The sequence below is a fragment of the Olea europaea genome, chromosome 20, assembly GCF_002742605.1.
Source record: "Olea europaea var. sylvestris chromosome 20, O_europaea_v1, whole genome shotgun sequence".
NCBI lineage: Eukaryota > Viridiplantae > Streptophyta > Magnoliopsida > Lamiales > Oleaceae > Olea > Olea europaea.
In genome coordinates, this window is record NC_036256.1 from 8628544 (window position 1) to 8697849 (window position 69306).

A 69306-nucleotide genomic window follows, 5' to 3' on the forward strand; every position below is an offset into this window, starting at 1 on the left:
ACAATATGCAATTGACATAGTAAACATCATTGTTTTAAGTTTTTAATATAGATTTGATTGTTATTTCCTCACTCTTACCAAAAAACTTTTGTTGGTATACTAAGAGTATCTAAGATTTCCTTGACCCCCCACTCGTACAAGCCTGAGCACATGAAACTTCAATAAATACGTGTAGACGTTACTTGTCCAAGACTATAAATTCTGAACTTTGCATTCAATATTTGGAAATTATTTTTTTATCTAGATGATGACATATTATATAGTTGTCGGTATTGTCTTTGCATCATTTACAAGTCTAATTATTAAATTATTTGTACCTTTATAAATTGCTATGATTATTCTATTAATTCTAATTATCCCAATCACACATATAAATAAACAAACTTATATCCTTTCCAATAATTTTAGTTTGTATTCATTGAATAGGTTAGTATAAGTAGATGTATTCAATGGGGCCAATGAGTGTGTTAATGATTTATCAATAAAGATGCACCAGTTGTCTATAATTCAATTTCAATTGAAATTTCCATATATTGAGGCATGTAATTTTATTTTTTTTAATAAAAAACAATTAAGCTATATGGTGTTTGGACAAAACTCGCAAGCATATAGAATTGTTGACAAGTAATAATGTGATGATTTGAGTTACCATCCTCCAAACAAATAATTGCAAACTATATTTCACTAGTTGATATCAAATTCGATGTCTAGAACACAGAAAATTGATTTTGATTGTATCTAGATTAACTAAGAAAATGCGTAAAAGATTTGTTTTTATCAAATAATGAGATGAATGTATTGGATCTCGAAATCTATCTATTAATCTCTCTTTCCAATTCTCGATTCAAGTAAATTAGAATTTTTCAAGTTTTCGTGACAATAAATAAATCATTAATATCCAATATTCACTTTCAAGATATATTAAACCAATCCTACGTAGGACTTGATCATATTCCTAGCCCGAATTTATATGCAAAGTAGGCATTCAATCATACGATTATCACCCAATTGCACATGCCATAAATATTATTCCTAATTCCTATTGTCTGGGTGTCAAATATGCAGTGTTCTAGTTATTGTGAATCTTCCAACATTACAAATTATCAATTAATTGTCTAAAGGGTGCGGAAACATACAAACAATATATTAATAATGAATATTTAATTAAGAACATAAGGATTAACTAAAATACTCAAGTTTCAATTAGAATATCAATCAAAAAAATTCATCATTCATTCCATACACAAAATCTTAGCCTATCATTTTCATTTCAAATTATACAAAAAGATATGAAAAAGTATCACCCTAAGTAAAGAAATCATCAAAGAACTTAAAAACTCAACTCCTTGCACTTTAATATTCAATTTGAGCTTTGCCTTTGCAATTTTTGATGTAACTTCACTTTCTTCCTCTTGGTAGCCTTAGTTTCATGTTTATAACAAGGTGTCTACACGATTTGAACGAACTTTTAGATTATAAAGGATATAGAAAAATCATATAAAAAATTGTCAAATTAAGAAAAGGAAACAAAATTTGTCCTTCGGAGTTCTTCTAGGGGCTTGCCTAGTTGATGGTGAGGTGCATGTCTATATGGCTCCATTGAGCTTCAAATGGCCATTGTGAGGGGCTAGGTGCATGCCTGACTCATGACTTGGGGAAATCAGTCCTTATTCATTTCTTTTCAGCTAGTTTTTCCTTTTTTTTCTCGACCAATTGGATCATAGCAATGTCGAATCTTCATTCTGAGGTATGATCCAACTTTTTCTAAATTCTATTTTAATCTCTGAACTTTGCATTTATTGCAATTGAGTTATTTTCCAGCCAATTTTCTTCAATTTTACCATTTTCAGTGATTTGTGCCTTAAAAAACAATACACATGGAATTAAGTTATAATTCATTAAACTAACCAATACATACTCTAAGGTAAATGCCCAAATAAATGTACAAAATACAGTTATCAAAGTTCTCCAAAATTGAATATTTGTTTGTACTCGAACAAACTATAACCTAACTCAAAATAAAATTAATTAAAAATATGTTATTGGTCTTAGGATTTAAATTTATATGTCAATAGAAATAGTAGTTTCAAAATCACATAGAAGAATCAATCTCTATATATTCTATGCAAAAGTCGACGTGTGTGTGTGTGTGAAGACTAATGTAAAAATCACAAACTCATGTTTGGTTCAATTTTCAAGCCACAATGGTCAAATGTCTCAATTTCTTCACTCGTGCGAACCCCAAACTAATTTTTCCACTCAATTTTCCTAAGATGTAGTCCTAGGCTAAATTTCAAATTTTCCTAATCCTCACTTCCTCTAGTTTTAATAGGTTTCACTAGTAGTAGTTAAACACTTTAGCAACTAAGGATTCTCCTATATTTTGACCTCTTTAACTATTAAGATTTAGCTAGGCTAATTATCTCTTATTAAGGGTTTAGTTCTTTCAAATAAGTATTCGGTGCTAAATCAAATTATTTGGTGAGTCTTCTGTTTCATACACTAACGAAATCCTTTTTAAATTTTCTTTTTGGCATTTTTAATAGGTGTCCTCATTGGGATCTTTTAGTTTAGCTTCATGACATGTCAGTGTTTCCCTTTTTTATACTATGATTAATGCAATATTCCTTGTTAAAACTTAATTTTAAAAAACAAACCCGTAATTCAAGTTTTTTACCTAATCCTCAATCTTATTGGCCTTAGATAGAAATCCCGAATCATATGTTTCTCTACACTAGCTCAACGATCTTCAAACTATCCTAAAAGTGGTTTAGGTATGTATGTAATAGTGTCTTTTCTTCCACCACTTCAACTTATTCCAACATATGAACCAAAACAGTCATTCGTAATGTAAAATATACAAGTCCGCCAAATAAAATCCAGTTTTACCTAGTAAAGCATAAATCAATCCCAACATATAATATTTCCTACATTCCCAGTCTAACACATAATTTCAATATATACATCATTGTCAGCAAGGTCATCTAATACACAAAACACATAAAAGCGGTAGATTTAATTTTTTTCACTATATAATACACAATAAACACTCAAAAGAAATAAAAACACACATATGATAACACCCCACCTCTAACTTAAAACATACATTGCTCTCAATGAACGAAAATACATCAGTAAGTATACAAGAAGGGCAAAGAGTTTCATTAGCTAAGTCAAAGATGGTAGCTGCAATGGCATAAAGTGTATGAGCTAGATGATCTGCTCGATCATGTTCATTCCCTTTGTCCAAGTTTAGGTAGAGCATTCATAAATGTCATGCTCCTGTGAAATGAATAAAATTCAAACATTAGTGAGCAACTAACTTGGAACAATTAATATTAGACTAAAACATCTCATAACTAATGAGAAAATCAACGGATGAAGAAAAAATTGAAAAGGATACTGTAGTAGGTTACGACTGCGGTTTGTAGCTTCAAGGTTGCTGTCTAATTTTTTATGTATTGATGATGATACCAGAAAAAGCTTCCTATCTTATATCTAGAAAGTGTAACAAACAAAAGGGATGAAAATTCAATTTTCTCCAAATAAATGCTTTTTATAGTCATTAACTTGACCTTGTTGTTTTGGCTAGTTAGAGTGACTTTAAAAGAAAATTTTGACTTGCAACGGATGCACTTTCAAATATTTTTAGCCTTATTGTTGACTCTCCAGTATTGAAAGTCCCATACTAATCCTTTATTGCTCCAACCGGTCCACCAGTGCCTTTCTTGTAGTGATGACATGCATAGTCATCCCTTACTTCAGTTTCCATCTTCTTGTACTCCTCGAAGTATGGTGATTGTTTGATTGAAGTGCTCATAGTAAAACTTTGCTGCTTATCTTCTATCCTCTAGATAAGCTTACATGTTTCAAAGTCCAACAAAGTACGACCAGTTGCTAAGAACGGTCTTCCCAAGATTACTGGTTGCTTATGTGCTTTTTCTATATCGGAGATAATGAAATCAGGTGGAAAATGAGATCTATATCATTGATGACCATATCTTCAACCACTCTATAAGGGTTCTTGAGTGTATAGTCAGGTGGTTGTAGGATTATTGAAGTTGCTTTATGATATCCCAATCTTAATTTCCTGTAGCTAGGTAGTGGCATCTAATTAATACTTTAGAATCAATTAAAGCATTTATATGATGGGAATTTCCTATAGCAAAGTAAATAAAAACTCCTAAGATCTTTTAATTTAGGAGAAGGTTTTTGGTGTAGGATTATGTTGCATTCTTCAGTCAATGCCATCATTTCATCTACTGGCAGCTTTCTCTTCTTGGTCAATATTTCCTTAAAAAACTTAGAATACTTTTGGAATTTATAGAATGGCCTCAATGAAAGAAATGGCGATGTGAAGTTGCCTAAGGCCATCCAAGAATTTCTTGAACTGCTTTTTTTAGCTTATTGTTATGCGACTTCGAGATAATAGGAATGGGGCACGTGTTTAGTGATAGGAATTGTTGCCTTAACATATAGATTGTCCAACTATTCTTCTTTATTAACCTTTCTAGATTCTTCAGACCGATCAATTTGTTCCTCGACTATAGTAGGTATTTGATTCTCCTCGAACCCTATCTATTTTGTACTGATTTTTAACAATTGAACTCTACTTCATGCAATGATAGCCTGAACTTAATCCTCCTTTGGCTACTTTCGAAGCCTTTGAGAAAATGAAATAGACAACAGATAAGCTCTTACAAAAGTAGTAAGCTTCAATGATGGCATCTCAAGCACTACATAACTCACATCCTCCACTACTATTACCTGTTTTGGTGAATTCTATTCTGTGTCACTTAGCAGGATACCCTGTGTTTGGTTGGCTAATTCAGTTGCTATATGCCCCACTTGAGTTTCAAAATTTTTGATCAAAACTCATTGATTTTGGAATGCAATCTCACTTTTACTAATATCCTACATCATTAGATCTTCCAAAGATGACTTCTTCCCTTGTTGTCGCTGAAAGTCTAATGGGTTACCTTAATATGATATCCCTAGCCCTGATTATTAACCCATAAGAAGTTTGGATGCTTGCTTCAACTTGGATTATGGGCGTTAGGGTAAGAATTGTTCTGTTGCCTTTTAAAATTCTTTGCATAACTAACATCTGCAAGCTGAACAATATGAGTGGAAGTTAAATGGTAACTAGCATTTATACGATCTATCCCACAACATACGCAAACTAGTGTCGGTTGGTGTACCATATTTACAGACTGGGTCAAGCTATTTACCTTTTTCGTTACCATTTTCATTTGCGCTCTAACACTATCATTGCATCAATATTATGAATACCAAGTGATTTCTTAGGAACTTCCTTATCGGTCGGCTAATTAGCTTGACTTTCAGCAATCCTCTTATACAACTCATGGGCATAATCAATGTCCATTTTCATCACTAGCAGATTGCATAGGGATGTAGGCACTAGATTCACATAATACCTGGCTAATATTGGGCCCTTGTTGGTGACCAACCCTCTGTTGAATTGGTTCTTGCACTTGAACTAGATCCTAAACCAGATTCTGATTTTTAGCCATTTCCTTGCTTTGCTCTGTTATCGCTATGCTGTTTGGATATTCTTTCGATCGCAATCTCATCATATCTTGAATTCATTGTTGAATGCTTGAAAAAAACAAAGAGCAAGAAAGTGAGGTAATATAAAGAATAGTCTAAAATAAATAGAAAATGGAATCTAATATGAACTAATAAGCAACAATTAAACAAAATTACTCACTGAGAATGGCGCCAAAAACTTGTCCAGACAAAACTCTCAATCGTACGGGATTGTTGCCATACTTTAACTTAGTGCAACTTGTTTCACTTTAGATCATCAACATTTCTTTTGTTCAAGTGAGGAATGATAATAATAATTAATAATAACTAGCAAAGAAAGATCGTGCAACAAGATGCAATGGACATAGTAAACACCATAGTATTAAGTTTTTAATATAGATATGATCATTAGTTCCTCAGCCTTACCATAAAACATTTGGTGGTATACTAAGAGTATCTAAGATATCCTTGACCCCCTCTTATACTAGGCCAAGCACAAAAAGTTCAATAAATACATGGCGACGTTATTTGAATCCAACACTATAAATTCCGAACATTGCATTTAATATTTGGAAATCTTATTTTTCCTAGATGATAGCATATTATGTAGCTATCGATATTATTTTCGTATCCTTTTCAAGTTGAATTATTATATTATTTGTATGTTTATAAATATGGCTATGATTAGACTATTAATGCTCATTATCTCTATCACAACTTTATCACAGTAAAAAAATGTAAGGTTCTACATTTTTATTTTTTTTCCTCTCACTAGTGGTTTGGAAAGCAGTGAAGTTTTAAAGTTGGATTCTCAACATATAAATAAATAAACTTTTGTTCATTCCAATAATCTTTGTTTTTATTCATTGAATAGGGTGGTAGAGGTAGAAGTATTCGACATGGGTGATGAGTTTGTTAAAAATTTATCATTAGAGATGCATCAGTTGTCTATAATTCAATTTCAAATGAAATTTCCATATAATGAGACATGAATTTTTTTTTTATAAAACATCATTATGCTAGGTGGTTTTCGGACAAAAATCGGAAGTATATGAAGTTGTTGAGAACTAATAATGTGATGAGTTGAGTTGAGTTATCATCACTCGGGGAATAATCGCCAACTATAGTTCACTAGTTTATATCAAATTTGATGTTCATAATATAAAAAATAAATAAATAAATAAATAAATAATTGATTTTTATTGTATCCGGATTAAATAAAAAATACATAAAAAATATGTTTTTATCAAATACTGAGATGCATGTATTAGATTTTAGAATCCACCTATTAATCTCTATTTCTGATTTTGGGCTCTTGTAAATCAGTGCTCTTCAAGTATTCGTGACAACCTATAATAGACTAACATTTAATATTTTTTTCAAAGATATATTAAACATATCCTAAACACGACTTAATCCTATTTTTAGTCTGAATTCATTATCCAAATCACGTATTCAATCACACGATTATCACACCTGGTTGTACACGTCATAAATATTATTCTTAAAACCTATTGTACGTGTGTTAAATATGCCATATTCTACTTACTGTGAACCTCATAACAAGACAAATACGCAACTAATTGTTTAAAAGGTGCTCAAACATTCAACCAATACAATAATAATACATATTTAATCAAGAACTTATTCAGACAAAACTCACAAGCATGCAAGATTATTGACAAGTGATAATATAATGAGTTAATTATAATTCCGCAAGGAATAATTGTCAACTATAGTTCACTAGTTTGTATTAATTTCAATGTCCGTAACATAAAAGAGTCAATTTTGATTGTATTGGGGTTAACTGAAAAATGTGTAAAAATTTTGTTTTTATCAAATAATGAGATGAATATATTGGGTTTCATAATCCACCTACTAATCTCTATTTTCAATTCTTGACTCGTGTAAATTAGCGTTCTTCAAGTGTTCGTAACAATTGATATTCCATTAACATCTAATATTCTTTTCAAGATATTTTAAACCTATCATGAGTTCACATTGACCCTATCCCTATTACAAATTAATATGCAAAGCAAGTTATTCAATCACATGATTATTACACCTAGTCGCACACGTCATAAATATTATTCCTAGTACCTATTTCTATTGTGTCAAATATATAGTATTCTACTTATTGTTAGTTTTTCAACATTACAAATAAACAACTAATAGTCTAAATGGGGCGTAAACATTCAAACAATACAATACTAAAGCATATTTAATCAAGAACACAGTATTAACAAAAATACTTAAGTCTTGAATTAGAAATATCGATTAAAAAGTTTCATTATTCATCCAATAAACAAAAACCTTAGCCTAACATTGTCATATCCAAATTATACAAAAGATAAGAAAAGACATCACTCAAAGTAAAGAATTGACGAAGAACTTGGAAATTCTATTCCTTGCACTTTTATCTTGAATCCGAGCTTTGCCCTTGCAATCCTTAATGTAAATTCACTCGTTTCCTCTTGCTAGCCTCAATTCTATGATGAAAAAAAAGGTACCCACACATTCTGGACAGTTTCTAGGTTATGAAGGATGCAGAATCAAGAAAAGGAAACAAAAATTTTCCTTGGGAGTTCTTCTAGGCTCGTGCCTGGTTGATGGTAGGGGAGCGATTCTAAGTTTCCTCCCCATGCATTTTGGACCTTCTTCATTTCTTTCCATTTTGTTTGTCCTCTTTTCTCGTCCAATTAGATCATAGCATTCTTGAATCCTCATTCTGATGTTCAATCCAACTTTTGATAAACTACATATTAGTCCTTGAACTTTGCATTTCTTGCAATTGAGTCGTTTTTGTGCCCTTATTCTCCAATTTTTTTCCTTTTCATCAATTTGTACCTTAAAACATAATGCACATGGAATTAAGCTACATTTCATTCAGATAACCAATAAATACTCTAATTTAAAGGTCCAAATAAGTATACAAAATACACTGCTTATCAAGTGGCGAGTTCTATTAATAATAAAGATAAAAAAAAATATTACAATAAAAGTAAAAACATACCCATTTGGGGATAACGAGTACAATGAACAATATTAGTCTCTTTTATTAATTCATCTTTCTAATCCGAAAAGCTACACTTTCGCTTTGCATTTACCAAATTACAATTCTTTTAGTGCTTTATCTATCCAAATATTAAAGAAAGCAATGTAGAAATAGTTCCATCTATGGAAAACCTGTCGCGTCTAGGTACAAGCCAAGATCTCCATTTGCGTATGAGGCATTTGCTTCTTGATGAAAATAAAATTATTGAAATCTTTCTATGGAATGGGTTACACTTTTAGTCTTTCTCTGCTATGCTATAAAGCCATTCTTCAAAACACGCATGAAAGATTTTTGTTATGAATGTTTTTGGTATAGCGACTATAAAGAGAGTTGTGGTAGCCGGTTCAACTCTAACGAACAAAATCTAATATTTATTTTGAAAATAATTTCCCTTGTGCTTTTTGTGTTTACCCTTTTAGTTACCTGCATTTTGGGATTGAATTACATTGATTTTATGGACGAGGTCCATTAATATGAGAAGCTCCATTTTCATCCTCTTTTCTTCGACAATCAACTGTTTGTGGTGGGTGATAAATGTGATAGCATTATTGTCTAGCCACATCATTGGTAGCTGCCTTTGGAACTTGTATCGTCACAACCATACTTACTAACAGGGGCGGATCAAGGGCTAGAACTAAGACCGGACTGAAAGGAAAAAAAAAAATTATAAAAAAAAATTGATTGTACATAACCTCCCCCCCCCCCCTTCTTTCCCACCTAAAATGCTAAATGGGCCGGGGACTGGACCAAGCTATACCCTAGCCCAGCCCAGCCCCCTACATTTGTCCATGCTTACGAGCGCATGTCTTATCAATCAAACTAGTATTCTTATTGAATATGAAATTTCTCAATTATAGGTAGATCTAAACAGTCTTCTTAGGTAAGTCCCTACTGCCCGACTCAATCTTCTGTTTGGAAGATTATTGAAGTAGCATTCACCAATAGGCTAACTTATTTATCTTACGTCAAACCGATTAAATATGAAAACTCTAACCGATGAAACAGAATCAATATTGGTGCTCACTAAATTTGAACCGTCAAATAATAACACACTAAAAAGGAGACTCCTTTATAATTACCAGCCAATACTTTCTCGTTATATATATATATATATATATATATATATATATATTTGTTAGCACAATAAGAAAAAAATAGCTTTGGAATCAAACAAATAAATAATTTGCTCCAAAGAAACTCAGCTTAGGCCATGGGCCGTGACCAGGACCATCATCAGACCAATAATGGACACCTCCAGGACCAATGTACTTTGAAATCCCAATGGGTAGCTAGTTATAATTTTTATTTTTCTTTTAATTTCCATGCTACTTATAATTTTTGGAAGGAGAAAGAAATTTTAATATGTTGGATGCTTAATGCGAAAAATAAAAAAAAAATATTTTTTTTTTTTTGAGTGTTGGAGGCGAAAATATGAAATCTACCTTTTAAAATTAATTGATGTGGTAGTAGTACTATTTTACATGGCATTTTGATTGTATATGATAATAGTACTTGGTGTTGAGTAATTTTAATCTAAAGAAAGTATTAAATTATTGTATCTCGTTCTAGTTATGTAATTTTTCCCAAAAATGTATAAAACTTTTATATCTCAATTCCAGTTAAGATAAGCAGTTATAAGAATTTGATTTTTATTTTTAAAAGAGGAAAAAAAAAAAAAGAAGCCACTGATGGGCCTTTCCCCGTCAATATGCCAAAAGGTGGGGGAATATTAGGGCTGGGCAAATCTCCCGAACCGAACCCGAATCGAACCGAACCGAACCCGACGGTTCTTGTCAAATTAAATACCCGAACGGGTATCTGAATTGAGAACCGACGGGTACGGTTTGGTTCTCGGTTCTAGACCAAGACCCGAAGAACCGAATAAGAACCGAATTTTTCTAATTTTTTTTTATTTTGAGTAAATCAAATTATTTTAATTTCAATTTTTTCTAAACAAATTGACAAATTAACGATTTCTAAATCCAAATTTTTGGCCCAATAATTTGTTTCGTTTCTAATTTTTTAATTTTTGGCCCAATTACCCATTTTATTGTTTCATTTCTTAGCCAAGCAAGATCAAATACACTAAATAACCCTAAACACCAACACTAAAGTGCATAACGTTGTCTCGACTCTCGCACTCACTCTGCAGCCTCGCTAATATTCCAAAACCTATACAATCATTGGTCGACACTGTGACCTCCAATCGAAGCTGTGACCTTCGCCAACCGAAACTTTGATCGTAGCGATCATTTGAATAAGGTAGTTTCTTAGTCTTTGACATTCCAAAACCATTGAATGTATCATTAGTTGTATTTATATAATGTTGTTATAAATGTTAAAAAAATTTAATTATAGTACAGAACCGAACGGAATCGAACCGATCCGAACCGAACCGAATGGAACCGAACCCGAACGGTTCCATAATTATATTTGGACCCGACGGTTCCATTTACTAGATACCCGAAAATTTCGGTTCGGTTCGGTTCTCTTTAGAACCGAACCGAACCGACCCGCGCCCACCCCTAGGGAATATAGTGAAATTTTACAAACTAGCTTTGATTTGGAACAAGAATTTAGAGAACGTTAAGGAAAAGGACATTTATTCATGAAATTTGGAACAAAAAGCCAAACATATAGTAATTTTTGCGGGTAACAACGGTATCGTTGCCCTCTTAGTATTTGGAGGCGGTCACCTGCATTACGAGGGTGTTGTACGGAGCCGGTAACTGAATCACTAAATTGAAATTTAATGATTCAATTGAGAAATAATAAAAATTAATTATCTTAATAAAATTATATGCGATAAGTTTAATGACCACGGAGGCAAATAACTAGAATAATATATTTTTTCCTTGAAAAGGGCAATGACCATTTTGTGTCTGAAGATCCTAAGTTAGACATGTTTATAGCTCGACATTACGAGAACTTAGTGAGTCAAAGTTCGTTTATTGCTTTAGATTGTTTTCTATGTAAAAGTATTAACGTTCGTTCAATAGTTCATTTTCAGGACTCAGGAGGTAAGGCATGTGGCAAGGTTTATGTGCCTATTTCTTGTCATAGGGTGCATTCAGCTGTCCTTCTTGTGAATATGTTATGTCGACTAATTTATAATGATTGGAGTTTTTTTTTTAGTAATTTTTTGAATGATATTAAATTCCTAGATAGGAATTTTTCCCCCAAATGGAATATATATTTGTTGAGACGTTGACTATTGGAGGAATATGGTCCGCATAAAGTATCAAGCACTAAATTCCCTTGTCAAGGAAACTGCACGTATCCTACTACATATTTTTAAATGTTCACTCTTACTATAATTTTATAGGTTAGATCGGGTCGATTAGATTTGTGACAAGATGGTGATACAAGCTACCATGAGGATCAAAGAAAAGGAAAAATTATACCTTAGTCTTTTGTCATTAAATTTTAGTTGTTTAAATTTATTAAAAAACTTATTTTTAAATTAATTAATTGAATATGTTTATTTTTTTTAAAGATACAATTTCCATGTTTAGTTTAAATTTATGGACATTTCGATTATATTATTCTTAAAAAAATTTATTTTATTTGATTTGCTTCAATACGAAGAAAAGAAAATTTTTGGTAATACCTCAAGATACAAGGTTTATGCAAATTTGGTGTGATCACTTAAAATCAACATATTATCAACATACAGACAAATAAATATAACCTATTTATCACCTATTTTCGAATATAAACACTTATCTACACTATTATGTATAATTGAAATAAAATAATTGTTAATTCAAATTTCTCATGCCATTTCTTATGTGCTTGTTTTAAATCATACAATAATTTTACTAACTTGCACACCTTATGTTCATTTTCAGGTAAAGCAAATCCTTCAAGTTGTTCTATATAAACCTCCTCATTAAGATCCCCATTTGAGAATGTCGTCTTAACATTCATTGATAAACATGAAATTCATATATGGATGCTAATGTGAAGAATATTTTAATTGATGTTATTCTATCTACGTGTGCGTAAATCAACATAGTCAATTCCTTCCCTTTATCGATAACCTTCAGTTACTAATTTAGCTTTAAAGGTATTAATATAACCATCTACATTATATTTTCTCCTAAACATCCATTTGCAATCGATAGTTTAGAACCAGGTGGTAAATCAACAAGTTCTCATGCATTGTTTGACATAATTAAATTCATTTTATCTTTAATTGCATCATTTCAAAAGATACTATCGTGAGAATTGATAGCTTCTTTATAGGTGTTAGAATCAATTTTCACTTGTAGAATAAAAGGAATTGTTCTAACAACATTCTTCTCATTTCACTCTACTAAACAAAATAAAATAAGTTGAAAATCAATTTCATCTGGTTCGAAAGTATTCTCTATTCGAGTTCTTTTGTTTCTTTGAAGCTCAATAAATTAATTAACATCTTTAGAATATGTTTTAGCTTGTGTTCTACTAGAGCTAGGAATCCTTTTACAATTTCCCTTAATTCATTATTTGAAGATAGAAAATTATCAAAGAACTCCACGTCATTTGAAATTATCACATTGATCTCCAAGTTCAATAATCTAAATGATTTACTACTATTAGAATATCCAATAAAGGCAAATTTTATACATCTTGGACCCAACTTAGTCGTTTTCAGATCCATGTTTCTACAATATATTAAAATCCCCACACTTTTAAGTACTCAATATTTGATTTTTTTTTAATTTTATTTTTTGGTTTCCTCAATTTATGAGGAGAAACCTTGTAAATTTTAAAGGAATCTTATTTAAAATTCTACATGTATTTAGCAAGATTCACCTCGCAAGTTAAATGACAACTTAGCATAAGTTAACATAACATTTATTATTTCAATTAATGTTCTATTTTTCCTTTCAACTAATCCATGTTGTTTGAGTATCCTAGGTCTAGATCATTGATGTACTAACATAGCAGAAGCTTATAGGAAAGATGAACAAATCTGACAAAGTTGAAAAACTCACGAAAATTTTATTTCATTCAATCAATACGGGCTCAAAGGGCTTACAATACTTTATATAGCGAAAACCCTATGAAAATTCTAAAAATAAAAATAAATAATAGTAAATTGTTTTTGCAAAAGTGGAAAAAAAAGTTGAGATAATGACTAAAATTGAAAGTTCTAATCTTCGAGATTATCCTACAACAAACGAAATTTAAATCCAAGTTTATTTGATTGATAAAAATTACCAAAAAATAGAAGAAATGCACAAATGAATTTCTAAACGAAGGAATTTGCCCAAAATTGGCACGTTTCCAGGAAAATTTGACTAAAATTTGCCAAAAATGGACAACCCAAAATTTCTTCAAAAAATCGGGAAGTTTCCTAATTGTGCTTGCGTCAGTCTCACTTTGCCATAAAGTCTAATTCATTCTACACCACATCATGTACTATTTCTTATTAGTAGAAAAATTCACCATTGAATTTGGCGGGGAAGTAATGTCATCATTAGAATTATCACCACAAAATAGCACCAGATACTTGACACTAAAACATCAGATGTACGAATATGACTGGGCAACTTCAAACGATATGCATTGAGATTAATCCTCTCAATAATCTCCAATGGCCCAATTTTTCTCGAGCAAATTTGGTGTATTAATAAGCAAGAATACGATCTTTTGTTAACATCACCAAACAAAATCACCTACCTCAAGCTCGACATGACAACGTTTAAGATCCGTATTATGCTTATACCTAGTAACAACAGTCTGCAAATGATCATAAGCCTGTGAATGAACTTGTTGCAACTGCTGAATGAAATCCTCCACTTTACCCTGCATTTTAACAGTAGTAGAAATTGAAACCAAATCAAGAGGACTACGAGGAACAAGACCATATGCAACCTAAAAAGGACTAAAGCCTTTACTTCGATTAATTACATGATTGTAAGCAAATTCGGCACGACACAATTTTTTATCCCAAGACTTGATGTAATCACCATCTAAACAACATAGTAAATCACCCAAGGAATGATTGGCAATCTCTGCTTGACCATCTATTTGAGGATGATATGCACTACTGAAGTCCAACTGTGAATTGACCAAATGCTATAAACTGCACCAAAAGTGACTAAGAAAATTATTATCCCAATCAAACACGATAGAAATAGGAAGTCCATTTAGACGATAGACCTCATGAAATTATAGCAATGCTATATTGACAGCATCCGTTGTCTTCTTGTAGGGAATGAAATGGACCATCTTGGACTGAGTCCTGGGAAGCCCCAAGATGAAATCTATACTTACGTCTATCCAAAGTTGGGTCGGAATAGGCAGTGACAAATATAAACCAGCATTTGTAGCCTTACCTTTAGGAAGATGACATGTTCGACAGTGCTCCACGAACTTATCGACATCTTTGCACAATGATTGCAAAAAATAAGAAGCAGCAACAACTTTTAATGTTTGAACACAACCCATGTGGCCCTCATTATGCAATTCTTGAATTATCTTAAGCTGCAAACTGCCCTCAAGAATACATAACTATTTCCTCGATAAAGAAAATCATCGATCCACATAAACTTTGAATGTACACCCTCCTACAATTTTCAAATAATCAGAGAAAAATATGGGTCAGTAGCATATAAATCACAAATAGTGTCAAAACCTAGGACCTCCATTCGCAATTCTGTCAGAAGAGTTTATCGCCTACTTAATGTATCTACGACCTTGTTAAGGGAGCCTTCTTTGTGCTTAATCACAAAAGTAAACTGCTACAAATAAGCAATCTAAGAAGCATGTCAAGTAGATGCCTTATCTAGAATACTAAATTGTTTAAGGGTATCATGGTCAATATACAAAACGAATTCCATCTAGAACAAAAAATGACGCTAATGTTGAACCACTAGGACTATCGCATAGAAGTCCACATCATAAGTAATATATTAGGATTTAGGACTAGAAAGTTTCTTACTGAAATTACATTAGGACAATTATTTAGGCTCAGCACACCACTAATACCCACCTTCAAAGCATCGCAATGCAACTTAAACGACTGAGTAAAATCAGGCAATTCCAAAATTGGGACAGTTGTCAATTTCTATTTAATCAACTAAAAAGATGACTCTACCCCAGGATTTCACTGAAACTTGCCATCCTTTATACAATCCATAATTGGTGCCATGATACTACTGAAACATGGTATAAACATACTGTAAAAGAAAGCAAGGCCATGAATACTCCGCACTTCTGTAATGGTCTTAGGCTATGGCCACTGACTTCTTACATTTACTTTGGATATATCAATTGCTAATTGCTCTTTCGACATCACATAACCTAAAAATACAACACAGTCAATTAGAAAGTTACACTCTTCACTCACTACAGCATAAAATTTATCCCTGCGAGGGACTGAGAGAACTTCTCAAATGTGCTAAATATGATCATCATTGTTAGCACTATAAATCAAAATATCATCAAAGTAAACTACAACAAATTTACCGATGAATAGACGAAGAGCTTGATTCATAACCCCCATTAAATTGCTAGGCGCATTGGAAAGGCCAAATGGCATGACTAACCACTTGTATAACCCTTCCCTCATCTTAAAGGCTATCTTCCACTTATCCCCCAAGCCTGATATGAATCTGATGATACCTACTTCTCAACCACTACATTCTAGCAACTCCCAGAATCACTAACAAACTTACAAATCCTTCCATCAACAGTACACGTAGATTGAAAGATATTATTATGCAAACAGTCACTCTTACTCTCCATAGTGGTCAAAAAACTGTCTCACCACCAATTCTTGACCCGCATCACCAACAACAAATTCATCCTCATCTGTTGTTTCTTCAGCGTCCCCATTATCAAATACAAGCACCCTCTTATAATCTCCATACCCCTTATCAACAAAGAGTTTTGCATGAAATTTTGGGACATTCAGATTATCTATGACCCATACCTCCATAAGTACAGTGAGTAACACCTCTAGGACGTGTTGATTGTTAAACAAGATTTGCTTTAGAAGAACCAGTCTGGCTAGGATTAATATGACGCATTGTCTATTAATGTGAATTACTGGAAGAATCCCTGCAATGAAAAGACCTATATTTAGTCTGTACCGTTGTTTCTATATCTGTATCTCCTTTTGATTTGGCTCAAACATTGTCACGAAATCAAACATATTCAGTATGTCCTGTATTTGGGAATGAAGACCACCCATATATCGCGATACCAACTATTCCTTCATTTTCATCACCTTATTTGAATCAACGTGTAAAACTTCGTCATATAGTCATCGACCATCTTCATGCTTTGATGCAAATTCTACAATCACTGATACATAGTCCGAACATAATTTTAGGGCAGAAATTGCTTCTTCATGTACTTATTTATTTTATCCTAAGACGCAATCTTGGCCTTCCGTTATCTAGATCTCGTAACCTTTGTCTATGGCCACCACGTCGCTGTTTGTCCAAGAAATCTTGTTGCAACGAAGAGGCACACTTTTACCAGCAAAAACCTTCTCAAATTTCAAGACCTCCTCCACTGTAGTCACTCAATCCAAGAATTCTGTTGGACTTAATCCACCATGGAACTCAAGAATATCAATCAAAAACCCTGATTTCTAGTGCCTACTCTTCTCCTGGCCACTTTCTCTCCATTGGAGTGGCAGATCTATTGGAATATCAAGTTGCATATATGGATTTTCATCTTCAGAATCCTCAAGCGATTGGGTTACAGGAGCATGTTGCTATGACGCGAGTGTAGCGATTTGCAAGGTCAGCAACTCCGCTCGTTGATCCAGCTGTACGATCTCATCACATCTATTCACCTCATCTACTAGGGCTTCACGAGCTTCTGGACATCACATTGGCAGCATGTTGAACGAACGAATCTCGCTTTGATACCAACTGGCTCAGTAGAAGCTTATAGGAAAGATAAACAAATCTCATAAAGATGAAAAACTCACAAAATTTTTATTTCGATCAATGTGACTTCCAAGGGCTTACAATACTGTATATGACGAAAAACCCTAGGTAAATTAGGAAAAAATTAAATAATATATATATATAATAATCAAAACAAAAATTATCAAAAAAGGAAAAAAATGCACAAACGAATGCCTAAACGAATGAATTTACCTGAAATTGTCCTTGCATCATGGGGGCATAGTCTTGTTCATTGGTTTGTTTCTAATCAAATTTGATTAAAAATTAGCAATAAATGGACGACCCCAAATTTTTTTCAAAAATCGAGAAGTTACCTATTTTCTGCTTGCGCCAATCCCACTTTTCCATAAAGTCTAATTCCTTTTGTACCACACCATGTACTATTTCTTATTATTGACAAAATGAATTAAAATTACTAGAGAAGTATTCTTCTCATCTATCCCTTCTAATTATTTTTTATTTTCTTATTTAAGTGATTTTTAATTTCATTCTCATTTGTCTTAAACATATCAAAGGTTTTATGTTTATTTTTCATTAGATAAACATAAGTATACCTAGAGTGATCATCTATAAAGGTAATAAACTATCTATTTTCACCCCTAATTAACATGCCATAAAGTTCATGTATCTCTAAATGATTAAGTTCTAAAATTTGAAGAGTCCTATTCACAATTTGATAAGGCTTCTTAATTCTTTTAGATTCTACACATGTTTTACATTTATAAGCATCATTTGCATTGTAAGAAATCATATCAAATTTAAGCATTCATTTCATCGTACTAGAACCTATGTGACCTAGTCTAATATATAAAGTAAAAGAATCAATCAAGTAAGCAAAATCAATTTTATTATTATTAATATTGTCAAACGACACATAATTTGATCATTCCTTTGCAAGAATAGCATTTCCAACAAATTTTCCATTTTGGGATAGTACATATTTTTTGGGCTCATAAACACATTTGATACTTGATTTCCCTAAGATATTTCCACTCAATAAGTTCCTATTTATTTTTTGAACATGTAATACATTTGTTAAAGTATTGATTTTTCTGTAAGTGAAGATGATATCCACATTTCGTTTTCCTACCACTTTGGCGCGGTCTTCATTACCCATTTGTATCTCTTGCTATCTCTTTGACTCATGATAATTCTTGAAGAGTGACTTTTCGTATGATACATGAATAGTTGCACATGTATATGTATTGTACCACCAATAGGGCTCTTTGCCCTTGATTGCATTAATTTTGCTCAATGTAGCCACAATGCTATTTCATCAATGGAATTAAATTTTTTAAGTCTTTCTTGGTTTATTTCTGGTATAGAAATTTCTTTGCAAAATGTCCAGATTTTCCACATACAAAACACTATCCATTATTCTTCTTCTTAAATTTGATAAAGTTATTAGAAGATTTCCTCTTGTTTGCTTTGATAGACCACATGGTATTTTTAATGGCATTGGCTTCTGATGTGCCTTCATAAGAGTTTTAATTCTTATCTTTTGCCCTCGATTCTTCCATAATGTGGAGGTGATTCCGAACTTGTTCCAAAAAGTAATTTTCAAAATTAAGAAGAATCTTCTATCCGTATCCTTTCAACGTCCCTGAGACTTTAGCAATGATTACTCATACTTTGAAAGATTCTAAAAGTTCAATCTTGATCGCCTTTAATTTGTTGATGAGTACTTGCAATTCATGCCCTTGAGGAAGAAGATGATTGGTTTCAAGAAACTTAAAATCGAAATAACTCAATATCAAAAATTTCTTGGTGTTGAGTTTCTTCGGCTTTGTATTTGTGTTCTTCCAAATATCTTTTGCCGAGGAAATGTTGATTTATAGATCATACAATAGATCGATGAGTGCGTTGAGTATGTGACTCTTGATGCTTTTGCCTTTCCATTCTTATGAAATCGATATCTCCATTTTATTAGCTCTGGAATTGATATCTCCAATTCCAGATCAAGGGTGTAAAAGATCTTCAATGCTGTGAGAAGGAATTTCAACTTGTCTTGCTATTGAGTAAATTTGTTCTGTCGAATCGATCCAAACTAACAAGATGTTGATTCATAAGTTTGACGGTAGCCATGGTAGTCTCGTTCTCCATAACTTAATTTAGTTTGAGAGTTTTGCTAAATTGAATTCTTCAAGGAGAATGGAGAAGAGAACCAATAGAACCAGCAAAAATGGAAAAGGCTTGAATGTGTTATCATTGTCTTCAATATAATTTGCTCTTTCTAGAATTGATTATGATACTTAATAGGACTCAAGGCAAAATGGTTTGTAAGATTGAAGAAGCTTTAGAGGAAGATAAACACTAAGCACTTGTGTTTTCTCCTTATAACATGAATATCACTTGAATGAATGAATATGTACAGAGAAGTTTTTAAAAGATTCTTTCTGTATGGAATGATCTCATGAATTGATAATTTTATAGTGTTTTAGAATGAAAAATATTTCATATTTATAGATTATCATTCATGCACCAAGAAAAGATCTCAAAAGTTCATGAAAATGCGCCAAAAAATGAATCAGAATTTCAAATTCAACAATTAAAAAATTGGCATGGACAATAGCCAGTACAAAATCAGGCCCTCGCCTAGGCCAAAGTTTTGGCCTCGGGTAAACCAAATCAAGGCTGAGTGAATGCCTAGACTTAAGCTTGGGCATTCGTTCTGGCCAAAATTACAGTCCTTCCTTTTTTCTTCTTGTTTGACTTTCGGTGTTTCCGTACTTGCTCGACACATTCAAATGGATGCATTATCGTTCCAATACACTTGTCATTATAAGTTGAACAATAAACTACCACAATTCTTCCTATTTATCATTCCACACCGTATTTTGCATACTGGTAAAGAAATTACACTTTATAAATTCACCAATATATGAGCATCCTATCATACACGGAATCAAAAATAATTATTTGTAGTAAAAAAATGTAAAAAAAAAAGGTTTTTCCACAATAAAAATGAGATCATAAAACACGTGAAATGGGAGCGTTTTCTGAACATGTTAATTTATTCAATTTCATATTTTTAATAATAAGTCAATCCTTTAAAACTCTATCCATACTTAAATTTAAATCATTAATGTTGAAGGCTTATTTGTTAAAATGAATCATTCAAAAGTTTAGATTAATATTGAAGACATACATGGATCTTCAACACGCTATATTGAAGTGCGCGAGGATTTTTCTTTTCCTGCTCAAAGGCGTGATATGTACATAATTTATTTTCTATAAATGATTTATTACGAGAACTGTATTCAGAACCTCAATGTGCTTTGGTATGATAGAACTCTTTCATAAAAACCATTTAAAGATGCATTTTTCTTCTTTTTTCAAAATTTTAAGCTTGACATGGCGCAATTCATAAATATCATTATGAATTTAAGTCTCCCACAATTTTTCAAGTTTGCAAATCAAAGATTAAGAAAATTTCAAATCAAAATAACTTTTTTTTTGTTGAATTAGTGATTTGACATTGCATTGTGGTGAGAGGTAGGGTTTTTGTAATGTTTAACAGCTTAATATGTACGTAATTTTCGTAAATTGTGAAAATGGAATTCATGCCATTTACATGTTCTGATGTGATATAAAATTCTTTTTATGATAATTCAATAAAGAATGAACTATTTGAAAATATGTGCACTTACACAAGGGAACTTGCTAAATAATCGACCACCAATTTGGTGGAATTTCGGGCTTAGTATACCAATCTCAACCTTATCAATACACCCAAGTAATCACAACCCAAAACCTTTAACTTCCTCCAAACTCCAATTGCTCAAGATTTGTACCCACTTAGGACACAAGGAGACGGTATTTGTAGCCAAAAAGCTGGTGCCACAAAGGCCAAAGAAGAACAAGAAGAAAATGGCCAAGGAGAAGCACAAAACAAGGAGGCAAACTCGGTTCTCTCTCAAACAAGGAAAACACATGTTAATGATAAAACAAAAAGAGGCTAGTATATATAGGTTAGGTTAGGTTAAAGTGATGGGACCAAGCCCAATACAAATACGGTGAGTGGGCCAATATATATAAGTCATCCAATGAGTGTAGAAACCAAGCCATAAGCAACACTAATTAATTAGGTTGTTTCCAATGTCCTAAATAGTCTTAGGGTTGGGTCATCAATTTTGGGTGTCAATATTTATTTTATCTAACATCGATTTAACATTATCCCTCGGATTATTGGGTATCAAAAGCCAACAATATTCACCTTAATGCCCAATAATCTGCAAGCAAACAAAATGCAAAGTTTATGCTTGCACAATCAAGGTAATCTAATAAAATTGGTATCACAGACCTTACATCGGGTTTTGGACCTGAAACACATATCATACCTGCTCCATGTACTCATCAGGGCTAAGGTCCAAAAAAACCCATGTAGGAACAAGTATTCACAGTGAACAAATAATTTTGCGATGAAGATATTATATTGGATAATACACAGATCTTTTCAAATGCATAAATGACGCCACGAAAAATCTCACCACACTTATCATATCCCATTTCATGTTACTCCCACCTCAAGAACACTTATCTCTTCTCATCGCCCACCGTGCTCACTAGATAATCACTCAGCTCATGTCTAACTGACAAGTCACAATAGATTCTAAGCTCTCGGTATAATCCTCTATCACCACATCACTTCTCTCAACCTACGTGGTTAATGAGTTTCCAACTTACCGAAGTGATAGAAGTGTCTCTCTCACACTCCACCTGTACAGGGTTTCTTTCACAGATAAAGGATTTTAGACATTTGATCACATGTCCACTCGTGATCCAAATGTCACACTTCACATCCCCAGTACAAACCACAATTTACTCCTAGACATCTATACTCCACTTCACAAAAAGACACCGAACACACTACTAATGCATCCTAAATCTACTATGCATGCAACCAATTACACCCGGTAATCATATTATCTCAAAACTCATGCAAACACATATATCAAACAAATTGAAAAGTAACATTTAATCATGCAATAGAATTAGACAATCACACACATGTAGAAAGGATCACACATAGATGCTTATGCAACAACTAAATTTACTCTCAATAAACCTGATGCGAACCCCGTAACAATGGAAACTACGAAACCCACAACGAGATTGATGCGAAATCCAAGAACGCCAATACTAACCCGATTTTGGATCTTGAACCCCAAGAATTGAACTAAGAACCCTAGATTAGCGAAGAACCTAAAACCCCTTGATTACAATTAAAAGAACTCACAATCCGATTGATTAGAACGCCACAAGAAGTTGATTCTTGATAAGTTCCAAGATTGTTCAAGAAAAACAAGAAATTGAAAGAACAATTCTCTCTCTATAATATTAAGCAAAAGTCAAAAGTTCTTACAATGAAAAGTAATCTCCTATTTATACTAATGAATAAAAATGTCCAAAACCATCAAATTATGGTAATAATTTGATTTCATAAGAATTCTATCGAAACTAGGAAATTCAGCCAAAATTAGAAAATTCGCCAATTTTTTTTGGCTTCTGCGGCCGCATGGTGTAAATCCATGCAGTCACATGGTTCAACAGGAATTAGTCTTTTGGTTTTCTATATGCACGTGTGTGGCCGCATGTGGTTTTGCCAGTGCGACCGCATGGTGTTGTCTTAAGCCTCCGCTTTCGTCGCTTGATAACAAATTGATCCAAGTCGATTCGACCTTCAACCCGAACATGAAAGTTGCTCCATTTTGAGTCCCGAACATGGTTCCATCAATGGTTTCTTGAACGAGCAATCCCATCGCTTGTTTCACTTGCTTTGTCCTTGATTACATCATTGGTTCGCCATCGACTATCAACGGGTCTCGTCTCGCACTTGCCTTCGTCGGGTTCGACTCCTGGATCATATCATCTCCTCCCTCTTCAAAAGGATTCGTCCTCGAATCTGAACCTACATCAAACAGAGAGAGATCAGATACATTAAAAGTAGCTGAAACATTATACTCACTAGGTAAATTCATTTTGTATGCAATGTCATTGATCCTCTTGATGATTTGAAACGGTCCATCGCCTCGTGGTTGCAATTTTGACTTCTTCTGTTCTGGAAAACGCTCTTTTCTGAAATGCACGCAGACCCAATCTCCAGGCTCAAACGTAACGCGTCTTCTTCCTTTATTTGCTTTTGATGCAGTCAGCTTTCCTTTCTCTTCGATCTGCATCCTGACATTTTCATGAAGTGTTCTCACCATCTCGACTTTTCGTTTTCCATCCAAGCTACCTCGTTCATGCATAGGCAAAGGCATTAAATCCATAGGTGTTAGTAGATTAAAACCATAAACAATTTCAAAAGGAGAAAACGAAGTAGTAGAATGTGTAGCTCGATTATATGCAAACTCTATAAACGGTAAACACTCTTCCCATAATTTCAGATTTTTATTGATCACTGTCCTACGTAGTTGAGTCATAGTTCGATTAACTACCTCAGTTTGTCCATTTGTTTGTGGGTGACAAGTTGTAGAAAATAATAACTTAGTCCCTAACTTACTCCACAGAACACGTCAAAAATGACTCAAAAACTTCACGTCCCTATCAGACACTATACTTTTAGGTACTCCATGTAAACGTATTATTTTCCTAAAGAATAAGTCCGCAATATTAGTAGCATCGTCAGTTTTATGACATGGTATGAAGTGCGCCATCTTACTAAACCTATCGACCACTACAAATATTGAATCCCGACCCCTTTTTGTCCTAGACAAACCTAACACAAAGTCCATAGATATGTCTACCCAAGATTCACTAGATACAGGCAAAGGAGTATACAAACCATGGGGTTGAACCTTAAACTTAGCCTTTTTACAAGTTATACACTTTCCACATATTTGTTCTACGTCATGTCCCATTCTAGGCCAATAAAAATGTTCCCCTAACATGTCTAAAGTCTTTTGAACCCCGAAGTGTCCCATTAAACCACCCCCATGTGCTTCCCTTACCAATAATTCATGCAAAGAACAATTAGGAATGTACAATTTATCTTCCCTAAACAAATATCCTTCATGCCTATAGAATTTATCAAATGCTCCTTTGTCACATGAAGCATAAATACTAGAAAAATCACAATCAAATTCATACATGCCCTTAATATGCTCGAAACCAAGTAATTTAGTACTTAATGAATTTAAAAGCACATACCTTCGGGACAACGCATCAGCAACTATATTTTCGTTACCTTGTTTGTACTTGATGACGTAGGAAAATGTCTCGATAAACTCCACCCATCTCGCTTGTCTTTTGTTCAACTTACCTCGACCTCGCAAATGCTTTAAAGATTCATGATCGGTGTGTATCACGAATTCCTTTGGCAATAAGTAGTGCTGCCTAGTCTCCAATGCTCGAACAAGTGAATACAGCTCCTTGTCATATGTCGGATAATTCAATGCTGCCCCACTCAACTTTTCGCTAAAGTAAGCAATAGGTCTCCTTTCCTGCATTAACACTGCTCCTATACCTATTCCTGATGCATCACACTCAACCTCGAATGTTTTATCAAAATCTGGTAATGCCAAAACAGGTGCCTTACATAGCTTATCCTTAATGGTGTTAAATGCAATTTTTTGAGATTCTCCCCAATGAAAACCTACACTCTTCTTTACTATTTCAGTCAACGGTGTGGTGATGGTGCTAAAATCTCTTACAAATCGCCTATAAAAACTAGCCAATCCATGAAAACTCCTAACTTCAGTTGTAGTCTTAGGTGTTGGCCATTCCTTTATAGCTTTTATCTTTTCTTCTTCGACTTCCACCCCGTTAGGACTAACCACAAATCTTAGGAAAACAACTCTCCCCATGCAAAATGTGCACTTTTTGAAATTAGCATATAGTTGTTCCTTTCACAACACAACAAGCACACAATTTAAATGTTCTAAATGCTCATCTAGGTTTTTGCTATAGATTAAGATGTCATCAAAATAAACTACAACAAATTTTCTAATAAAAGCACGCAAAACATGGTTCATTAAACGCATAAAAATGCTCAGTGCATTAGTGAGTGCAAACGGCATAACTAACCATTCATACAATCCATACTTAGTCTTAAACGCCATTTTCCATTCATCACCCTCCCGCATGCGAATTTGATGATATCCACTCTTAAGATCGATCTTACTAAAAATACAAGCACCATGCAACTCATCAAGCATATCAGCTAGCCTAGGTATTGGGTGACGATACTTTACCGTGATATTGTTGATAGCTCGGCAATCCACGCACATTCTCCAAGTCTCGTCCTTCTTAGGCACCAACAAGACAGGTACAGCACATGGACTCATGCTCTCCCAACATAACATTTGCTCATCAACTCCTCCACTTGCTTTTGAAGCTCCTTCGTCTCCTCAGGATTGCTTCGGTAAGTTGGTCGATTAGGTATAACAGCTCCGGGTACAAAGTCAATCTGGTGCTCGATGCCTCTGATTGCTGGCAATCTACTTGGCATCTCTTCAGGAAACACATCGTCGAACTCCTGCAATAAAGACTTAACCCAACTAGGGAGGGATGTGTTAGAATGCTCAAAATTGAGGAAGGACTCCTTGTACACTAACAATATCATTTGCCTATTATCGCTCATAGCCTTTTTCAACTCACTCTCTTTTGCATAGAAGTTGACCGTTGGCTTTTCTCTCCGCTCAGCTGACTCTTTTTCTCTCCTATTAACTGATTCTTTTTCTCTCCACTCATGTGGCTTCTCTTTCTTTTCTCCACTCTCAGCCACCTCACTATTTTCTCTCTTATTGATGGTTTCACTATTGCCTCTCCTTTTTCCTGACTCTCTTATTATCTCGTCTTCCTCACTTTTCAGCTTGATTTGATCTCCATACACTTGTGTCAGTGTTAATGGCGCAAGAGTAATAGTCTTCCCATTCTTGACAAAGCTATAACGATTCCTATATCCATCATGTGTGAACCTTCTATCATATTGCCATGGTCTTCCTAACAAGATATGACCCACATGTTTAGGTACCACATCACATACTACTTTGTCACTATAACTCCCAATTGAGAAATCAATTAAAACTCTTTTATTCACCCTAACTTCCCCACATTCATTCAACCATTTCAACTTATAAGGCCTAGGGTGTCTTAACAATACTAATACTAATTTCTCAACTAAAGTTGTGCTAGCTACATTCGTGCAACTCCCACTATCAATAATCATACTACATACCTTATCGTTGACGTAACAACGTGTGTGGAATATATTTTCTCGCTGCTGCTCCAAATCATCCACTTTGACTTGAGTGTTAAGAGCTCTCCTTGACGCCAATGATTTTCCAACAGCAAACTCCAATTTTTCTTCTTCTTCAACGTCCTCCAATGCAGGCATGTCGTCAAACTCTCCTTCACTTTCACTCACCACCTCTCCATTATCCAACAACACCATTACCCGTTTATTTGGGCATTGAGAAGCAATGTGCCCTGAACCCAAGCATCTGAAACACTTGATGTCTCGATTACTTGATGGTTGTGAATCTGTTTTGGGTGTTGTTTTGCTAGCACTTTCTTCTTTCCCTTTCCGCCACTCATTCATACCTTTAGGTCTAGCTTTATCACCTTTGTTGTTGTTCCACCCTGGCTTCCAAGATGGATTAACACTCGAGGTTCCTAACGGCTGCCTAGCTGCCCCTTTCCTCTTCAATTGTCTCTCTACCTTCATAGCCACATGCAACATGTCTTCCAACTCGACATAATGTTGCAACTCCACTACATTGACAATTTTCCTATTCAACCCATTCAAGAATCGTGTCATGGTAGCCTCCTGATCCTCCATTACATTGGCACTAATCATGAGTATTTCCATCTCCTTATGATAGTCCTCTACACTTTTCGACCCTTGATATAGACCTTGCAGTTTTTGATGGATCTCTCGGTAATAGTGGCTAGGAACAAACCTCTTTCTCGTCAATGACTTCAATTCCTCCCAAGTGCTGATTGGTCTTCTCCCACTCCTACGTTGTGAAGTAATCACTTGATCCCACCATGAAATTGCATAGTCACTGAACTCTAAAACTGCTAACTTCACCTTTTTCTCTTTCGAGTAGTTATAACACTCGAAGATCATTTCAACCTTCCTTTCCCACTCCAGGCAGGCCTCGGGATCACTCCTTCCTTTGAATGAAGGAAAGTCATTTTTATATTTCCCAAGTTTCCATCCAACTCTTCCCTGCAATCATTCCGACCCCATCTGTCGAACCTATCGCCTCTATTCCTCATCCTTTCCATCTCAACACCGTGAAATTCATCTTCGCCCATGTCACTCCCATATCCATACTCCTCTCGTCTTTCCCTCCTAGGCTCCCATCTATCTGGTCCTCTGGCATTTGATACATCCACTCGATATCCCCGACTAAGATTAGTCACCGATGTATCTAATCTATTCATCCAAGCCTCCTGCTTCTTCAACCTATCTCTCACATCTCCAAATGCCCTCTCAAACCTTTGCACTAAATCGTCCGATGCATTGCTATTATTGTCTTGTCGGCTTGAGTTTGATTCTGCCCTTTCTGACATCCTAACACTAAAGACTTTATTTTACTGCCTCACCAAAAGTCACTCGGAAATAGACAGGGGCTTTTACCCTCTATTAAGCTCATCTCTCTGCCTTTTACCACTCAGTTCTTTCAACAATTGCTTCTAGGAACAATCAATGAACTCAATCAATCATAAAGTCGTGTAGAATTCCCCAAACCGGATGGGACTCAATAATTGTAACAAAGGACTCAAAGAAAACTTTTAAAGCTTGACTTGAATTGAAGGAATGGAATGATTTAATGTGTCCAAGTAATTTAGAAACGATAATGAATAATAAAAGTTGGTATTTGACGGATCAATAATATTTAACAATTTTTTTTACTGTACGGATAAACAGTACTGTACGGATGAACAGTAAATTTTTTTTTTAAGATCCGAAAATCAATAACAAAACCAACAAAGAAAACGAAAACTGATTTGGGCGAAAATTAAGCCCAGAAACGGAATTTGAAGATTTTTTATGGAACTTTTGGATCAAAAGATCAAGAAAACCTTCTGGACACAAGAACACAAGGAATTGAAAAAAAAAATTAGAAAACTAAGGATATAACCAGATTAAATTGGAGTCAAAGCTCTGATACCAACTGATGCGAAACCCGTAGTAACGAAAACTACGAAACCCACATCGAGATTGATGCGGAACCCAAGAACGCCAATACTAACCTGATTTTGGATCTTGAACCCCAAGAATTGAACCAAGAAACCCTAGATTAGCGAAGAACCTAAAACCCCTTGATTACAATTAAAAGAACCCACAATCCAATTGATTAGAATGCCACAAGAAGTTGATTCTTGATAAGTTCCAAAATTGTTCAAGAAGAACAAGAAATTGAAAGAACAATTCTCTCTCTATAATATTAAGCAAAAGTCAAAAGTTCTTACAATGAAAAGTAATCTCCTATTTATACTAATGAATAAAAATGTTCAAAACCATCAAATTATAGTAATAATTTGATTTCATAAGAATTCTATCGAAACTAGGAAATTCGGCCAAAATTAGAAAATTCACCAATTTTTTTGGCTTGTGCGGCCGCATGGTGTAAATCCATGCAGTCGCATAGTTCAACAGGAATTAGTCTTTTAGTTTTCGGTATGCATGTATGCGGCTGCATGTGGTTTTGCCTGTGCGGCCGCATGTTGTTGTCTTCAACCTCCGCTTTCGTCGCTTGATAACAAATTGATCCAAGTTGATTCGATCTTAGACCCGAACATGAAAGTTACTCCATTTTGAGTCCCGAACATGGTTTCATCAATGGTTTCTTGAACGAGCAATCCCATCGCTTGTTTTATTTGCTTTGCCCTTGATCTCATCATTGGTCCACCATCGACTATCAATGGGTTTCGTCTCGCACTTGGCTTTGTCGGGTTCGACTCCTGGATCATATCAAAACCTCACTAGGTTCATAACTCGACCCCTCAACCACATTCATCTCACCTCTCACATTATCCATCTGCTTATCCTTCTTCTTGGGACAGTCCCTGATAAAGTGTCCAAACTTATCACAACTATAACACCGTTTACCACTAGACTTTTCCCGTCCCTTGCCCTTCTTCTTACTACCTTCATCACTCGAGTGACTACTCGAATTACCATTATTTTGAGCTCTACCCAAATTCATTTGCTTAAATTTCATCTTACTCCTTATCATGTGTAATTCACTATTCCTATTATCTTCATTTTCAGCCATAATTTTCATTTACTTACTCTTGAGTGAGTCTATTACAATCTCATGTGTTAAGGTTCCCCTACCATACTTAATTGCATTCTCAAATTCTCTATATAAATTAGGCGTGGAATTAAGTAAGATAATTGTTTTATATGTTTCAGACACATTTTCATCACAATCAACAATGTCTTGAACAAGTTTGTTAAAAGTATCAAGATTGTCGTCAAGATCCTTTAAAAAATCCACAAATCCATTTTAAAATTGAAAAATCTTTCAAGCAAGTACAACTTATTAGGAGTGGATTTAAACAAATATAAATCCTCCAACTTTTTCTAAAGTTCCTTTGTAGAATCTAGTTTCTTAACTTTTTTCAAAACAGTGTCAGATAAATGTAAAATATTCAAAGTGGAAGCAAGTTCACTGTATTCCTCTTTTTGTATTTCTATCAAGTTTACGAGAAAATTGCCATTTATGGCCCTTGAAACTTTTTGTTGAACTAAAATCTCCTTCATTTTTTTGTTGCCAAATTGAAAAATCTCTTTTGCCATTGAAAATACCAAGTTCGAAATTTGAAGACATTTTTGGAAAAACATAACAACTAAATGCACAGATAGGTCACACAAAGTAATCTTACGGCCGCAATATACACCGTTTTAGATTCCCAGGGTTTTATAAGATTCGCGATATTAGATCAAGGGAATTTTCAAACAAGTTAAGTCTAGGTGTTCTAACTGGATAATTAATGCAACACGTATGTTAACAAAAAATTCAAATTTTCACACAACGCAGTTTCACGCAGTGACTATATGATAATTACAGTACAAAATCAATTACCGACTTGCAATCAACTTTAACCCTTCAAATAGGGTAGATAATTCCTAAATTTTCTAGCACAAGTAATGGTTGTCAAGCAATGACAACCCTCAATCCTAATGATCACCCTACACGATGATCTTTTAGTGCAATAATGTCAAGGTTTCAGCCAATTTACCAGAGCAGACTTATCTGAGTCCGTAAATTACGAGAAATGTGAATTTGTTACTTTTGGACATTCACTATTTGCTCTAAAGTCGCCAGTAACCAATTGAGCAAAAATGAATCCCGAACACATAGGGGCAAAATCGTCCTAATTTTAAAGCAGCACCCAAAACTGAAAACTAACGCCACCGCAGGGTCCATCTCATCGTCTGGAGAAAACCGCCTAGAGACACCGTCATCGAAGGAGGCCCCACGTGCCCACACGAGCTGTTTGTCCGACTGCACGCCACCCACTCTGGTACACCTCGATTTGCTGAACACGCCGACAATCTTGGTTTGTCCAAAAAGTAAGTAGTTTTACCGAAAAAAGAAGAAACATATTTGACAGAAAAAATGTCAATTGGACAGATCCATTTTCTGCCTTTCTACTGAATTTCAGTCCAATTTTCGATCTATTTCAGGCTAGAAATCCACCAACAATCTTGCTCTGATACCAAATGTTGAATAATTGACCTCCAATTTGGTGGAATTTCAGGCTTAGTATACCAATCTCAACCTTATCAATACACCCAAGCAATCACGACCCAAAACCTTTAACTTCTTCCATACTCTAGTTGCTCAAGATTTGTATTCGCTTATGACACAAAGGGATGGTGTTTGCAGCCACAAAGGCCAGAGAAGAACAAGAAGAAAATGGCCAAGGAGAAGCACAAAGCAAGGAGGCAAACTCGGTTCTCTCCCAAACAAGACAAACACACGTTAATGATAAAAAAAAAAGAGGTTAGCATATATAAGTTAGGTTAGGTTAAAGTGATGGGGCCAAGCCCAGTACAAATATGGTAAGTGGGCCAACATATAGAAGGTATCCAATGAGTGTAGAAAATGGGCTATGAGTAACACTAATTAATTAAGTTGCTTTCAATGTCTCAAGTAGTCTTAGGGTTGGGTCATCAGTGTTGGGTGTCGATATTTATTTTATCCAACATTGGTTTAACATTATCGTCCGGATTATTGGGTATCAATATCCAACAAAAATAATAAAAAATCACTGTCTTTAAAGTCGGATTGCTCAAGATATAATTTCTTAACCTAATAATCGTAGTACGTATATAACTACAAAAGTGAAACTATAGTAAAAGAAAGAAGAAAAAAAACTAGGGCAATTTCATCAGGATCACTGGACTTTGAGTAAAATCTCAATCGAGTTGCTAAATCTTATTTATCTCAATTAGGATCATTAAAATTAAAATTAAAATATCACCTCCTGTTACACTACGTCATCTTTTGTTCCCCAAACTAGCTGAAATTACTTAGTTTATATAATAACTCATTTTGGGTACTTACTGATTTCGATGCTTTCTAGACGTAACGTAGTGATTAGTTGGTAAGTCATGCAATGATTAGTTCAAAAATTCGTTGCAAGATGTGTTTCTATTCGATTTTTTTTAATCAATTTTAGAGACGAGATATGTTAGACAAATCCCACGTTTTTTCTTTTCCTTTACCTTAATCGCATTTTTCAGAATGACCAATTAGAAAAGCATGATTTAGTAAAAGTAATATTCTATGCATAAGCATTGTTTTTTAGAAAGTTATTTCAATCTATGTTAAGTCATGTTTAACTTTATTACATTAGCATTATCTATTTACATACACTGAGGTGCGTTGGAGCTAGACAATTTTCGTTGTTGGTTCAAAAATTAAGTTATATTTTTTTGCTAAACATTTTGTTGAACACTAATTTCAACAATATTTTGATCTTTACTCGAAAATAAAAATTACATATTTATCTATAGTTACTTGACATGGAATTTAATAAATAAATATATGCTAATCCATTCCAAATAATAATACAATTATAAAAACACAATCAATTTCAATAGACAAATGACAGTACCTAAATTCCATTAAATCACAATGCAAAACAATCAACTATACGTAAAAATAAAAATCCAACAATGTAATTCCCGTTGGAGCTGCCTATTGGCATTCTTGGTTTGAGCCGGTCAGCTATGGGTAACCTAGGCTGGTTTACCTCCTTATGGTCCTTTGCCGGCTAGGATCACAAGGCGGGATTTACCTAGTACGCACCTTCGGGTAGCGGCTGCGGGTTCCCTTGTCAACAAAAAAAAAATAAAATCCAACAATGTATTTTAGTATTTCATAAAATCCAAAACCACTAAGTATAAGTTATTGTTCCTTGAGATCGTAGTCGAAATTTGATATTGACACATTATTTTTTTTTTAAATATACAATTTACTGAAATTTCGTATTTACATTGTTAATGGCTAAACATATTAAAAATACGAGAACTGAATTTTATTGATCAAAAAGCACGAACACTAATCAAAAGCACAATAATTGAGGGCCCAAATATATACCTCCATAAAATTGATAAATAGAAAAGTTAAGGACCATAAGTCCATCACAAAATAAATAAATAAATAAATAATAATAATAAAAAAATAAAAAATTTCACATTGTTTGAACAAGTTGTCTTTTAGAATGTCTCGACTGCTGTTGCTCACCTGAAATACAAAATTCATGTTCAACTTCCGCAGTGTGGTTTCACTTTCGACTTGTAATGCATCACATGATCAAAACCTTCTTGAAATTCTTTTTCGATCTTCTTGTATTCTTGTTTCATTTTCAAAATCTCGCCTTGAAATTTTGCAGTTTGATAACTTCTTAATAAAATTTTTTCAGAACCTTCGAAGGCCATTTTGATTTCCTCCTTGACATGGCATAAAGATTCAAGTCTGTGGTTTAGTTCATTTATTAGGGACAAGTTTTGCTCCACCCACGGTGTTAGTTCCAGCTGTATCTCTCTCAGGTGCTTGTTTATTACTCGGCAGTCTGGTTTTACGTCCGGTTTAATGCTTCCTTCTTGTTTCTTTTTCTCATTATATTTTGCTACTTTGTCTCATGAACCTCGGACTTCGGTCTTGAGTTTCTTGATTTGCTGAAATGCAGTGCTAAATCTTTACCAGAGGTCCAAGTTTTTGTCTAATATTGCTTCATTGTCCCTCTGGAGCTTTGCCTCAAATACTGAAAATAGCAGGATCTTTATCAATGAAGACGAACTTGATTTTATCTTCTTCATTTGTAATGGGAAGATTGGCATCATCATTCAATTCAAAATCATTATGTGCACACAATTTTCCTTGAAGAAGGTTCAATTTTTGGCGTAATTATCGAATTTTTGCATTCCTCTTAGCAATAGCACCCTTCAGTCCTCTCATTCACAATGTCGTCTCAAATTGCGAGTCCTTGTCTTTCTTCTTCTTGTCACCAAGTTTCCGCTTCACATCTTTGTAATTCCTGAAAATTGTAGTATATTCCATTGGCAGAATCTTCTCTGTCCTCTAGTCCATTCAAGAGCATCAACTGCCAGTTTAGATATTCTTTCTTCTTGTTAGTATTGGCAATTCTGTAGACAAAATTAAGTCCAAGTTAAATTATGTTAGGAGTTTATTGAGTTGTGACTAAAGTCAAAAGAGTTGGAATTTGTAGTCCAAAATGTTCAAGAAGATCACATGTGATAAAGGAAAATGTAATTAGCAGTCTAAATAGTGTCAAAGAGTCGTATAAATTATGTTCCAAATTCTCAGTTGTAAATTGCAACGCATTGTTAAAAAAGAAAACATTGGAATTTGGAAAAAGGTGTCTAGAAGAATTGTATTCCTTTAAGTTAGCTTTCCAATGCATTTTGAATCAACTCAATCAGATATCGAGAGTGAAAGTTATGATGAAAATACTGCTCAGATGTCGCTGGCTTGATGCTCGAGCGACGGTATTACGTGTTAACCTAGTTCGCGTCTTTCTAGAATTTTATTTGGCCCATGATACCTAATTACCTCATACTATAAATACCCAAACCTAACGTGTTTTTTGGTGTGGTTGATCATTATATTACTTCTTCATAATATCATTCCAAAATCCAAGAACACGTTCAAGCATTGAGATTAATCATTTAATTCTTGAGATCATTCAACCACAACTTTGGGAAAACATCAAATTCATGTAATCCAAAATACCAATTTTCTACACACATACAGGAAGATACTTTTTCAATAACTTTCAGAGGTTGCTGAAGATTGAGAGAAGTTGGACCAGAAGTATAGACAGAGTACAAGAATGAGGCATTCTTGGTGATCCACAGGAGATAGACAATTTCATAAGATTGGGAACATGCGTGAATGAAGCATGTTCCAGTGGGTCGTGGGGATTGCTTGAAATTTTGTAGACTGTATCGTACTGTAAATTCATCATTGTTTATAGTTGAGTTTTCTCCGTCAATAATCTTTTATGTTATTTACTACTTTATTGATTATTGTCTGGTTAACAATTTAGAAACAATTAAAAAGTAAGTTGTTGCTTTTGATCGATAATTTTAATTCTGCACGTATTCACACCCTCTAGGTGATCTTAGGGTCGAACTAGTAACTTTCAAGTGGTATCAGATCCAAAAATTGATCCTTGACCATATTAGTCTATATGAGTTAACATTATCCGGTCCTCATTATTTTGCATATTGGAAGGTTAAAATAAGAGCTTTCCTTAAGTCTATGAATGAGCATATTTGGCTGATTGTAGTAAATTGTTGGGCTGTACCTTCTAGCACCGTTAATGGTGTTACCACCCTCACTCCTATTGTTAATTGGTCGAAATCTAATTTAGATGAGTGCAATTGGAATAGTAAAGCCCTACATGCATTATTTATTGTAGTGTCCCTAGAAGAATTTAGGCCTATATCTATGTGTATGGTTACGAAAGAGGGTGAGATATTTTACAGACCACACATGAGGGAAATCATTTTTCATGCAGGTATTTCTAGTTATTAATTCCCAATTTATGCATTTCAGTGTTTTTATTTCTAATTATAAGTTAATTAAAGTTTCACGTTCAAGAATGAATTTCATTATTAACATCCGTGTATGCTAATTAGAAAACAATTTCACTTAATTGAAAACTAAATTATATTCATTTAATATAATTGATTTGAAATTCACTGCTAATATTCTCGATATTAATTCCAAATTAATTAACATTCACATTAATTAATGTATTATATTTGCCATTTATCTTCATTTATGCATTTATTTGTAATTCTAATATTCACATTCAAGTGTGCATTTCATGATTTACCTGCATGTATAAAATCAACTATATTTAAATTTTATTCACAAATTGGTTATTATTTCATTTCAGTCATCAAATATTTTGTTTTTCTTTCTAACACACCAATGGAGTGGTTTTAGTTAGAACCGAACCGAAATAAAATTTTCGGGTATTTAGCAAATGGAACCGTCGGGTCCAAATATAATTATGGAACCGTTCGGGTTCGGTTCAGTTCGATTCCGTTCAGTTCTATACTATAATTAAATTTTTTAACATTTATAACAACATTTTATAAATACAACTAATGACACATTCAATGGTTTCGAAATGTCAGAGACTAGTAGACTAATTTGTTTAAATGATCGCTACGGTCAAAATTTCGATTGGCGGAGGTCACAGCGTCGGTCGACGATTGCATAGGTTTTGGATTGCAGCGAGGCTGCGAGAGTCGAGACAACGTTATGCACTTTAGTGTAGGTGTTTAGGGTTATTTAGTGGGTTGGATTTTTGTTCGGCTAAGAAATGAGACAATAAAATAGTAATTGGGCCAAAAATTTAGATTTAGAAATTGTTAATTTGTTTAGAAAAAATTAAAATTAAAATAATTTGATTTATTCAATATAAAAAAAAATAGAAAGATTCGGTTCTTATTCGATTTTTCGGTTCTTGGTCTAGAACCGAGAATCGAACCGTACCCGTCGGTTCTCAATTCAGATACCCGTTCGGGTATTAATTTGATAAGAACCGTCGGATTCGGTTCGATCGGTTCGATAGGGGAGATTTGCCCAGCCCTAGTTTTAGTCAAATTGAAGCTTGCAATGACAAATAAAAAGGGTCCAAGGGTAGACAATACTCATGTTAGAGTATATATTCCATAACATGTATTCTTGTATGGACAGTTATACATTGCACTTTGATGAGTAATTTCTATAGCAACTACAAAGGTTTTAATTAAGTCAAATACTCCTAATCATATATAAAATATAATGTTAAAAAAAAAAAAGATTCTTATTGAATAAATTGATTTTTGTTAACTAATTTTCATATTCACACATTTTGAAGTATTATTTTCATATCACTTACAAAGCATTTCAAAATAATGTGCAATTCACATTAAAAATCATGTTATCCTTTCTTCTTCTTCCCCCCCCCCCCCCCCCCCCATCATGTTATCTTCTTTTTTCTTTTCTTTTTTCCTTGCAAGCTGGCCAAAAAACTCGGCAAAATCGTGTTCGATTCACCAGTTTCCGATTGAACCTAAATTTTATTGGATTATTACCGGTTTTTGTATATCTAGTTACGAGACAAAAACCAAACTGATTACCCAACTAGTTATGGTTTTTCAAATTGATCAGTCTAGTTCGAATTTGAAAATATTGCTTATAATGCTCGAAAATTACAATAGTAGAGAAATACATGAAAAGAAAATGAATAAAAGAAATTTACAAGGTAACAAATTCGAGTCTGAGATCTAGAAACAACCATTTTTCAAATTATCCATAATATAATACAATTTGTTACCGAACCATTTTTTAATTTTACTTGTAATAAAAATTCTTAGCTTCACTTTTGCAGTAAAGAAAAGACTATGAAATATAAAATAATTTAATCAAATAAATTAATAGAAATGTTTTTGTGTCAGGCAAAAAAAGAGAGGGGGCGGGGGGGGTGGGGGGGGGAGAAATAGAGAGAAAAAGGAGAAATAAAAAAAAAAAGTATGATGAACTTTGACTCACACCATGTACACTAGTAGAACAGAGTCTCTTTACTCCCTAAATGTATGGTCACTTCAAACTCTTACCATAATTGTGTTATTCTTTGCGAATTTGCCACAATAATATGCCTCAATCTCGTCTAGGGTAGTAAATATAGCTAAATTCATAAGGAGTTGTCTCCAAATTTTTGCAAGATCTCAACACCAATCGTTCAAGTGCATGGAAATGATCATTTGAGGAATTTCATTGTCCAAGATCATACACAATAAGTCAAGGAATTTGAGTTTTTTGGAACTCATTCCCTCAAAGAAGTCCAATCTAATTTCAGAACATTAAGGTTGGGCAATGTCCTAATTAATGACATATTTTCCCATGGTAATCTGATTTTAAAAAGAGTGAGTTGACACGACACATCTCAAATCACCCTAGTGGATCCAAAATTTGATGTGCGCCGATAATAGATGCTGACTAGATGTCAAATCTATCACCAAAGCTGACTATGAGTCATTTCAAAAAATGTATTAAGCCCTCAGGGGCATAGCCCAGTGGTGCAAAGGACATGAGTGAGGTTATCTCACGCCTTGTGGGCAGCCGCAGTGTGGGGGTTCGATTCCTGAGACATGAAATTGGACTCCTTGTAGGCACAGTGTACATGTAGCTCTTGTTCCCTAACCTGCTGGGGTATATCCCGCGATTTACCTCCCTCACAAAGCTTTAGGGGCGGGGCAGTGAGACCCTCAAAGTTGAGATTCAGCCTTTTTTTTAAATGTATTAAAATCAAATACTTGTGTAAAACATAATGCGATGATCTCAAATTATTTACTTCGTACTTCATCAATATGAGTTATAACACTCAAATGTCGTGTGGCTCTCATTCCGAAATCATTAAGTTCGTCTAACTAAAAAAAATCAATTGCCATCTGTAGGAAAATTACGAGAAAATATATGAGCTGATAGCTCAGTGAGTGAAAAAGTTCGAAAATAATTATACTGTTTCAGTTTTACATATTTATTGAAAATCGAATTTATATCATTGAATAATTCGCAACATCATATAATTATAGCCAAAACATGAGACATCCACATAACATCATAAAATATCATTTCAAATCATGATATAAACATAAGCTGATAATTATATTATAATCTCATCACATCAAATGTACTGGAAAAATCCACAAAAAATGTACCCTCTGACTGAAATATGTAATCTGCCGCTCGGGCTAAGAACTTTGGTCACGGGCCTTTGGCCCATTCGTGAATGAAAGCTGACATCAAGACCTCTCGTAATCAATTCTTGAACACGGTCAAGACCTCTTTGTAAACTATATGTACACGATCAAGACCAATTCCAGGTCAAGACCCCTCCGTGTAGGATAAAACACGGTCAATGCCCCTCTGTGAACTAGAAAAAACATATAATCATTAGTACATTTCTGACCGATCTCAATATCACATATCTCACATACCAAACAAATCTCAATATCATATGTCTTACATACCAAATCACAAATGTGTCGTAAATAATCTTTGAAATTCCTCATATAACATAATAAATGGGTTTTCCATAATAATCATATAGTGAAGACATAATTGCACATACTTTAATAATATACTCAATTTATAAGTAATTAATAAATATTTATACTTTTCCACTCACAGTACTATGTTCGCAAATCAACTCGGTAAACTATCCCAAAATCCGTATCGTCGTCTGAAATGTGATATAATTTTTAAATCAACAATTAATTATTTTAAGTAATTTCAATAATTAAATAGGCGATACCCAAACTTAATCATTTCATGTTTAAATTACTTCTAAAGTCTTTTTAATAATTAAAACTAATTTTTCTTTCATTTAACTCAACTTCATGGTTTATTGTACTTAACACTTTCAATAAAATTGAATTTAATCTAGCAATCTAACAATTATAAAATTAAACATAACTTGACAATAAGTAACATTTTATTTACCTTTCAAAATTGAGGAATTCAAGCCTAATAGTTTAGATCACTTATTTTCTAACAACTTGACAAAATTTTCAAATTTTTTTCTCTCTTCTCTCTCTCTCTCTCTCTCTCTCTCTCTATGTGTGAAATGAAATGGGTTTTAGATGACTTTGGTGGTGGTGGTGTGTGTGTCCACCGACTGCCAATTCGGTTGTCCTTCTTTTTTTTTTCTTTTTTTTTTACTTTATAATTTGCAAAAGGTATTACATAGCTTTCAATGAGGATGAAGGCACTAGTGGGGTGTTCAGGGGAGATTGGTGGCAGGCTGGTTGGCGCCTGAACATGGTCCCAATAATCAAAATATTTGCATGGAGATTTTTCTACAGTGATCCACTAAGAGCCCGTCTGGCAGGGTTTTTCCAAAAGAAGCTTTCGAGGTTCAAAAGTTACTTTTGGACCTGTTTTGCTAATTTTGTTAAAGAGCTTTTGATGGTTAGAAAAACTTTTTGAGGAAGTTGGTTCAATGTGATTTCTTCTAAAAGCACTTCCGGAATTGAAAATGCTTTTAAATATTAGTTTTCAAACAAAAAGTAAAATAGCTTCCTCCAAAAAAATTTCTACAAGAAACAAAAGTAAAATCAAAAGTTATGTCAAACGGACCCTAAGTACAATCTCCGAAGAAGGGGTGTAAGTCATGTCAGGTGTTCCCGTTGTGGACTACAGGAAGATAGCAAGCATACCCTATTTATTTGTTTGAAATCAAAGGTGATTTTGAATGATTTAGATGCAGGGGCGGATTTAATGGGCGCCCGCCCTAACTGGATTCGTCGGAGAGAATTTTTTATTTTTTGCTAATAATAGATAGAATTTTTAGATTATATATTTGATAATTTAAATTAACAACAAACATTTCTAGTAGCTCAGCTGGTTAGTCCTATTACTATTGAATTAGAGGTCTTGTGTTTGTAACTCTTTAAGACCAATATTTTTTATAATTTTTGTATTTCAACAATTTTTACTAAAACAAATACAAGAAAGGTGATTCGAACTTACTACATTTCTTAAACATATTGACCACTTTACCATTATGATACTTATTGATTTTTAGCATATAATGTAATAAAATAATATATGTTCAATTGTACTGGTTTAATGCAAATAGAAAAATTTTAACCGGTGTTTTGTCCCTCTTCTTGATTTTCTTTTTCTTTTTCCTTTTTTCCCCTCTCTAATCAATTGTAGGAAAATTGGCCTTAGTGTCATAAGAAATCTTTCAACAAAACTTATTTAATTAATACAAGGTTCCACTTTTCGTACACAAAAAATCAATTGGCCTTAGTGACATAAAAAATCTTTCAACAAAACTTATTTAATTAATACAAGGTTCCACTTTTTGTACACAAAAAATCAATTGCGAAAGTTGAATCATAAAAGCACATAAAATTGATATAAGTACATAATGTTAATATGATAAAGTTTGTTTAATTAACTTTAATTGCAAATTGAATATTGACATTTTGTTGATATATATTGCCTATTTAATTGAAAAATAAATTAGGGTATTTTGAAGATTATGGAACAATTTTTTCATCCAAAATGAAAGTTCGTACCTAGTTTTAGTTCTAGTGGAGTATCTAGTTCTTTTAGCTCTAATCCATACGATTTTTTGAATATTATTTAATTAAATATTAAAAAAATCCCACTATCATGGACATTAACCATGATAGTAAGCTTTCAACACTTGCGGTCCTCCCTAGTTGAACTCAACTCCTGGATTCGCCCCTGGTGGTAGGTGCAAAAAGCATTTTAAAGGATACAGATAATGAATAGAATAGAAATTGATATTGAAGGAGAAAGTTTATTCTAGCAACGTATAATAATAATAATAATAATAATAATAATACATAGGTCAGTGTGTACAGCCAAGAAAACGATTTTCAATGATGGATCCACGATTGAAAATTCGTTTATAGTACGTTTTTCCTATATAGAGCCTATAAATAAAAATAATAATAAAAAAAGAAGAAGACATCTTTGTGTTGATTTTGTTCGAAAGGCCCGGGTTTTGTCGATAAAAAAAGAAGATGGATTCAAGTAGAGTTTTCTGGAACGTATCAATAAGCTGTAGAACAATGGTAGCGCGTTTGTTTTGGGTACAAAATGGGAATGGCTCTTATCTTATGACTTGGAAGAAAGGTTTCTCTGTAGAGGAAGGGAATATATATATATATATATATTACTAATTATGTAACTCACTTGATTATTACTATTGTTGATGAAATAAATTGTCCAAGCGTTTTGAGTCGATGTCGAGTAAGATCGATGTGTTTTGCTCAATAGATAGTATCTTCGCCTTTTTTCATTAATCTTCTCTAGAGATATACAAAACAAATGTTTTTTTTTTTTGTTGATATAATGACAATAAATAAATTAAATTAAAAAGAGAGAGAGAGAGAGACGATCAATTCAGCTCTGAATTTCCAAATCAAATATTTGTTTTGTAAGTAATTTTTCTTGTGTGTTTTTATTTACCTTTTCAATGACTTGCATTTGGGGATTGAATTACATTGTTTGAATGAATGGATTTCACCAAAATGGGAAGCCTCCATGTTTATTCTTCCTTCGACAATCATAGCTAGTTGTCTTTGGAATTTAAAATGGTATTGAGGTATCGGTTGGCGAGTTGATTTATACTAAACTTCAATTTAATTTTCAATTTCGCCATTGTGTTACATTAGTCACATGTTGTTCCCCAAACAAAAAGAAATTACTTAGCTTACATCATAACTCATTCAGTGTATTAACACTCTCTTGACATGCTGTAGAGATTAGTTGGCAAGTCATATAGTGATTACGTGAAAGATTTATTGTGCTATGCCTTTTGATTAAACAATTTTATCAATATGAGAAACAACAAGTGATCAAATTGTGAAATTTATAAAACAAATTAAAATGTAACCACTGCATTTTCTTTTATATATATAAACTGGCTTAAAGAAAGTCTTGTCAAATGAAATCACTGCATTTTCACCTTCGACTGAGTGGGCACGTGCGAGGCGTCTTTTGATTCAAATATCTCGATAACTTCGGGAAAGTGCACATGCACATTTGTCTATTCTAATATACAACATAGAAGAAACATTTAAAAATTAACATTGTACTAGTAAATTGTCAGAGCATTTACAATTCAAAGAAGACGTTGAAAGATTGAAGTTTCGAAATACCCCATTCTTCTAATTTGATTTACAAAACGACCCCCCAACTATAGTAAAATAAAGAAAAACTGGGGCAAATTCAATCAGGGTCACTAAACTTTTAGTAAAATCTCAATTGAGATGCTAAATTTTATTTTGCCTCAATTAGGATCACTAAATCTCAATTTAATTTCTAATGTCATCGCTATATTACATTACGTACTATATTGTCCGAAATTGCTTGGTTTACATCATAACACATTTAGTGTATTTATTAATTTCAACGCTTTCTTGATGTGATTTAGTGGTTAGTTGGCAAGTGATGCAGTGATTACATGAAAGATTCTTTCCATTATGCTTCTTGATTAAATTTATCAATTTAAAAAATGACAAAACTTTAATAATATGATCACATATGATCAAAAGGGATCCTCCTACATTATTCTTAGTTGGAGGCGCACAATCAAACTTTGTACAAATCAAATTCTTTGTTCTCGATTTTTGAATGATTTATATTTGACCCGAGAAAATGCAAATTTACATTTAAAAAAAATTCTTCATTAATATTTTGATCGCCATTTTCATCATTTGGATTTCGAACAGTCATTTTATTAATATTTTGTCATCACAAGAAAATGCATACTTATGTCTAAAAAATATAGCGTATTTAATACAAACAATCAATTCAAGTGATCGAAAGGAAAAACATATAAAAAATATTCAATCAAATAAATACAATTCATTAAATACAAGTTAAATTGAATATAACCAGTTCAAATACATTCTATGTACACAAACATGATAGGAAAAAATGCAAATTTAGGTTCTAATTAATTAAAAATTTGATCAGAATGTGAAAATTTATAATAGATGTGATAATTTGTTGAAAAATTATAGACAAATTTAAAAAAATTAAAAGAGTTAAGGTTTTGGTAAAAAATGTGAGGGAGAGAGTAAGATAAAGTAAAAAAAAAAAATTCAAATTTATTGTGATTTACCCTTGTTTGGTGGGATTAAAATCAAATTTTTAATATATTTTGATAAAAGTTAAAAAGTTAAGATTTTTATGAAATATGTTATTAAAATTAACCGTTAACTTTGATTTAGATTAAAATTTAGATTTCAATCGATACCAAATATGACTTATCCTCCAAAAAAAAAAAACAAAAAAACAAAAAATACTCGAAAGTTATGGACCACCTGGGACTCCTCTTAGATCCGCCAATGCCCCGAGATAATTTGAGAACCCTTAATATGAAAAGCCCTCCATATACACATAATTATGTAAAAACTCGCTCAATTATCCACAATTTATTAATATTAAGAGCGTGAATAATTATGTCAAATATTTTTAGTGAAAATTACATGGATTAAATGTTTTCAAGATCTCAATTTATATTTAAGGATGATAAGTTTTTCTTTCAAAAAATCTCTTATTTCTCTCTCACTACACAGATACAGCCATGTACCCCTTTCTCTTTCCCAGTCTCCTCTCTCTCTATATACAATGGCTGAGCAGCGGCGATGAGCATGTTCAGAGAGATGACGACGAGTGTCGTGCATAGAGCAACAGCTACAAGTGTCGCTCACCCAGCGTGGCACTGATACGTGCACTCTCCTCGGAGCGGCTATGGGTGGTGTGTGTTTCCTGTGTGAGACCAAGTGAACGTCGCGCCATCGCAAGTGAGATCACGATTGGTTTGACTAGCTAACTCTTGCCTCTTGTTCCTTTCCTAATTCAGCCCCCTCGACCGCCGATTGAGATTTGTTGTGCGCCGTGGCTGGGACTATCTGGGTGGGTATTTTTAGTTATGTTTTCAATTGGTGGGTAGGGGCTTTGGTGGTGTTTGGGTGACGGTGTCTTTGTTGGATCTAGCGGTGACAGAGGTTATGTTGTATTTGGCGGTGGCTGTGTTTTTTTTGTGGCGGTGGCCGTGTATCTTGTTGCTGGCGTTGGTGGATTTGAAGTTCAAAATGGTTGTTTGTAGGCGATGGCAGCATTGATTTGTGTGAGATGGTAATGTTGTTGTCAGGAGGTAGTGATGGTTCTGCCAACACTGCTACTGCAGGCAGAGGTGATATGGCGGTTATAAATGTTGATGGTGACGACAAATTATTTAATTAATTATAATAAATAATTTTGTTAATATGTGACAAATGAAATAAATAAATTGTGGCAAAAATAATGTCATCTAAAAAAATTTTAATTTGTGATCGATAATTTGGTTGTAATTTATAAATTTTTTAATTTATGACCTATAAAATTTTTTAATTGTAATTGTAAAATAATCTGTAGCATAAAAATTCTGATTTATGACTGAAAAATAATATGTAACTAATTAAATTGTTAATTTGTGATCAAATTATATAGATTTGTGACCTTAATATACATAATTAATAAAATATATAATTAATTAATTAAATCATAAATCAATTTTAATAAATATCTGAGTTTTGGAGCATTCCCTCACGCTTGGCGCCAATGAGGTTTTTTTTTATTTGAGAGAAAAAAGAAGACTGTGCCTAGAAATTTCAGGACTTGGAGAAAACTTTGTAATCCCCCTGTCTTCCCCCACTTCCTCGGTTTCATTACAAGATGATTCTTTCATGGGTGGGCGTGTGATACGAGTTATTTCCTCCCCCTTTCTTTCCTCGTTTGAACCTCGCCCTTTCTCTAATTCCAACCGGAGCGATGTTGGGAACTTGCACTCCTGATAACAAAAGCTGGATTCTTCCTCCTCTGCCCATGAATCCCTTCTCTCTCTTTCTATTCCAATAGTCTTATGCGGTCCTCGAAAGAAGAGCTTTCTCCCCCCCGGAGGCTTTGAGTGAGTCTAAAAGGAGAAAAAGAAAGAGCTGCCATTAGTACAACCATACTGAGATACCGCCCGTACATATAAGAATATAGTAGACAATAACGGGGGGTGTCCGCCCCACAATTCCTAAATCCTATTCTGAAACATTTGTTCTTATTTTTGAAATAGATCATACTTAACCTCTTAATTATGAATTTTTCCCATACATTCATCAATAGTTTTCTACAGGGGCATGGAAAATGGGTTGTGGGTCATTCGACCGTAGACGACAAATCAATTTTGGTTCTATATTTTTCTTTATTATTTTCATATGTACATGAAACAGTAACAACTATTTCCTATAATAATATTGAATATCACGAACTTTTATATATATAAAAAAGTCAAATAATATCAAGTCTGAAAGAAGCACTATTTAATTTCTCAAAACATAAACTTATAATGAAAATGAACAGGGGAAAGCTAAAGAAACGAGGTGGAGATCATAGTAAAAAAATTTTAAATAACGTAGAAGATAGTTAGAAATGATATGGTGGGTTGTTTGGTAAAAACATGTTTTCTAAACTTGTCGCAATTTTTAATAAGAGACACAAAATTAATACATAAAATTTTTGCAGTTCACCTCATGTCATCGGTCAACCTTTTTTCGTGAATCAATGTTTTGTTCAGTTCATTTAGAGAACGAGTAGATTAACTGATCGATTAATCAGCCAATTCAAATCAGGCTTAACAATAATGAATTAGAGGTGTATGTTTTCTATGACGAAAATAATTTATTATATTGGATTCAGAATTCAATATTATTAAGAGCTGTTATTAGTGGGCAAGTATTAAAGGGTAAAATGTTATTATAATGACGCATATGAACGATTTAGCTGCAATAGGCATTACTCATAATAATTGACCTAGATTTCTTTTCATGTTTTCAAAATGAAGTTCGACATTTTGTTATTTATATCATATTGTTGTGTCTTCACAAGTGTGTAGGGTAAAATGTTATTATAATGACGCATATGAACGATTTAGCTGCAATAGGCATTACTCATAATAATTGACCTAGATTTCTTTTCATGTTTTCAAAATGAAGTTCGACATTTTGTTATTTATATCATATTGTTGTGTCTTCACAAGTGTGTAGGGTAAAATGTTATTATAATGACGCATATGAACGATTTAGCTGCAATAGGCATTACTCATAATAATTGACCTAGATTTCTTTTCATGTTTTCAAAATGAAGTTCGACATTTTGTTATTTATATCATATTGTTGTGTCTTCACAAGTGTGTAGGGTAAAATGTTATTATAATGACGCATATGAACGATTTAGCTGCAATAGGCATTACTCATAATAATTGACCTAGATTTCTTTTCATGTTTTCAAAATGAAGTTCGACATTTTGTTATTTATATCATATTGTTGTGTCTTCACAAGTGTGTGAGTATCTCGAGTTGGTCACAGCAATACAAACTTCCAAGTAAGACACGAGTACATTTGGATTCCAATGGATAAGAAAATGTTAATTTATTTTTGCTTAAAAAGCATTGAATACTTAACTTTACTTGCTTGACAAAATAAATTATGCTACTCTTGTGTGGGTTATGAGTATCTCTTTGAGATATAAAAGAGTGACATTATTGATGCATCATTATCTCGAGACATAAAATTTGTGAATATTGGGAACATATGGTTAACAGGATATGAATCTATAACTTTCACAGGAGAGTTGAATATCTCTTATAAGAATTTTAATCTAATCACTCAAGAATTTACTACATTATCATATTTGTATTGATTATTTCATTAATGGAAAAAGTCACTTAATGTTACAGATGTGAGTCGAGGGTTAAAATGTGTTGGGCCACAATAGTGGACTAACATAAAAATAAACGAAATGGAAATTTTCGTAATTTTGCAAGACTTGAAGGCTATATTTGCAAATTATGACTAAATAAACCAACCTTTTTGCCTTTTCCATACTCAACCTCAAACTCTAAGCCTAGCCAATCAGTTAACTAGAGGAAGAGAAGTCATCAAACCTTAATATTTCAGCGGTCCGTGGTCCGATTAACTCTTGATGTCGAACAAAAGATTCAGAACCATTGACTTTCAAATCCACAAGTTTAAATCAAGATGCCTTTGTTTAGTTGAGAGATATAACCTTCTAAACATTGACAAAATTTGGTGGAATAATTCTTCGTTGAATTTAATTTGGTATCTCCATGAATTCATCATTGAAATTTTTTAACCGTTGGATGCCTCGATTTAATACTTGGGCCAAATCTTTTGTTGTTGTGTTAAACGAGATTCCATCTTTTATGGATGACTAGTTTTGTGGCCATGCAATGCATGGCTTGACTTTTATTGAAGGTAATATTAGTGCGTTGAGCATGAAGAGTTCAAGAGAAAGATATGCGATGAACGAGCTTTTGAGAAGCAAAGAGAATATTTAACTGGTGTGTAAGGAAATCAAACAAAAACAAGACAGACAAAGAGCTAACCTATGAAAAAAACGTAGGGAAAATATGTTACCATTGAACATGAAATATCGAAAATAGTTCAAAACAGGAAACTAAAATAATAAGGAAACAAATGGGAAATGCAAACATGACAAGTAGGAAAGAATTTAAAGAATATAAAAAAGTCCTATTCGTTAGCTTTCTTTTTCCATTTAGGTATATAGGGAAAAAAAACTGATAAAGTGGTAGTGTAATAAGCTGCTAAGAATATGGGAGGGAAACTTTCAGTAATCATTTCAATCTTTCGATACCAAATTCAAAAAATATATATATAATAAATAAAAAATGCTTCAACTGAATATTTAATTGAATCCAAAAATTTGAAATTGTTGATTTACTACAAAAGGCAAACTGTGTACCTTTACGGAAGGATCAAGTTTTCTAAATACTATTTCTGTAAATGCAATTGGAGCCACAGTCCTATCCTCCTTTGCTAAGAATGGGCTTCCACTTCCATTTCAACGGGAAGGGAAGTTTTCTAAATATTTGCTACCTGTGAGAATAGGAAATAAGAAACGGCTAACATAAACGAGAGATTCATTAATCAAAATGCCCGTATGTGACTTGACATGAAGAAAAATGTTCCTTTAATTTTAACAAACAATAAAAAATACAAGCCTCACCAGGAAAAACACAAGCAAAACCATCAGCCTTTTCTATTAGCTCATCAATAGGCAAAGCAACAAAAGTCTCATCTTTCTCATGCCCTAATAATGCCGATGATGGATACATGTTGGTTTCCATCCCCAGACAACGTCACGTTTCTTTTCCTATTGCTAACTGATCACCTAGCAGAGATTGAATACAGCTGTTGAGACATAAAAATATATAGATTAGGGTAACTCTCATTTAAAATTGGAATAAGATTTCAGCATATAGCTGAATGCTATACATAAGCGTTTCTACTTAAGAAGTGTGAAATTTGTCGTCCAACAAACAAGGTATATGAAAGAAATTGCTTTTGCTAAATTGCTGTTAGCTTAGCATGTTGACACATTTTGTGAAACAAAATCAATTTTCATTAAGTTTTTAAAGTTTCAGGATGGCAGTATTGAATCACAAGCATCGTTGGGAATCCAGGTGCAGAACTTCTTAAAGTATATGCTTGAGGTCGACATTTCTCGGAAAAACTAACTCTACAATTTTCAATTAATATAGGCATTTAAAAGGCTTAATATTGTACGAGTTTAATACTTTAATTTGCCTAAAATTAGAAGACTTCTTCAGAAAATTCGAAAACTAATAACTGGAACCATGAATGTGAGAAGACATTACTATTCAACATTGCAAGATGCACTAATGAAGGAGTGGATAAGCACATTTTGGCATGGAAAACAACTGCACCCTATTGCAATTAATAATAACAGTAAAATCTAATTAAATCCATATGAATGATATGACAATGATATTCACATGGAGGCCAATTAGAGATGGCAATTTGAACCGTCAAAATCGAAAATCGCGGTTAACCGAACCGATTTGGGGGGAAAAAAACGAACCGATGGTGCAATGGAGCGGATATGGTTTTGATTTTCATGAACCGATTTGTATTGGTGCGGATATGGTATTTACGTCGTAAAATCGAAATCAAACCGATTACCCGCTAAAAAAAATCAGAAAAAAAACAATTGAATTGATCATGGGCTTTACACTACTTTTCTATCCAGACCAAAACAAAATCCCTCCCCTCCTCATTACATCTACCTGACTAATTCGGCCAGCCCACTTACCATTAGCCCATAACAGTATTAGTATGACAGTACATAAATGCAAACCCTCCTCTCCACAAACCACAAACTCACGCACGACTCCACTGCCTCTACGGTCCAAGTCGTCGTCGCCTCCGAAAATTTGTTACATTTGTTAGGCATTCTATTACTGCTGATCATTTAAAAACAGAGTTCGATGTTTTTCTAGACGCGCCAGTATTGCCAAGGATGAATAGGAATCAACTTTGAATGCTGATCTATACTAGTAAGACTTGTAGGGAAAAATGAATCAAATAACTTCGATGCACAACAATTAAGAATGAAAGAAAAGTTTAATATTATTATATTTATAATATTGTTTGTTAAATTTGTATTTTACAATTGAAAATTAGGATAATGTTTGCATTTACGTTTGGAATATTATTTGATAATGTTTGCATTTTCGTTTGGAATATTGTGTTTTTGTTTTCATTGACTTTTTTCATAAATTGTTTTATATCAATTTCACGGATGAACCTATAAAAAATAATTTATTTTCGTGGTTATTAACCGAATGGAACCGTGCCGTGCCGAACCGAACCGATTTACGTGGTTATGGTGCGACTATGGTATGGTTAAAAAATTGTTGGTGCAGTTATGATTTTCGCCGAACCGACCCATAACCGAACCGTTGCCAACCCTAAGGCCAATAGTGAGACCGGCTACATACCAAGCCAAAATTTCCATCAAATGAACTCATAAAAACATGCATAACTTTCTCCAAATTTTTGCATGTGCGTGAAGATAAAGATAGGCACCTATCACAGTTCCAACAACCCTTCGTGATGAAGAAGACCTCTTCTTGATTTACACAAGACAGATGATACGCTTTGGGGCAACCCCTGGAAACCAATGCAAGGCACAAATATTGATAAGCATTACGAACACAAATAGTCAAGAATATATAATTTAGAATACTGGTTTTATTACTTTTTCAACTTAGAATTCTGAAGGTTGAACACATTTTTTAGAACTTATTGGCGATCACATAGCACAAGGTGCCCCAGCATCAAAACAACTTTCCTCTCCTACCTTCTTTCTAACTGAAGCTTTTGGTGTGGCCTTACACCTCAAAAGGAATTTTTGAATTCCTCGCCCTAATCCAACTTCTATCTTTGTAGCTTTATCAAGATGGTATGTAAACACCGTATTCACTATGTATGGTTGATCATCTCCAAATATAGGATCACAAATATTGTACCTTCAAAAAAATATTTCTTGGTTATATTTCAGATTTGTATTTACCAGTTTGTCTTAATAAGAAATTAAAATTCAAAAAGATTAGTAAACAACTGAAAGATATAAAGATAAATAATAGTTCAGATGTACACAAAATAATAGTATTAATTTAAAGTTAGTAGATGCTCCTACTATATATGTATTCAAAGTCTACATATTCCTTGAGTTTATGTAACGATACTATAATCGATAATTTGATTTTTGTTCTCAACAATTGAATTTCCTTCTGCAAGGAAGTAACATTAGTGTGAAATTTTGATTATTATTATTTTTTTAAACACTTTAAAATACAATTTAAAGCCAAATTACATATCAAGTATAAATCATAAGGTTCACGTTCCATCAAAACAAATATGTGGTTGGAATGTTAGCTATAAATGATTCTCTAATAATTTCCTCGATTCTTTTTTACTTTGCTCTTCCTGACTTCGTATGGCTTGTGCTGAGCTTATGATATATACATTTTTCCAGAAAGAAAACATTTGTTTAAGCTAAAAAAGTTCACTTATAAGTAAATAAGTTTCAAAATAAGATTTTTCTTTATTCAACAAAATTTGAAATGAGTATGTTAATTTTGAAAGCACGGTAACAGTTACTTTCAAAATAAGTATTTTTTTTTTTTTTTTAATGATTTCAAAGTATTTTATCTTAACATGTTTGGAAACAAGCAACTTTCTCCTTTATGGCCATGCTATACCTGAATATCATCACCACCTAGTAAATCCAATTTGTATATAATTCAAATGAAGTATTGAGACCATTTGACAAACTGGATATTCCAACCTAAGAATGCATGCTGCATCCAACATCATATTGGATAATTTTGCAGCACATATTACAATATTAGAGTGTTTATTTAACTTAAGTTGCTTCAGGTCTTCAATGGTTATAAGTTGAACTAAGATTTCCGTTGAAGTAGAATAGTTTCTTCTGCTCCTCGTTAGACCTACACAAGTAATATCCTTTTACTATAACCAATTAACGGTCTTACTATAATCAATTAACGGTAAACGAAAACAAGAATTAACCATATAATCACAACAGCACAAGTAGGAGTCAATCCATTAATGCATAATGATTGATCCGGGTACCAGGCCCAAACTTTAGCATTCAAGGAACCTTCATCAGGCCACACCTTTTTTCTCGGAAGTATTTTGTCGAAAAAAAGTTATATAAATCCTATAGTAGTCTTGAAACAATTGAATTTAGGTAATAATGCACACTTTTTCAGGACGCTAGGAAATAGTCAAAAAGTTGTGTAAGAATATACAAGACGACCCCCAATATCATATAAAAATCCATTTAAACAGAGCTCTACACTGCTATGTCAGTGCTTTGCTTTACAGCAACACACTGATTCAATGCATCTAAAGCCTATACTTGAACTCAATAATTCAACATTACCAGATCTATACCTCGATTTTGGATAATTGAGGAGAATCGATAATAAAAAAATAACAATAATAATAATAATAAATAGAGGTAATATGCAGGGTCATGCCATGTGGAAGGCAATCTATTGAATGAAAAAGGATGGATTGATGAACCAATAAACATTATAATCCCATACCTTGAAATACTGGATGTCAAAAGATGACACGGCAGGCTTGCTTTGTCCGATGAAGAGGACAACCATTAAGTTGAGTGTATTTCTCCACAGCATCAACAGATGCCAATGTTGAGGGTATCTGAAATTATACAAATATATGAAGCCCGTGAGATTTGTAGGAAAGAATTTTTAATAGCTAAACTATAAGACATGGTAATACCATTTAACCGTGCAAAAACTCTATATCACTAAAAGTATGACCTTTCGCTTTTTCCTTAGATGTGAAAGAGCAGCATTAAAGTCTGAAAGCTTGGAAATGATATTATTTGATATTCCAGGACGGACCTTTTCCCCATCTGGACCCATGTCATCATCCCCAGCAGTTGCAAACAAAATAGAGTTATATAAATCAGCAAACACAGTAAATAGAATTACTCTACTTGTAGAGAAGTCAAGTACCTCTTTTCCCATTGCTTAAGACAGCATTATTAACTGCATTTGGTGCTGCTACTGACATGGGTATCTGTCCTTTTACCTGTGCTAGTAATGCCACTGCCTCGTCCCTTTTCTTAGCCTTGTAACAACATTACATATGTACAATCCATAAACAAATATTTATAACCTCTTCAAAATTGAAATTGGAAATATTTGTTTATTCGTAGCTTAACCAATAGGATAATTTGTCTTACAAATACACATGTCCTGCTCCATTATGTATAGTTTATCTCATTCACACTTGCAATTGAATCCACCTCACTTGTTCTCAAAACTACATCCAGCACATTGACAGGGGCAAATACAATGCACAATTTTTTTATTCCTCAAAAAATCATGAAAAATAACATAACCCAATTTAAGTAATTTCTTACTTTCCCTGAATAAATTAAGAAATAAAATTGTGTTTAATGCATCAACTAAAAAAATCACAAAATCAAATAAAATAGAGCTGATAAATAAAGATTTCACAGAACTACCAAAACCGGAGATTATTTATGTTTCCAGTTATTGTAACTTACTCGAGGAGGTATTTACGCACGAGCATGTCTAGGGAAGTCTGAAGCTCAATCGAGTACAGAAAGAGCTCTGCGTCGTGAGAAGGCTGTAAAGATAGTAGTATGCTCGTCACTTGCTTCAAGGAGGACAACTTTACAGCCGAATCTCCATGGTTCTTCGTCGAAGTGAAGAGAGGAAACGCGTGCTCCTGCGCGGGTCAAGCCATGGAATAAGTGAGGCCTTCTACGTAACTAAATTCGACTTACCTGGATGAGGGAGATTCAGGGATGACGGCCTACAAATAGCTTTGGAAGATTGAAGATTGAAAACTATCAAAGAAGAAATGGAGAAAACACTGCAAGGGTTTGCGTGATAAATGAATTCAAAAGTAATAAGAAATATCTACGAAAAAGTGAAGAGAGAATGTTTTAGCCCTAATAAGCAGTACGAACCAGTTACACTTTCGAGTTCCATTTCTTCATCCTGGGTGTTTGAAACAAGAATTTTTCCTCAGCCATGAGAGAAAAACGGTAAGTGAAAGAGAAGGGAAGCAGTAAAAGATTGAAATGCGTGACAGAAGTGAACCATTAAACCTTTTACAAAAGAAGATATTTAATTAACACTAGAAAATCCGTTCTTGAACAATAGAATCTGGATAGGTGTGAAACTTAGGTCTCATGAATGAACAGTGATGGGCTCATCCTCTCTTTTAGCCCCCATTTTCTGGTAATCAAAATGAATGGAATAATATTTTTTTTTAAATGAACAGTTGAAAAAGAAGGAAAATATTTCGATTTATGTGTAATATTATTTTATAGAAAATTGTGTAGTTAAAATATGAGAAAGAAAAATAAAATGTAATAAAATGAAGTTTAATGGGAGCCAAACGAGGGCTTCATTAGTGTAGTGATTTATTGTTTGTGTGCCAAGATTTTATGTCCTTGATAGTGTTCATTAAAAAGAGCATTGAATTCCCATGGTTGATTTTTACCCTTTGGTTGACAAAGGTTTTTCCACGTAAAAGAAATCTTGTGCGGATTGTGTTTATTATCAACATGCAATAACATGTTTAGATAGAGTTTATTACGTGATTTAAACAAGAAGAGAAAGACAAATTTCCACTCTTTTCACTTAAAACCAAGACTATATCAAAATCTAGCCGACTTGAAATTTTTATTGTTACTTTCCAAAAAGATACAATTAATAATATAGGCTCAAAACAACATCATATCCCTGCACACTAACGTCTCATCATCTAGCTGAGATTGAATTTTCAAATAAAACAAGACGAACTTTTTCCAATCATAAAATTAGAAACATACAACTATGACTACCTCCAAATTTTTACTCTTGAAAAATACATCTCAAGTCCATCAACAAAGAGGAAAAATTTCACTAAATTATGTCACTATTTAGATGGCAATATCACATAAATGAATGACTGTAACCATACAAAATTGAAGACTAATGTGTTGTGCAAATGTCTCCAAATTTCAAGTAGATTGGACCACGATTCACTGAGTACCGAGGTTTGATCAAACTGTGCCAACTGTGATTTTGGTTCTCTAGTTTTGCCAGTGGTGCTTTATTTATGGGTGAATTTGAACTCCAAATCACTCTTACCAAATGGAAGACAAATAAAGTTATGGTTCTTAAATCATGTTAGCCTAAATTACCTATGTAACCCTTCACGTCTTGCAGAATATCAAAAGTACCATTCATTATAAATTATTATTTCCCACTAATACTTTTTATCCCAACAAATAAACAATTTTCATTAAACTCCATTGCCAACCAAACAAAAGTTGTATTGAATGCAGAGATTAAACTAATCTGTCTCTCCCTGTTATGACTCAGCATTTCAACTTATGCCAATCTCCCTGCCAACTTATCTAGCTGCACAAAAGAAAAAGGAAATCACAACTATCTATTTCTCCTTTTTTCCAACAAGAATGAGTCAAAAAAGGGAGATATCGAAACTGAGGAAGTCAGACAAGAGTAGAAGCGAGCCAGGTGATCTAGCTGTTCTGTGTATTGGCTTCTCTTGCCCTGGCTTGTTCAACCCGCACCTCTGTCTCGAATAGCCTATCCCCCATATTCTCATTTGTCACTGCATTCTCATTGTCCATGGGTCAGGTCCGAGCTTGGATTTTAGATGTTTCATTTCTCAAGGGCAATCGACTGCAGCCATAGCTCATGGTTTTTGGGCATTTTAGTAGGCAACTGGTTGGCAAAAAAAGCCTAGAACCTCCTGCACCTTAGAAAATGATATGAGCATGTGTTGAGCACCTTCAAGAGGATTTCTATTTTTAAAGAGAATATTTTATAATTTATAAAGCATCTATAAATTTAAAGAATAAAAATTTTTTAAGTACTCCAACAGACTTCTGATCTTTTAACTTCTAATTTTACTACTTCAAAAATATATGAGCTTTGACTTATACTCTGTACATCAGTAGAACGTAGACTCTTGGAAAAAATCGAGTGTACAGACAGATTTTTGACAGAATTTTTACAGAACTGATTAGCAGATTTCCTTTTTTCTTTTTCAACTGCAAATGAAAACTTGATAAATATAAATCTGTTAATATTCTAGCAAAAAGAATTTGTACTCTTATAAATGGTCACTTCAAAATCTTCATTGCCGTAATCCCATTGTTCTTCACGAACTGGCAAAGCTGAACTTTAGAAATTTTTGCACAATAATATATCTTGATCTCGTTATTGTTTAAATATAGCTAAATTCATAAGGAATCTTCTCTAGTTTTTTGCAAAATCTGAACATAGGTCGTTCAAGTACATGGAAATGACATTTAAGGAATCTCATTGTCCAAGATCTGACACAATAATTCAAGGAATTTTAGCTTTGGGAGCTCATTATCCTACGTTCCAGATTTTCCCTCAAAGACTTCCAACTCTAATTTCAGAATCTTAAGTTTGGCGCCTTAATGTTGTCCCAATAATCAAAATATTAGCGCGGAGAATTTTCTACAATGCACTAACCACTAAATGCAAATCCGAAGGAGGATAGCATGCATGCCTTATTTCTTTGTTTGAAAGCAAGGGCAGTATGGAATGAGTTAGATGGGTGGGAAACTATCAAGGGCTGTTTGACTCCACTGACAATGGTGAGATGTGCTTAGTCCATAATATAGATCCAATCACTTGTCAAATTAACCATAATGTGGTACAATTTGCAACCGGATCATTATTTATTTTACTTACAATAAAGAAGTTAACTTCACGCTAAGTACAAAGAAAAACAACTAACAATTGACATGGAGCCCGAAATTATTTTCTAATCATGAGGTGTGGGATGTAAAGGAATCTCTTGCAAGGAAATTTAAAAATATTAAAAATGAATAATAAAAATGTTTATTTCAGAAAAAAAAAATGATGGAATGAGCTTTGACTTACACGGTGTACTCCAGTAGAATGAAGTTGTCTTCACGACCAATCGCTTTCGATGGTCACATCAAACTCTGTATTACCATAATCCAGTTGTTCTTGACGAATTTCCAAAGCTGAAGTTTCAACATCTTCACCACAATAAAGTAACTTAATCCTCCGTAGTGTTGAAATGCTACTAAATTCAGAAGGAATATTCTCCAAAAATAAGCATTCTACCAACACCAATCGTTCAAGTACAGGAAAATGATCGTGTGAAGAATTCCACTGTTCAAGGTCTAGCGAATCTAATTTAAGGAATTTGAGTTTCTGGAACTCATCATCCTTCGTATCCCAAGTTTTTCCTGAAAAGGTGTTCGTTTCTAATTTCAAAATCTCGAGGTTGGGCAATGTCCCAATTAATGACATCTCTTCCCAAGGCAAACTAAAGTTAATAAGAGTAAGCTTTTTGATATTCACAGGAAATTTAACCATCGAGTAATCACGTCCTAACAGTCCTCCTGCAATTGTGAGTGTTTGAAGCTGAGAAAAAAAGTTAAGATCAGGAAAGTAATTGTCGATTGGCCTGCATTTAAGCATACGAAGATTAGGTGAACATCTCAGGATTTCTTCGTCTTCCAAATCGACAATCTCAACGAAACCAAGGGTTTGTAGGCAATTTATTCGGAAGCTATCACTGTTCTTAGTGAATCTTGCACCATCATAGTAGACACGGACCCTTAAATGTCTCAACTTAGGCATATTGAGAAGGTATGTCGGTACTTCCTTTATGATCGGCAAACAAAGATATTCAAGGTTATGGAGTTTGCCTATTGATGGCTCTAAATTTGAAATATTCAAGTACCTCATGTCAGGCATAAATTTGATTCCCAGTAGAACATTTTCAACATTGCTTGAATCAACAATCCTAATTTTTTCCAAATTATAAGCAATGGGGAAGGCCTCAAAAATATTCTCAGATGTCAAGACGCGATGAAACTGACCCATATACAAGTGATGGAGACGGCGATGCTTAGATACCAAGAATTGACTAGAGATATAGAATGAGGATCATCATCAGTTTAACCACATCAACCAGCATCAGCAATAGCAGCATCATTGACATAATTACGACAAATTAGTAGGATCAATTGGAAACTGAAGTAAAACACAAAGGAATTAGAAAGAGAGAGAGAGTTAACTTACTGTTGAAATAGAAAATTTTCATCTTCTACAACCATTTTGCTGCACATATCGAGAACAAGATCGTGAAGAGTACATTCTTGTACTCCATTGTCAGATCTTCTTTTGGACACTTGAAGTAGGCTCCTGTTAACAAGTTCCATTAAATACTCCTCTGCTACATCTTCTAAGGTCTTTTGCTCCCTTTTCTCTATGAATCCTTCGACTATCCATAGTAATAATAGCTTCCGAACTGGAATTTCCTCGTCTTCCTGAAATGCACTAAGATAGAGGAAACATGGCTTCAAGTGATCTGGTAAATGGATGTAGCTAAGTTTCAATGTGGGTATGTAGTAGTCGGCTTTTTGGGAAATGTAATAACTTAAACTTTTAGCAACTTGTTGCCATAAGCTTTCTTTTTTCTCCATATTTGAAAGAATTCCAGCTATCAAAACTACTGAAAGTGGTAATCCCTTACAATTTGCTGCAATTTGCTTTCCAATATCTTGCAGCTGTTGAGGACAACATTCTTTTTTGAACACCTTCTGCTCTAATAATTTCCAACTTTCGTCTGGTGACAGGGGAGGAGGTTCAATGATAACATGAGAAATTTCCGATGCCACATTTTTCAGCCGACTGGTAAACAATACTCTACTTCCATTTGTGTCGTCTGGGAATAACACTTTCAAATCATCCCATACTTCTTTATCCCATAGATCGTCCATAATAATGAGGTATCTTCTACCCTTTAAATTTTTGTAAAGATGTTCGGCCAACTCTTCATCTTCCTTTTTTAACATAGTTTCTTTGTCAAGGTCTCGTGAGGAGCTCAAAATGTCAATCAACAGCTTTCTCTTATTATAAGTTTGAGAAACGGCACACCAAGAAAGCTTATCAAAATAGTACCGAACACTGGGATCATTGTATATTTTCTTTGCTGAGGTTGTCTTGCCAAGTCCACCCATTCCAACGATGGAAATAATCTGGCGGTAGTTTCGTCCTCCAACAAGCTTGCTCACAATTTGTGTTGTCGTGTCCTCTAAGCCCACAACGATCTCTTCTACCATGGGAGTGCTGTTACCTTGGTATGATGATACTTCACTTGGACTTTCTGCAACTTGTGGGCTTCCAATTCCAACTTCACTTGACACTGCAATACTGTAATATTTAATCTTCACTAGCACATTCTCAATCCTTTCTAACAGACCAAAAATTGCAAGATCCATTTTGGGGGTGGTAACAAGATCTGTGGTGAAAAAGAATGAATGCAAGAACAGTCCTGCTTCATTAAATACAGCTTCAATTTCTGTGAATATACTCGTCTTCCGTTCATAGCTTGGACTTGGATAAACAAGAAAGGCGAACAGAAAATTCAACCCCTTCTGAAGAAATTTGACTTGATTACTCACAAGAACGATGGAATCCTTTTGGCATTTAAGCAATTCTCGAATAGTTTCAAAAAGAAAGTCGATGAAGATTTTCCAACGTTTAATGGAGTTATACGCGATGGATGTTTGAATTGTGAAAAACTTGTTAAGCTTTGGCATGGAAGCGAGAATGGTTTCTAAAAAGTTTTTGTAATGTTCATTATCGTGATGAGAAACGATCTCTTCGTATAAGATGCAATCGGAGGCTGAATCATCAAGACGCTTCAACAGACAATACGGATTGTACATAGTAAGTGGTCCGCAGCGGTCTGGATAGAACCATTGCAATACTTCTTTTACATATTTGAGAAAAGTTAAAAAGTGTGGGCCGAGCCATTGAAAGCTAACATTTTTTTCTCCTCCATCAAGCCTTAAAGCTAGCAAACGAGAAAGGAGATCTGGGCTTTTGACTAGACGAGACAGATTTTCGTAAGAGGGATCCTTCATATTTGATTCGGATGGAAACAAAGAGAGACGCTTTATTTTTGGTTCCAAAAAAGATCCGAACAAAGAGAGATCCTCCATATTTGATTCGGACGCAAACAAAGAGAGATCCTCCATTTTTGGTTTTGGAAAAAGGTCGAGCAAAGAGAGAGCCTCCATATTTGGTTTGGGCAAAAGGCTGAACAAAGAGAGGTCCTCCATATTTTTGGTTTGTGCAAAACGCTGGGCAAAGAGAGAATATTGAGAGTGAATTTGTTTAAAATTTTTTAAAAAAAATAAACCTAAAGCAAAGGTTGAACACATATCAGCAAACATAATAAACGAAGAAAAGGCGTCCCCGGAATAGTCCAGTGGTGTAAAGAATAGGAGTGAGGTTATCTCACGTCTTGTTGACAACTGTAGTGTGAGGGGTTCGATTCTTAAGACATGAAATTGGATTCTTTGTAAGCGCAGTGTACAAACAGCTCTTGTTCCCTAGCCTGTTGGGGCACATTCCGTAATTTATCTCCCTCACAAAGTTTTAGGGAGGGGACGGTGAGGGTTCTCAAAGTTGGGGTTCAACCTTTTTTTTTTAGCCCCTGTTTGAACCCCATTACATTAAATTTCATTACATTTCATTTTTCTCTCTCATATTTTCAACCGCATAATCTTTTATAAAATAATATTATACGTAAATCGAAAACTTTTCATTTTTTTTCAACCATTCATTTTTTTTAAAAAAATATTATTTTATCCATTAATTTTTTCACGTAACGAGGGTCAAACAGGAGCTTAATAAATGGAGAAAGGTCCGTTCTCTCTTTCTCTCACACACATAATTTCATATGCTTTCACATCAACAAAGCAAATGTTGAAAATTTCAGAAAATTTTAAAAAAGTCGTTACTTTTTTCGAGAAAAAATGTGTGTAAAGGAAAAAAAAGGACTTTGAAAGGGTATGTACAGGTCAGAATGAGTCCCATTTGACCCCCATTATATTACATTATATTTTATTTTTCTCTCCTATTTTCAATCATATAATCTTTTATAAAATAATATTATACGTAAATCAAAAAATTTTCTCTTTTTTTCAATCACTTATTTTTCAAAAAAATACTATTCTACTCATTTTCATTATCAAGTAATGGGAATCAAACAGGGGCTGAATATAAGGAGGGTGGGTAATTTTTTTTTTTAAATAATCCCCCACCCTCGCCCCCCTCCCCCCGTCATCCCCTCACATAGCATGTGAGAGGCCTGTACATTAGGCTTTTTTCAAAAAAAAATATTGGACCGATATGCGTGCACAACATCCTCACATCAAGGGGCCCATGCCCATAATAAAAATAACGCGAGCCCAACAGCACAACGAGAGTGCTGTGCAAACAGCTTCATCCAAAAATATTTGTCACCCTCAACTACGGATCTGTCCTTGCTTTAATAATAGCTTTAAGATAATGCATAAGAGATCAGTATAAAACCCTAAGCAAGATGTTTTCCAAATTTAACTTTATAATTTAAATTAATGAAACACACTTTTTTTCCACACAAATTCTATAAACCATGAAAAGGAATTCGAATCATACACAACTAACAACTATCTAATTACATTTGTATTTATTCAACATAAATTTGCATATCAAATGTTCGGATATTCAGACTTCCTATAATTTATTGAGTGACAATAAACTTAAATTTGAACACCTTAGTGCTACATATACTTCATTTGATTATAAAAACATTATATTTTAAATACATTTATATTTTATTTTGAGAAAAGACATTGGTCGACAAATATCAGCGTCCAAAAATTTACTTTTTTAATAAGTCATCTTTGCTTAGACAGATCGGCCATATATGCAATTAGATATAATAACGTACATTAACAGGGGCGGAGGTGCCCCTATAGTAATTTTGAAAATTCAATATTTTGTCCAATGTTTTTCAAGATTTTCAAAGAAGTCCTTGTAGTTTTCAATTTTTGCCTCCACAACTAAATTTTTTTGTAATTTGCCTCCACAAATCTTATCTTCTAGATTAGCCCCGCTAAATTTTAAATGTACTTTGTGAAAACTAATTTTCTCAATCATTTCGTTGCCATCCAAAGAAGAAATCAAATATGGACATTTTGTTCGATTTAATGCAAAATTCAACCATCACATTCTTGGACACCTCGAGCAGAATAAGCAAACAAGAGATTAAGTATGGTGATATCACAAAAATTCTGCTTCTAAAAGTTTTGAATAACGTCGCAAAAAATTCTGAAATGTTAATGATTCATGTAGAAAAGAGTTTAAAAAGAAATGAATTTATGGGTATGTTCTGTAGTGATTTCGAAAATTGATTTTTTGACCGTTATGAGAAAAGTGTAGACCACCTGCGAGAGAAGAAGTCAAAAATTACGGTTGGAATAGTGAAATAACGGTCAAATAATTAATTTTTTTGGGTAAAAAATCACTTCCAAATGGGGTCTATAGCTAAAAGTATTTAGCCCCTATTTGTTTCTCATTCTTTCTCCATTAAAATGAAAATAACATACCATATTTGAATTTCTATCTCTTGTATGGGGTCCGTAACGGTTATATTTTTCATTCTCATTCTTACATAAATGGGAAACAAACGGAAAGTAAAAAACGCTATAAAAATGAATTTTGCAGTTGAGAAGCTTGCATCATGGAAATCCACAAACCTCAATTTATAGTTTTTACTAGGGGCATGTGAAATGGGTTATGGGGTCATTGAACCAAGCCAGAGGAATCAATTTTAGTTTTGTAATTTCTTAATTATTTTCAAATATACATGAAACGGTAACAACTATTACATATAAATGACCTAGATTTCTTTTCATGTTCTAGAAATGAAGTTAAATATATCGTTTTGTATATCATATTGTTGTATCTTCACAAGAATGTGAGTAGCTTAAGTTGATCACAACAGTACAAACTTACAAGTATATTTGGATTTCCACAGCACAAACTTGCAGGTATATTGGGGCAAATGAATCCAAATTTCAAGAAGAAGCATTGAGTTCCGAAGTTTGATCAAATTTCATTTTCGTTCTTTTATGTTGCTCGTGCTTTGTTTGGTGTTGATTTTGAACTCTAAAGCTCACTAACCAATTGAAAGACAAATAAAGTTACGGACTTTAAATCATGTTCGCCTAAATTACCGAAGTATCCCCTCAAGTCTTGTAAACTATAAAAGTGCCAATCCTTCTTAATTTTTATTGTCGACTTATATGTTGCATCACAATAAAACAACAATTTTTCATCCAACCCCATCGATAAATATTCAGCGGAGAGATTATTGAGTTGTTGATCTTAGAGCTTAGGACATCTAATTATTTTTTAAGTTTACGAGCTTCAATTTTCTCATATGCCTTTAATGAAATTAGGGTCTATTTGATTGCGAAGATGGAATTTGGGTAGAAAGAAAATAAATTACAGGGAATTGAATTACCAAGAAATTGTTTTCTTGGGAATTGTAAATTATTGTGTTTGATTGGTATAATTTTTCACGTGGAAAATGTTGAAGTAAAAGTATTTTTGGTATTCATTTGGCTTTGTTTTACATGAAAATTGTCAATTTAAAGGATACATACTTCTACCATTGTTCCTAGAATTTGTTTCCATTGTCAATCAAAAAAAAAAGGAAAAAAAAAGATAAAAAAATCATCTATATTTTGGTGTTCATTTGACTTTGTTTTATATGAAAATTGTCAATTTCAGGGATATTATCTTTTACAGATGTTCATAGAATTTGTTCCCATTGCCAACAATTAAAAAAAAAACAAAAAGGAAAAAAATAATAATAATAAAAAAGATGGAAAACCAAAAATCACCTACTCCTTAGGAAAATAAAAGTTGGAAAATCACGCTTTAAGGTGTTGTACCTAGAAATTCATGGAAAATCAATTCCCTGAAAAATTTGTCAATTAAACAGGCCAAAAATAAAAGTTGAAATTCGAATTTCAAGTTTCATGAAAATTTTCGTGCAATCAAACGGGCATTAATGTCTTACATACTTGTCTAAGTTTGGATCATTGATACTTGAATTACAAGGTTCATTGGATCTTCTGGTAGATACATAATTTAAAGGGAAAATTTCATAAAAAAGAAATTAAGTATGATATATTTCAAAATTAAGAAAACAAGTTTCAAACTTCAAAAATCAGATTTTTATTAAAATGTATTTCTGATTTAATTAATTAATTAATTAATTAAATATATTTAGGTCACATATCTATACAATTTGGTCACAACTTAACAATTTAATGTCACTTATTATTTTTTGATCACAAATAAAAAAATTTATGTCAAAAATTATTTTACGATCACAATTCAAAAATTTTATAGGTTAGAGTTTGTTCATTGGTCACAAATTAAAAATTTAATTAGTCACGGATTAATCTTTAGTCACAACTAATCAAATTATTGGTTACAAATCGAAAATTTTATAGGTCACATATTATTTTTAGGTCACGAATAAAAAAATTTATAAGTCACGAGATAATTTTTGGTCACAGTTATTTAATTAATTAGTCACGAATTAATTTTTAGTCACAAATTATCAAATTATTGATCACAACTTATTTCTTGGTCACAAATCAAAATTTTTATAAATCACGGGATAATTTTTTATTGCAAATTCACAAAATTTATAGGTCACATATTCAAAAATATTATTGATCACAACATATTTACTCATTGCAAATTATTGAATTAATTGGACACGATTATTTTTTTCAATCACAATTTAATCAAAAGTGAGTCACAATTGGAAGTCACAATCACAATTTTCAGGTCACGATTAACTTTTCGATTACAACTTAATCAATTGTGAGTCACAATCAGAGGTCGAAGTCACAATTATCAGGTCACATATCCAATTATTAATAGCAATCACGTAGATAATTGGTCACAACCATTCAAACAGTCACATATCGAAAATCACAATTTGCTTATAGGTCACATATCACTAATATTATAGGTCACAACAGTCACAATTCATTAATTTTTTAGGTCAGACATTATTTTTTAGTCACAATTTATCTTTTTCATTGATCACTCATTATTTATTTCATTTATTGGTCACTCATTAACCAATTCACTTGTCACAATTAACCAAATAATCTGTGACCACCGCTTCCAACAACACTACCACCACCGTGACCACCACCACACTGTTCACAAATTATCCAATAAACAAATTTCAATTGTGAGTAACAGTCAAAGTCACAATTTTGATCGCCATCACCGTCGCCCGTCACACACCAACACAACAATTGGGAATCACAAATAAGTAAATGATTGGTCACAAAACCACCTCCTCAAACCGCCGTCGTCACCCCCACACACCAACACCACGGATAGACGATTGCCACCTCACGATTCACGGATTCAGCAACAATTCACAGATTCATTCCACAACAGATCATCTCCATCATCTCAAACAAACTGGTGCGCTCAGGCCTATCACACCACAACCACCACCCAACAAAAAACCTCCAATCCCGGCATCATCTCACCTCCCGTAGCCACTAGATCCACCATCATCCCCATCACGCCACCGCCACTAGATCGCACCAATGGAGGGACACCAGATCGCGCCATCGCCACAGAGATCGCACCACAGTTTATAGGTCACTGCATATGTGCCTGTCTCGGCGCTCACCGGTACACCACCTCGTCACCTCAAATGTCGCCCACGATAGCCGCACGCCATTCACTAAATCTGTGGCGCGACCATCCATTCACCACCACATATGTCGTGCCCAGCGGCAACGAGAGAGGTGCGAGGGTGGGTGACAGGGTGGGTGCGACGACGGGAAGCGAGGATGAGACTAGCGGAGGTGATGGTTGGGTTTAGATAGAGAAGTAGTGAGACGGGCTAGAGAAGATTGGGGAATTGATTAGGGTTGTGGTGTGTATAGTATATATATTTATTTTATAAAAAATTTAATTAAAATAAAAATCTGGACGGGTGGGGAGAGAAGACATATTGGATTTCAGACAAGGGAAATCAATTGCCGCCGTGGCACATGGTTTTTGACCTTTTTTTGGTGTCATATGCTAATTTGCTAAGAGACGTAGTTATCGTAGGCAATTTGTTGGGAAAAAGCCTATAACCTGCCAAAGTCTAAAAAATTATGAAGTTGCTTCTTAAGTTTTATTGAAATTAAGTATGTCTAGATAACTTATATTTTCTTATTTTTCTTCTCTCCTCTCCATTGAGCATGTGTATCTGGCTCCATTGAGCTTCAAGTGGCCATTGTGAGGGGTAGGTGCATGCCTGACTCATGACTTGGGGACCTTCTTGACTTCTTTTCAGCTAGTTTTTCCTCTCTCTTTTTTCTCGACCAATTGGACCATAGCATTGTCGAATAGTTTTGAGGTATGATCCAACTTTTTCTAAATTCCATTTTAATCTTTGAACTTTGCATTTCTTGCAATTGAGTTATTTTTCTGCCCTTTTCTCCAATTTTACCATTTTCATGATTTGTGCCTAAAAAACACAATACACATGGAATTAAGTTATAATTCATTAAACTAACCAATACATACTCTAAGGCGAAGGGCCAAATAAGTGTACAAAATAAAGTTATCAAACTTCTCCAAAATTGAATATTTGTTTATACTCAAACAAACAATAACCTAACTCAAAATAAAATTATTTAAAAACATGCTATTGGTCTTAAGATTTAAATTTATGTGTCAATAGAAATAGTAGTTTCAAAATAACATAGCAGAATTAATCTCTACATATTCTATGCAAAACTCGACGTGTGTGTGTGTGTGTGTGAAGACTTATGTAAAATCACAAACCCGTGTTTGGTTCAATTTTCAAGCCACAATGGTCAAATGTCTCAATTTCTTCACTCGTGCGAACCCCAAACTAATTTTTTCACTCAATTTTCCTAAGATGTGGTCCTAGGTTGAATTTCAGATTTTCCTAATCCTCACTTTCTATAGTTTGAATTGGTTTCACTAGTAGTAGTTAAACACTTTAGCAACTAAGGATTCTCCTATATTTTGACCTCTTTAATTGCTAAGATTTAACTAGGCTAATTATGTCTTATTAAGAGTTTAGTTCTTTCAAATAAGTATTCGGTGCTTAATCAAATTATTTGGTGTGTCTTCTATTTCACACACTAACCAAATCCTTTTTAAATTTTCTTTTTGGCATTTTTAATATGTGTCCTCATTGGGATCTTTTAGGGTAGCTTTATGACATGTCAGTGTTTCACTTTTTTATACAATGATTAATGCAATAGTCCTTATTAAAACTTAATTTTAAAAAATAGACCCGTAATTCAAGTTCTTCATCTAATCTTCAATCTTATTGGCCTTAGACAGAAATCCGAATCATATGTTTTTCTACACTAGCTCGACAATCTTCAAACTATCCTAAATTTTTTTATATTTTTTTATGACCGTGGGTATTCGGGCCAACTTACATGCGCCTTGACTAATTCCACGGGACCAAGAAATTTACAGCCAGATACCCACCTTTGCGGCTCTGAGGGGACTCGAATTGGTGACCGCAACATACTCAAGTAGTAGTAGTGGTAGTGGTAGTGGTAGTAATAATAATAATAATAATAATAACAACAACAACAACAACAACAACAACAACAACAACAACAACAACAACAATATAGGTCAACGTGTACAATTAAGAAAACGGACTCTTTGAGAAAGTGGTGACGAATAATACAAAAACATGGGTGTTACGCCTATGAATTATTACTCCATATTGGGCCACCTTATTGGACCCGAGCTAGGGCCATTAGTGTTGTGCGCCTAGCCGAAGTGCCTATCACTCCGCTCACCTCGTACTGGACTCGAACTTAGGCCCATCAACCCGCCTTAGCCCATTTCACATCATTTCTCTATAATATGAATTCAATTCCCAAGTTAAGGTTTCGAGGGGACGAAGCGAGGGTGCCTGTTGGAGCCATTTTTGGAGGTCAACAGATTTCCTTTTTATGAGCCTCGGAACCACTCCGACCCCCCCGAAGCCTCTCCGAAGTGATACATCGATTCCTGCCACTGATCTTCCGAAGTGTCCCGTCTCCGAGGTCGGGTTCAAGTGGCTTGAACCCCCGTTAGAAGAATCGCTGCCAATTTGAGATTTGCTCTGCATATAAGGTTTAAATTGATGTGACGTCCCCCATAAAGCTATTTGATGTGACTTATCAGCTTTATGTCAATTCAACTAGGGGGAAACAAACTGTCCGCCCACTCTACAAGCGCGGCTGATTGACGTCTATGAGCAGACACTTCATACCGTCAGATGTATACACGTGTTCCACATCCCACGGTTCATACCATCTATAAATACCCAAAGATTAGCCAGAGGCAAAGGTAGGGAAACTCTCAATAGATAGCACTTCATAACAAGTTTATATATATTCTCCTCCCCCTTTATTGATTGATTTGTGTAGCCCCAGGGCACTGTTCCGACCACCCAAACCTGACTTGACCGTCGGAGTGTATACGGCCGCCACCCCCGTCGGTTCCGGCCGTGTGCGCCTGACTATTTGTTCATTTCACAGGGAGGAATACGTGGAGTAGCTATAAGTTGGCCACGTGGAGGAGCCATTTTTGGAGGTCAACAGTTTGGCGCCGTCTGTGGGAACGTCATTCCCCATTTAAAGTTTTACATTCCCCATCGGAGGAGACACTGGAAAACCGGCGACTGACCCTGAAAAGGGGGCATTCTTGAAAAAGAACAAAAGTCGAATTACAATCCAAGTTCTTACTATCCTTGAAAGAAGAGGTAGGATGAGCTACAGCCGTGAAGACAACCCCATCAGAGAGGCCTCTGAAGAAGAGGTACTTCATAACAACGTTACTCATCAGAGACCGCATCACCGGCGTCGACGAGGTGAAAGAACAGCCGTACTCACCGAAGGAATGGCCCAGATAGCTGCAGGCATGAGAGACATAGCAGCTCAGAATATGGCGATGCGGGAACTTCTCATGCAAGCTCAGGGACACCATATGCCCCAAGGATCGTATCCAGTACGGGAAATCCCTTTGTCTCATTCTCGAGGCCACATGAGCCGGCACACCGAACGCCCTCTCGAAAGAGAGGATAATACCGAAGCAACATCTTATATACAGAAGAGCCACCCATCAGAACCACTCTTGGGGGACAACTTTCCACATGACCAGAGGTCAGTAAGCGTCTTCGACCGGATAGGGAACTATCCTAGCAGTAGGATCCGCCCTTCAAGAGGGTCGGTCCGGTCAGACAACGAAGAAGAGTATGTCCCTCCTCCTAGAAACAGGAAGGAGAGGAGAAACTTAGTCGATTGGGGGAGCCG

At 34.0% G+C, this 69306-nt stretch overlaps 1 protein-coding gene across 17 annotated transcripts; it reads right to left on the reverse strand.

Annotated features, from left to right (window-relative positions):
- Positions 1-48300: 48300 nt before the first annotated feature.
- On the reverse strand, positions 48301-60256 carry LOC111369541 (putative late blight resistance protein homolog R1A-3). Of its 17 annotated transcripts, XR_002698174.1 has the most exons (11): positions 58151-60256; positions 56975-57995; positions 53581-53765; positions 53254-53333; positions 53024-53138; positions 52826-52920; positions 52586-52703; positions 50707-50977; positions 50535-50618; positions 48652-48836; positions 48301-48521 (listed from the first exon to the last, which is right to left on the reverse strand). XR_002698174.1 is itself a non-coding variant. In XM_022991106.1 (3 exons), exons 1-2 carry the CDS (start codon positions 60196-60198, stop codon positions 57005-57007), a joined length of 3039 nt encoding a protein of 1012 aa, XP_022846874.1. In that variant the 5' UTR covers positions 60199-60256; the 3' UTR covers positions 55324-55808; positions 56975-57004. The 17 variants fall into 17 exon arrangements, 1 of the variants encoding a protein (XP_022846874.1); XR_002698181.1 differs by lacking the exon at positions 53254-53333 and having other exon boundaries at positions 52826-52909; XR_002698182.1 differs by lacking the exon at positions 53254-53333 and having other exon boundaries at positions 52910-52920.
- Positions 60257-69306: the final 9050 nt, after the last annotated feature.

What these genes read in the sequence shown, in the direction of transcription:
- LOC111369541 (XM_022991106.1), bottom strand. Translation starts at nt 60,198, where the DNA reads ATGGAGGACCTCTCTTTGTTCAGCCTTTTGCCCAAACCAAATATGGAG. An exon ending in GAAAATTTTCTATTTCAACA is followed by an intron (nt 57,996 to 58,150) that starts GTAAGTTAACTC and finishes CTATATCTCTAG; the next exon opens with TCAATTCTTGGTATCTAAGC.